The sequence below is a fragment of the Oryctolagus cuniculus genome, chromosome 4 (genome assembly GCF_964237555.1).
Source record: "Oryctolagus cuniculus chromosome 4, mOryCun1.1, whole genome shotgun sequence".
NCBI classification, from domain to species: domain Eukaryota; kingdom Metazoa; phylum Chordata; class Mammalia; order Lagomorpha; family Leporidae; genus Oryctolagus; species Oryctolagus cuniculus.
This window is the reverse complement of record NC_091435.1, coordinates 48,751,697-48,823,785: the sequence shown is the minus strand read 5'-3', so window position 1 is coordinate 48,823,785 and position 72,089 is coordinate 48,751,697.

The window sequence follows — 72,089 nt, the reverse complement described above, 5'->3', positions numbered from 1 at the left end:
CTCCACCTAGCGGCACTGGCACACAGGGTTCTAGTCCCGGTCGGGGCGCCGGATTCTGTCCCGGTTGCCCCCCTTCCAGGCCAGCTCTCTGCTGTGGCCCGGGAGTGCAGTGGAGGATGGCCCAAGCTCTTGGGTCCTACACCCACATGGGAGACCAGGAGAAGCACCTAGCTCCTGCCATCGGATCAGCATGGTGCGCCGGCCGCAGCGCGCCAGCCGTGGTGGCCATTGGAGGGTGAACCAACGGAAAAAGGAAGACCTTTCTCTCTGTCTCTCTCTCTCACTGTCCACTCTGCCTGTCAAAAAAACAAACAAACAAAAAAAAATTAAAGTGGTGCATCTGATAGACATAGTAAACCTCCTGCTATCTGCAAGTTAACTCCAAGCAATCAAAGGAAAATGTAACTCTCATCATTGCTGATGATTTCAACTTGACTTTTTATTTTGCTATGTGTGCTTCTGGACAGATGCTTCTTAATCTTTATTTTAATATTCTTGGAATTAGAATATAAAATGACGCATGTAGATAATGGTCTATTTTGTCATCCCACTTAAACCTTCTACTTCACAAATTCTTTGTTATTAAATACATATAAATATTAAATACATATAATACATATTATATACATAATGAATATTAAATACATATTAAATACATATAAATAAAGCTTTAGAAGAGGAGGGGCAGATTTGACACATGTATTACAGATGGCATTGACTCCTAGAGTAACACTTTGAGATAGGTTTTATTCCCACCCTCATTTTACAGATGGAAAAAAAAAAATGAGGAATCAAGAGGCCCAAATTCTGGAGCCAACATTGTGGTGTAGTAATTCTGGAGCCAACATTGTGGTGTAGTAGATTAAGTCCCCAGTCACATGGCCAGCGTCCCATATGAGCACCAGTTCAAGTCCTGCTGCTACACTTTGCCTAGGAAAGCAACTGAGGATGGCCCAAGGGCTTGAGCCCCTGCCAACCACATGGGAAACTTTGGCCTGGCCCAGCCCTGGCTATTGTGGCCACTTGGGGAGTGAACCAGGAGACGGAAATTCTCTCCATCTCTTCCTCTCTCTATATAACCCTACCTTTCAAATAAAAATTAAAAATAGAGGCCCAAATTTGCATAGCTTGTAAGGAGTAAACTCAGGCTTGCTATTCTATATCAGTAAAGGAAATAGCTTCACTAGGTGGTTTCTAAATTTCCTTTGACCTCTAATTTTATATTTCTTTCAGAATGTAAATACCTCCCAAGTGTCTCCTAGTTCTGCTTCCCCAGGTAGTACTGTAATGATCATTTTCTCCAAGCACCGTAAGTCAGAATAGTTTAGTGTAGACTGTAGATTTGGAAAACACTTTCTGGATTTCAATCCTGACTCTGCCACATTAACTACCTATACAACCATGAGAAAATGACTTAACCTATCTAAGCATAATTTCCTCATTTGTGAAATTGTATAGCACATCACATAGATCTTTTCACCTGAGATTCCAAAAAGATCATCCACATAAAATGCTTATCACAAATGTCCCAGTATATAATTCTCAAATCTGAGTGATCTTTTTGCTTTTACTGTGATTATGTATGTTTACTTCTGAAAACTCAATTTAAGAAAGCTGGTAAAAATTTTCCTGTGAAATAAAATTTATTGTCCTGAGAAAACTATCACTGATATATTTGATAAATTTCATTAATCTTTATTCATATTACCATAATATAAATTGTTTCTTAATATGCATATTCTTTCTTCCCCAAAATCTTAGAAAATGATATTAAACTCCACTTCTATTTTACTAGATTCATGGCAAAAGAAATTAATCCAAAATGACACCTTAAAAAGAATCTTGTTAAAAATCTCTAATATCAGCCAATAACTGGTAAGTGAGAGGGTGAGAAAAACAGAACAGTTTCATATTAAAAATTACATTAAAAGCCTGGATTCCATCCAGTTATCAGATCCTGATAACACATATCTCAAGGTATTTAAGGAACTGACTGAAGAAATTACTAAGCCACTAAGTAATATTTATTAGTTTTTGGAGGACACAGTGCCTCCAAACTCACCACCTTTCTTCTAGAGGTACAAAGGACAATTCTAAAAGTGATCAGCCAATCACTTCAATCAGTGGATTTCTGATCAAGCTTTTTTTCAGAGCCTATCAAAAGCAAATATTCTTCATCTTCCCTACTTGTTTATCTACAACTCTCTGTTTAACTTTAATTAAAATTGATATACATATATGTAAATGTGTATATGTATAAAATTAGGTTTTCTTTTTATAAGGCTTAAGAGTTCAAAAGCAGGGGCGGGCGCTGTGGCATAGTAGGTGCCAGTTCAAGTCCTGGCTGCTGCACTTCTGATCCAGCTCCGTGCTAATGTGCCTGAGAAAGCAGGAGAGGATGGCCCAAGTGCTTGGGTCCCTACATCCACGTGGGAGACCCACAAGAAGCTCCTGGCTCCAGGCTTTGGCCTCGCTCAGCCCTGGCTGTTGTGGCCATTTGAGGAGTAAACCAGAGGGTGAAAGATTTCTTTCTCTTTCTCTTCTCTCTCTCTCTCTCTCTCTCTCTCTCTGCCTCTGCCTCTCTAAAACTTGTCTTTCAAATAAATAAACAAACAAACCCTAAAACAGAGTTAAAAAGCAAATAGCAAACATTTTGAATTTTCTTGAATGAAAAAACATGTTACCAAATTATTTAAAATAGCAATTTTTATTTAAAATATTTTTATTTAATTCACAATCTTATGTCAAATAGAATGAGCACTACAAGGATGTTGGGATATTGGAAGAGGAGCTTTCATTTCTACTCTTGAAGTCTGCTATGCAGAGTACCAAGGCTTAGCTAATTCTGAACTCCACAAAGCCTGATGTTGAGATTTATCTTGTTAATGAGAGTGAGTTAATGAGCACTCCTACCTTGATCTCCAACCTACAGAGTATAGTCACCACTGAGCTTTTCAAGGACATTAATGACCCTTCAATAATGCCTGGTTGAGTGAGTTTCTGGTCCTATAGATAGGGATGGCTACAAGAGTATCTGAGCAGTTTGCAATATTAAATTAATTCAATATTGCTATCTCCCTGGATCTTTTAACTCCTTCTCCCACAGTACACCAAGGAAGTTGCAGCATTTCCACCTTTTTGGAGGTAAGTTACAAATAACACTAGCCTATATTTAGGCACCATAGTTGAAAAAATCATTTTGAGAAGCTTGGGCATGCATATTAAATTCTATTGCTTTTGTGAGTATAATTTGCCCAGTGATTTTCATCCTCCTTGGTCTAATGCCTATAGAACATAGAACATAGAACACACTCTCTCTGAGAGCATATAAGCTATACCTTCCAAAGCATGCCTTGAATGCCTCCATTTGGACCATTCTGTACCAGTCATTGAGGGTATGGTGGCCACGAAGGATAGCGCTGGTGAGTAACAGGAAGAACTGGCATTTCTATGTATGGGAAAAAAACAGCCGCAGTCACAGTTTTGTTCAATTGGAATCTTGGAATCTTTTTCCCTCAGATGGCTTAGGTGATAATGTTCCTCTATCCCATGATTAAGCTTTGCTTTGCAGGTGCAACTCTGCAACTCTTATAATCAGGCCCTGGGCCTTTCAACCACATCTTGCAAGTATAGGAAATGGGAGACTGTTTCAAAGATGTCCTTGAAGATTTCTGATTTCTTCATCCTGTTCTCAATTGTGTTTTTACAGCCTTCAGTGTGTTCCTGTTACCCTGTAAACTCCAGGGCCCTCTGAAACACGTGGTTTACAATCATTATAGTCGCCACTACTCCCATCCCTCAGGCCTTTACATTCTAACTGCACTTCAGCCTGTACTGCACAAGGGAAAACTAGAGTAATCATAAAGATCCTGTAAGTTTCTAGTGGAATATTAATATAAATTTCACTGGATAACTAGTGTCCTATCTCTCCCCTTGGAAGAGTAATCTGTGTGTTCCTAAATGTGTGGACCAATGCAATTCATGAACCAATTTTCTGAGCCAATCTCACTACCACATACTTTAGTCAAGTACCTAGCAAGAAAGATTTCACATGCCTTGTGGCTAATTTGTGAAAACTTTGACAAAGGAGAATTTAAGAACGAATGAGCATGTTGTAGGGGAAAAAATGAAGGAAGATATAATAATTCTAGAGCTAGCAACAGCTGAAACCATGATCATTCTGAACCTAAAGAGGCAAGGAAGTGGGCACTGGTGAGAATGTGAATTTACTGCAAGACCACTTGAATGGAGCTGGAGCCACCACCTGTAGGAAGAGATGTACAATTAGTGTGCAAATCTTCGCAAATTAGATCAGTGTGCAAATGCAATCAAATCACTGTGTAAATGTCCTGAAATCACTCTGCTCCTAAATATCTGGCTCTGAGGAAGCAAGTGCAAACTACCCACTACATATAGTCTTAGAGGGAAAGACATTTCGACTGTGGATTTGTAGCCCCAAATTAGGAGTGTGGATTTCATTCTAAGTGCAATACAAAGCCACTTGAAGTTTTTAAGCTGAGATATAACATGGGATTCAATTGATAATTTAAAAATAATTCTCTGGCTGTTCTATAGAAAATAGATTGGAGAGAGACTACAGAGAAAACAAGAAGACAAATTTGGAGGTCACTACAGTGATTCAGGCAAGAAATGATGTTGGCCTGAATCAGAAAGGTGGCAGTAGACATGCATAGACAGGGTCTGGCATGAAGAACACTTTGGAGGTAGAATTAAGAGGATTTAATGGCAAATATAATATGCAAAATGGGGATAAAAAGGTGTCTCATATGAATCTCAGTTTTCTGGACTCACTAACAAGGCACAGGGTGGTGTCTTACTGAGATTTGTTTGACTTGATCTCGCTGATAACTAAGTTTGAGAAAAATCCATGAAGAGAAAGTGGGGAGGGGGAAGTGCTGTGTAGAAAAGTCACAAAAGGTGCATAGTTTTCTAGGAACAAAGCACATTTTATTATAGTCTATTTCAGCATTTTGGAATCTAACGACAAATAGAACAGTCAGCTTTATGGCCGTCTTCTGTCACTGGCAAATGGGAGCTTTCAGGGATGTCTGCTCACCTCTTTGAGATAAATGGTATTAGTAACCAAAGGCAATAAAGTTATTTGTGACAAGTGAATTGAATATTGATTTTATTCTACTTTCCTCTGGTAACTTTTTAAGAAATATTCATAAGAAGTGAAGTTTCCAGGCCTAATCAATTGAAAATAACAACAGAATCAATCTATTGTTAACTAACCCTTTCCTAATACTTCTAGTTTCTGTGTGTATTTGGCATTACTTTATATAACTGCCATTAGTCAAAATTTCATTAACTCTTTCCAGGGTTAGGTACTCCACAGAGAATAGGAGGGAAGAAACAGTTTTGTTTCAGTGTTTACCTTATGCTTTTCCCAAAGTATCTGGGTATTTTTACTTGTTAGCTTTCCTGGTAGGATGTTAGTCATACTTTTAACAACAGAATCAGAACTCGGAATAGCAGAAGAGAAAGGCTTCCCTCAAGCCTGATAATCCAGCTGCTACTTGCTTTCCAGTGGGTAACTTTTTTTCTCTTTTATTTAATAAATATAAATTTCCAAAGTACAACTTTTGGATTATAGCAGATATCCCCCCATAACCTCCCTCCCACCCGCAACCATCCCATCTCCTACTTACTCTTCCATCCCATTCACATCAAGATTCATTTTCAGTTCTCTTTATATACAGAAGATCAATTTAGTACATACTAAGTAAAGATTTCAACAGTTTTCACCCACACAGAAACACAAAGTGTAAAATACTGTTTGAGTACTAGTTATACTGTTAATTCACATAGTACAACACATTAAGGACAGAGATCCTAAATGGGGAGTAAGTGCACAGTGACTCCTGTTGTTGATTTAATAACTGACACTCTTGTTTATGACGTCAGTAATCACCCGAGGCTCTTCTCATGAGCTACCAAGGCTATGAAAGCTTCTTGAGTTTGCCAACTCCAATCTTATTTAGACAAGGCCATAGACAAAGTGGAAGTCCTCTCCTCCCTTCAGAGAAAGGTACCTCCTTCTTTGATGGCCCTATTCTTTCCACTGGGATCTCACTCACAGAGATCTTTATTTAGGTTTTGTGTTTTGTTTTTTTTTTTTGTTTTTTTTTTTTTTTTTGTTTTGTTTTTTTGTTTTTTTTTTTTGCCACAGTGTCTTAGCTTCCCATGCCTGAAATACTCTCATGGGATTTTTAGCCAGACCCAAATGCCTTAAGGGCTGATTCTGAGGCCAGATTGCTGTTTAGGACATCTGTCATTCTATGAGTCTGCTGTGTATCCCACTTTCCATGTTGGACTGTTCTCTCCTTTTTAATTCTTTTTTTATAGGATAACCCAATGAACAGACAGTAGTGCCTTTTTTTTTATTTGACAGGTAGAGTTATAGATAGTTAGAGAGAGAGACAGAGAGAAAGGTCTTCCTTCCATTGGTTCACTCCCCAAATGGCTGCTATGGCTGGCACTGCACGGATTCAAAGCCAGGAGGCAGCTGCTTCTTCATGGTCTCCCATGTGGGTACAGGGGCTCAAGCACTTGGGCTATCCTCCACTGCCTTCCTGGGCCACAGAAGACAGCTGGACTGGAAAAAGAGCAACGGGGACTACAACCCTGAGCCCATATAGGATGCCAGTGCCACAGGCAGAGGATTAACCAAGTGAGCCACGACTCTGGCCCCTCTTCTTTTTAATTCTCTCAGTATTAGCAGACACTAGTCTTGTTTATGTGATTCCTTTGACACTTAATCCTAACATTATGATCAATTATTAACTGAAACTGATCACTTTGACTAGTGAGATGGCATTGGTACATGCCACCTTGATGGGATTCAATTGGAATCCCCTGGCATGTTTCTAACTCTACCATTAGGGGTAAGTCCAATTGAGCATGTGCCAAACTGTACATCTCCTCCCTTATTCTTCAGTGGGTAACTTTTTCAACAGTGTTTGCAAGGCATGTACCAGACAATCTTGGCAACCAACCAGGCCAAGTCCTGGTTCAACTTTTCAATGGTTTCACTCATTGACACCCAGAAACAACAGATATATATTCTATTACAAGCAGCAACTATAAGACATTCCAGCAAAGATGACAACTGCTTAGGACTTCATGGCAAAGATGTCCAGAAATTAGTATGCCCAGAAAATATATCCAACTGAAAGAAAAGAATTCTGGAAGGTTAGAGTGATCTAGAAAAGTTTAAGTTCCTGTATTTAAAGTTTCAGTATTAAATTGTCCATTATGCTTTGACTCCAAACAAATGCTACCGTATGAACAAAGTGTCTAAAGCCTGGTCCTTTGGAATTGATGTTCATGGCTTTTTCATGTACCTGAATCACGGATGACCATTGACTGGGCTAGGAATAGATGCTGATCCCTAAAGGATAACCAAAATGGGGTTCTGTCTAGCAGGCCAAATCAGAGACTTTCTCAAAAGGATTGTATGTGATGCACAAGTAGGAGTTCAGACAATAAAGTGGACCAGACATCAACTGTCAGCTATATTTTATAACAATATAGAGATAGATACAGTCGCAGCAGACACTGTGGACAGGACAGAAAGTGATTAGCCAAAAGCAAGATAGTCTTCCATACCTGCTGCTGTGCCATTACAACAATCATTGTGTGTCCAAAAATATTCCATAATTTTCAGCCCCGAAACTACAGAGGCTGGTTCCTGTTCCATCATATTTTCCAAAGTGTCTTTCCTATGAACTACTGCCCAAAATTTTCCAAGAACATCTTTTCTGACACCTAATTCCCTTAACACAGACACTTATCTTGAGAATTACTTTGAAAAATTAATAACAAAAGCCGGGGCCATGGCTCACTTGGCTAATCCTCAGCCCGCAGCGCTGGCACCCTGGGTACTAGTCCCGGTTGCTCCTCTTCCAGTCCAGCTCTCTGCTGTGGCCCGGGAGGGCAGCAGAGGATGGTCTAAGTGCTTGGGTCTCTGCACCCACATGAGAGACTGGAAGGAAGTACCCGGCTCCTGGCTTTGGATCGGCGCAGCGCCAGCCATGGTGGCCATTTGGGGAGTGAACCAACGGAAGGAAGACCTTTCTCTCTGTCTCTCTCTCTCACTGTCTATAACTCTCTCTCTCTGTCTCTCTCTCTCACTGTCTAACTCTTCCTGGCAAAAAAGGTAATAACAAATGACCACTTTCCACATGACAAGTGGGCTCACTGTCTTTGGAGTAGAATTCCCTGAACTCCAATTATGGCTTTTCTGTTTACTTACATGAATTTGCCTAAGCTATTGAACTTTCTGATCTTCAGATTTCTCATATGTAATCTGAGGATAAAACCAGTGTCATAGTTATAAAGTCTAAATAAAATGTCACATATATATTTTTTAATACAAGATAATTGCTCATTGTAGATTATTACATTTTCTAAAGAAAGCTGACTTGATATCTCCCACACTATCTTCTTATAGCATAATGTTTTCAATCATCTAATAAGAGGTGGTGTCAATTTTACTAACCATTAAAACTGATTGAATCTTTTGTAAATGCCCCAACACAAGGAATGTAATAGAAGTGACCCTGACTGACATCAGAGGCTGGATCATAAAAGTGGTAAGTCTTGTGTGTTGCTCTTACTCTCTGTTGAAATCCTCACACTTTGAACACAGCCACCACATTGTGAAGAAACCCAGGAGACATAGAGAGGCCATGTGTAGGTAATTGCTACGGATATGAATGTTTGTGTTCCCGAAATTTCATGTATTGAAATTTAATCCCCAATGTGTCAGTATTAAGAGGCATGGCCTTTGGGAAGAGCATAGGTAATGAGGGCATGAACATGTTTAGTGCTTGTGACATAGTGATACATGTACTTTGATTTTCATCCATGGTTCATTAACCCATAGCTCCCTCCCCCACAGCATCCATAGAAGCTCAGATAAGAAGTTATAAAATTCTCATTCCAAAGGGATCCTGCACTGTATAAATTTAGTGCTTCCCTGAGATCTGTGAGCTTCTCTAGTGAATTAGGAACCCCCATGTGTAGTCAATTGGTCAAAAGTTCTAGAGAACTTCTGTACTTGTGACAGGTAGTGTAGGCAGTCTTGGAGACTGAGCCCTCAGAGTGTGGATTGTGACACTACTTCCAGGTAGATTGTGTTATAACTGAATTGGATGAGAGGATGCTCAGCTGATGTTCACTGTAACAGAACTGATTACTCACACTTCTAAGGTCGCGGAAGTCCTGTATTGATTGCGGTGTGAAAGCAGAACAAAAATGTTTATTTTTTTCAACACAGTGCCCTTGTAAAACAGAACTGAGGGAGATTAATTTTCCCTTCCACTATGTGAAGGTGAAGCAAAAGGCATCATCATCTAGGGAGAGAACAAGCTCTCATTTGACACCAAATCTGCTGCCACCTTACTCTTGTACCTTCTAGATTCTAGAGCTGTAAGCACTAAATTTATAGTGTTATAAGCTACCCATTCTAAGTTATTTTGACATAGCTGCCTGGATAGACAAAAGGTGTTCCAGTTGAAAGTCCCAGGAAAGGTATCAGGCAGTAGCATTCACTAATGGGAAGAATGAAGTGGAAAGAGCCTTCATACCACATCATCTCTCAGCCTTATTATCTTCCAGTTGAGACTGTAGATATCTCAGCGCAGAGCCAAGCCAACTCCACTGTGTCTTTTCCAAATTACTGGCCAACAGAATCTATAAGCATAAGAAATCTTTGTTTTATACCATTATTTGGAGGGGTTATATATTATACAACATATTAACCAGAACACCTGATAAATGGTAATTATTACAGGATATTATTATTTCAGAATACAAATGCAATGAGATAATGTGTTTATTGCTATCAATTTCATCATTAGTATCATTATCATTGTACTCATCATCATACTATTATTACAGTTTCTTAGGTGTCTTACCTACTTTGTCTATGGAAATACAAAAGTTATGGAAAAATCATAATTTATTCAAAAAATCTTTACATTTAGTATACCTGGAACACAGATTCCATGAAATGAAGCGGGCCTATAGTTTTTATAACGTGCTCTTGCCAGTGAACACCTGAGTCAGGAGAAACTTTCAGAAGTGTTTGACAAGCTGTTTGTGTTTAAGGGCTTTATTTTAATTATGCTGAACAACCAAGAGAATTGAAATAGAGTGCTTTAAAGACAGTATCTTTTGCAAGTTCCCATATACAATGCATGTTTAATGAGCCCAAGTTCTTACACCAACTATAAGAAGAAGGGGGAAAAAATGACCTTAACAAACTCTTTCCATAGCAAATAAATGCTTTTTGATAGTAATTGGAATCAGGACAGTATGCTCTTGTTTACTTGTAGTGAGTTTGTGGAATTGCTTTTAAAAAGTAAACCTTTTGCTCTTTGCAGAAAATGTATAGAATAGTATTGTTTTATGGGTACTAAGGAGAAACAGATGCTGGCAATGTGGTTGGCTGCCTGGCTGGTTTCCAGCAATTCCCTGGGTTAATGGGCTTTTTATGGTTGCATTTAATCCCTCCCCTTCCACCCTTACTTGTCTTTCATCGCCAGCTTTTTGCTACAACTTGTAAAAACAAAATACCTTTTTAAATATGTGAAATACCCCCATTTCTTTGCTGTAAAACATCAATGTCAAGAAGGAAAGCTAAAAACCAATAGTAGAACTAGAAATTATAGATGTCCCTTTTTACCTTGAATTCTGAAACAGATGCAACTTTTAAGAGTTGACTTAGACTTTGTTATACGTTATGTGCACTACTAAATTTGATACTGAAAGAAATTCTTATTAAATCCTAGCCTATTTATTTTTAGATTTTATTTTATTTTCTACATTCAGATATTCAAATATTATTCTTGTTAAAGATAAGCAATGTAGGGAGTTGAGAATAGATAGTATATGAAAATTAAAGCTGAATAAAAATATCTTAATTTAAAAATATCTTAAGAAAGATAAAATAAGGCAAATGTCACAAGTATTATCTTTTAATATGAAAAAAATGTTTGTTTCAGAATAAAGAGATTGTTTAACTTTTGTAACCATGAAGGGATATTTAAAAATAAATTCATAGATTTAGTTTCATAAACATTTGAAACGTACACCATAAAATATAATCCAATGGGGATGCTATTTGGCCTAGTGGCTAAGATATGGATTAGGACACCTACATGTCATATTGGAGTGCCTGGATTTGATGCCCACCTCCAGCTTCTGATTCCAGCTTTCTGCTAATGCAGATATCGTTGTGGTTAAGTAGTCATTCATGTAGGAGATCTGGACTGAGTCCCGGGCTTGCATATTCATCCTTGAGCAGCTCCTAATGTTGCAGGCATTTGAGGAACAAACCAGAGAATGGGAGCTCTCTCTCCCTCTGTGTGTTTCAGTCTCTCTGTCTCTCTGCCTCTTAAAAATAAATATTTTTGTAATCAAGCTAATTTTAAAAATAAGCAAAAACAGTTATAATGTGTACAATAAATGATTTCATATAGAGGCACACATGTAAATAAACACAGAAAGTGAAGGAGACAGAGAGACAGAGATCCTACAAATAAAACACAGTAATAGAAAGGTATGTCTGGGACCAGTGCTATAACACTGTGCTATAACCAGCATCCCATAAGGTTCCCAGTTCAAGTCCCTACTGCTCCACTTCCAATCTAGCTCTCTGCTAATGTGCCTGGGAAAAGCAGCAGAGGATGGCCTAAGTATTTGGGCCCCTACACCCACGTGGGAGACCCAAGTGAAGCTCTGGCTTGTGGCTTTGGCCTGGCCCAGCCCCTGTGGTTGTGACCATTAGGGGAGAAAAATGTGGCAAGATGTAAAGGGGCAATTCAAAGAGATAAGCAAATAGCCTAATTAAACTTGCATGTAAAAAAACACACAAATATCAAAGCAAAACAATGATATGTATTTTCAATTGACCCAATTGTCGGTCATTGAGGTCAGAATGTGTAAATTCTCATATAAAATCTTATGTATTGTCACAGGAAATATGAATGAGTATCATCATTTTGAAACACCTACCAAAAATGAATGATGTTTCATATCATTTGTCACATTAACTGCACTTACAAAATTTTATAAAACTGAGAAAGTCTTGTGAGTGATGATATATATATATATATATAAGATATTCATTAGGAAAATAGAGAAATGCTGATTAAAGAATTTTCAATACCAGAGGATTAGATAAATAAAGGTATACACAGAAAGCCATTAGGAACAATTAAGTAGACAAATATCTAGGCTCAAATACAATATGTTAAAATGCATGTAAATCAGTACTTATAAAATAATATTTAGAAAAATAGTATATGTAGAAGCTAAAGACTATGAAGATAATCTACCAAGTAACTGAAACAGTTATCTCTAGGGATGAGGTTACAGGAACTTTTGCTTTCTTTTTTTTCTTTAAAGATTTTATTTATTTATTTACTTGAAAGTCAGAGTTACACAGAGAAAGGAGAGGCATAGGAAGAGAGAGAGAGAGAGAGAGAGAGAGAGAGAGAGAGAGAGAAAGAGGTCCTCCATCAGATGGTTCACTCTCCAATTGGCCACAACGGCCAGAACTGAGCCGATCCGAAGCCAGGAGCCAGGAGCCAGGAGCTTCTTCAAGATCCCCCACGTGGGTGCAGGGGCCCAAGGACTTGGGCCATCTTCTACTGCTTTCCCAGGCCATAGCAGAGAGCTGGATCGGAAGAGGAGCAGCCGGGACTAGAATCGGTGCCCATATGGGATGCCGGTGCTTCAGACTAGGGCGTTAGCCTGCTGCACCACAGCACCAGCCTTAGGAACTTTTACTTTCTTAGATACATATGTCAATAATGATCTGTAGTGAACAAATTTTTATATAATGAATATAAATTATTTCCTAAATAAAAATTAAGATATGTAATAAATTGCAGTGAAATTTAACAGAAGACTCAATTTTATCTGTTTTACGCAACCTATGCAGCAAATCCATTTAAAATACCAAAAGATCAACTGTCTGGTATTAAAACTTGCTTGATATAGCCTTGTCTCTGATTTCAACTGGTTATATTAGGATCTGATTCACATGTGCTATAAATATACGATCTTCAAGAAACTTTGTCATGTACTCCACAACTATGAACACCTAAATGAAAGGAAAATTTAAATTGAAGACATCTCCCAGAAGCATATCAGGATAGTCCTTGACACAGATTCCATAGCACAGATTCTTGGCAGGGAAAACAAAACTCTCTCTTGACAACTAAATAATTAAAAAAGATTGACAATTCAAATTCACAATATTAAAAAAGAAAATATTTAAATTACTTCAGAGGAAAACTTTTGAGTGTAGTTAAATAATCCATTTACAGATAACCAAATTTTAATGAAACAAGAACTTCAAAATTTATTCTGCATACATTTTCAATACCTTAGAAATTGTCACTAGTTTTTTGTGGCCTTCTCATTTAAATCACTTCAAAGGCCAGCGCCACGGCTCACTAGGCTAATCCTCCGCCTTGCGGCACCGTCACACCAGGTTCTAGTCCCGGTCAGGGCACCGGATTCTGTCCCGGTTGCCCCCCTTCCAGGCCAGCTCCCTGCTGTGGCCCTGGAAGGCAGTGGAGGATGGCCCAAGTGCTTGGGCCCTGCACCCCATGGGAGACCAGGAGAAGTACCTGGCTCTTGACATCGGATCAGCACAGTGCGCCAGCCGCAGCGCGCCAGCTGTGGCAGCCATTGGAGGGTGAACCAACGGCAAAAAGGAAGACCTTTCTCTCTGTCTCTCTCTCTCACCGTCCATTCTGCCTGTCAAAAATAAAAATAAAAAAATAAAATAAAAAATAAATAAATCACTTCAACTTGGATTTTTTTTTTAATGAACACTCATAATTTTTTAATTTATTTATTTTTTTTAAACTTTTATTTAATGCATATAAATTTCCAAAGTACGACTTATGGATTACAATGGCTTCCCCCCCATACCGTCCCTCCCACCCACAACCCTCCCCTTTCCCACTCCCTCTCCCCTTCCATTCACATCAAGATTCATTTTCGATTATCTTAATATACAGAAGATCAGCTTAGTATACATTAAGTAAAGATTTCAACAGTTTGCTCCCACACAGAAACATAAAGTGAAAAATAATAGATGATTTTTTTTTTTTAATGATGATGAAATCAGAGCAGACCTATTGTCATGTTTAATCCCAGTGAGAGTCAAGTTGGGAATTGATAATTTCTTTTTTTATTTTTTTTTATTTTTTTATTTTTTATTTTTATTTTTTTTTATTTTTTTTTACAGAGGATCAGTTTAGTATGCATTAAGTAAGGATTTCAACAGTTTGCACCCCCATAGAAACACAAAGTGAAATATATTGTTTGAGTACTCGTTATAGCATTAAATCTCAATGTACAGCACATTAAGGATAGAGATCCTGCATGAGGAGTAAGTGCACAGTGACTCCTGTTGTTGACTTTACCAATTGACACTCCTGTCTATGGCATCAGTAATCTCCCTATGCTCCAGTCATGAGTTTCCAAGGCTATGGAAGCCCTCTGAGTTCTCCAACTCTTATCTTGTTTAGACAAGGTCATAGTCAAAGTGGAGGTTCTCTCCTCCCTTCAGAGAAAGGTACCTCCTTCTTTGATGACCTGTTCTTTCCACTGGGATCTCACTCGCAGAGATCTTTTGCCAGAGTGTCTTGGCTTTCCATGCCTGAAATACTCTCATGAACTTTTCAGCCAGCTCCGAATGCCTTTAGGGCTGATTCTGAGGCCAGAGTGCTATTTAGGACATCTGCCATTCTATGAGTCTGCTGAGTATCTCACTTCCCATGTTGGATCACTCTCCCCTTTATTTACTCCATCGGTTAGCGTTAGCAGGTACTAGACTTGTCTATGTGCTCCCTTTGACTCCCAGTCCCTCCACCATGACCAACTGTGAACTGAAACTGATCACCTGGAACAGTGAGATGGCATTGGTACATGCCACCTCGATGGGATTGAATTGGAATCCCCTGGTTTGCTTCCAACTCCACCACTTGGGGCAAGTCAGCCTGAGCATGTCCCAAATTATACATCTCTTCCCTCTCCCATTCCCACCACCATGTTCAACAGGGATCACATTTCAGTTAATTGTCAACACTTAAGAATAACTGTGCATCAATTACAGATCTAAACCAGTCATATTAAGTAGAACAGATAAAAAAACTACTAAGAGGGATAATGTATTAAGTTGTTCATTAACAGTCAGGGCTATGCTGATCAAGCCACCATTTCCCATAGTGTCCACCTCACTCCAACAGGTTTCCCTCTTGGTGTTCAGTCAGTCATCACCGATCAGGGAGAACATATGGTATTTGTCCCTTTGGGACTGGCTTATTTCACTCAGCATGATGTGTTCCAGATTCCTCCATTTTGTTGCAAATGACTGGATTTCGTTGTTTCTTACTGCAGTATAGTATTCTAAAGAGTACATATCCCATAATTTCTTTATCCAGTCTATCGTTGATGGGCAATTAGGTTGGTTCCAGGTCTTAGCTATTGTGAATTGAGCTGCAATAAACATTAGGGTGCAGACCGCTTTTTTGTTTGCCAATTTAAATTCCTTTGGGTAAATTCCAAGGAGTGGGATGGCTGGGTCGAACGGTAGGGTTATCTTCAGGTTTCTGAGGAATCTCCAGACTGACTTCCATAGTGGCTTGACCAGTTTGCATTCCCACCAACAGTGGGTTAGTGTCCCTTTTTCCCCACATCCTCGCCAGCATCTGTTGTTGGTAGATTTCTGCATGTGAGCCATTCTAACCGGGGTGAGGTGAAACCTCATTGTGGTTTTGATTTGCATTTCCCTGATTGCTAGTGACCTTGAACATTTTTTCATGTGCCTGTTGGCCATTTGGATTTCCTCTTTTGAAAAATGTCTATTGAGGTCCTTGGTCCATCTCTTAAGTGGGTTGTTGGTTTTGTTTTTGTGGAGTTTCTTGATCTCTTTGTAGATTCTGGTTATTAACCCTTTATCTGTTGCATAGTTTGCAAATATTTTTTCCCATTCTGTCGGTTGTCTTTTCACTCTCCTGACTGTTTCTTTTGCAGTACAGAAACTTTTCAATTTGATGCAATCCCAATAGTTGATTTTGGCTTTGACTGCCTGTGCCTCCGGGGTCTTTTCCAAGAAGTCTTTGCCTGTGCCTATATCTTGAAGGGTTTCTCCAATGTTCTCTAGTAACTTGATGGTGTCAGGTCGTAGATTTAGGTCTTTAATCCATGTTGAGTGGATTTTTGTGTAAGGTGTAAGGTAGGGGTCTTGCTTCATGATTCTGCACGTGGAAATCCAATTTTCCCAGCACCATTTATTGAATAGACTGTCCTTGCTCCAGGAATTAGTTTTAGATCCTTGATCAAATATAAGTTGGCTGTAGATGTTTGGGTTGATTTCTGGTGTTTCAATTCTGTTCCATTGGTCTATCCATCTGTTTCTGTACCAGTACCATGCTGTTTTGATTACAATTGCCCTGTAGTATGTCCTGAAATCTGGTATTGTGATGCTTCCGGCTTTGTTTTTGTTGTACAAGATTGCTTTAGCTATTCGAGGTCTCTTGTGCCTCCATATAAATTTCAGCACCATTTTTTCCAGATCTGAGAAGAAGGTCTTCGGTATCTTGATTGGTATTGCATTGAATCTGTAAATTGCTTTTGGGAGAATGGACATTTTGATGATATTGATTCTTCCAATCCATGAGCATGGAAGATTTTTCCATTTCTTGGTATCCTCTTCTATTTCTTTCTTTAAGGTTTTGTAATTTTCATCGTAGAGATCTTTAACATCTTTGGTTAAGTTTATTCCAAGGTATTTGATTGTTTTTGTAGCTATTGTGAATGGGATTGATCTTAGAAGTTCTTTCTCAGCCATGGCATTGTCTGTGTATACAAAGGCTGTTGATTTTTGTGCATTGATTTTATACCCTGCTACTTTGCCAAACTCTTCTATGAGTTCCAATAGTCTCTTAGTAGAGTTCTTTGGGTCCCCTAAATACAGAATCATGTCATCTGCAAAGAGGATAGTTTGAGTTCTTCCTTCCCAATTTGTATCCCTTTAATTTCTTTTTCTTGCCTAATAGCTCTGGCTAGAACCTCCAGAACTATATTGAATAGCAGTGGTGAGAGTGGGCATCCCTGTCTGGTACCAGATCTCAGTGGAAATGCTTCCAACTTTTCCCCATTCAATAGGATGTTGGCTGTGGGTTTTTCATAGATTGCTTTGATTGTATTGAGGAATGTTCATTCCAAACCCAGTTTGCTTAGAGTTTTCATCATGAACGGGTGTTGTATTTTATCAAATGCTTTCTCGGCATCTATTGAGAGAATCATATGGTTTTTCTTCTGCAGTCTGTTAATGTGGTGTATCACATTGATTGTCTTGCGCACATTAAACCATCCCTGCATACCAGGGATAAATCCCACTTGGTCTGGGTGGATGATCTTTCTGATGTGTTGTTGCATTCTATTGGCGAGAATTTTATTGAGGATTTTTGCATCTATGTTCATCAGGGATATTGGTCTGTAATTCTCTTTCAGTGCTGCATCTTTTCCCGGCTTAGGAATTAAGGTGACGCTGGCTTCATAGAAAGAATTTGGGAGGACTCCCTCTTCTTCGATTGTTCTGAATAGTTTGAGAAGAATTGGAGTTAGTTCTTCTTTAAACGTCTGGTAGAATTCAGCAGTGAATCCATCTGGTCCTGGCTTTTCTTTGTTGGGAGGGCCTTTATTACTGTTTCAATTTCTGTCTCAGTTATGGGTCTGTTTAGGTTTTCGATGTCTTCCTGGTTCAATTTAGGCAGGTTGCATGTGTCCAGGAATCTATCCATTTCTGATAGGTTTCCCTGTTTGCTGGCATACAAGTCCTTGTAGTAATTTCTGATGATTCTTTTTATTTCTGTGGTGTCTGTTGTTACATTTCCTTTTTCATCTCTGATTTTATTGATTTGGGTCTTTTCTCTTCTTTTTTTAGTTAGTTGGGCCAATGGGGTGTCAATTTTGTTTATTTTTTCAAAAAACCAGCTCCTCGTTTGGCTGATTTTTTGGAATGTTTTTCTTGATTCAATCCTGTTGATTTCTTCTCTGATTTTAATTATTTCTCTTCTCCTACTAGATTTGGGTCTGGTTTGCTGTAGGTTTTCTAGATCCTTGAGGTGAATTGAAAGCTCATCTATTTGGTGTCTTTCCAATTTCTTGATGTAGGCACCTATTGATATAAACTTTCCTCTTAACACTGCTTTTGCTGCGTCCCATAAGTTTTGGTATGTTGTGCTGTTATCCTCATTTACTTCCAGAAAGTTTTTGATTTCTCTTTTGATTTCTTCTATGACCCATTGTTCATTCAGGAGCATGTTGTTCAGTCTCCATGTGTTTGCGTATGCTCTAGGGATTCCTGAGTTGGTAATTTCCAACTTCATTCCTTTATGGTCTGAGAAGCTGCATGGTATGATTCTAATTCTTTTGAATTTGCTGAGACTTGCTTTATGGCCTAGTATGTGGTCAATCCTAGAGAAGCTTCCATGTACTGCTGAGAAGAATGTAAAATCTTTAGCTGTAGGATTGAAAGTTCTGTATATATCTGTTAGATCCATTTGGGCTATAGTGTCGTTTAAATCTACTGTATCCTTGTTGATCTTCTGACCGGATGATCTGTCTATTTCTGAGAGTGGAGTATTGAAGTCCCCCAGTACTACTGTATTGGGGTCTAAGTCTCCCTTTAAGTCCGTTAATAAATCTTTTAGATAAACTGGTGCCCTGTAGTTAGGTGCATATACATTGATAATTGTTATATCTTCCTGTTGAATTGATCCCTTAATCATGATATAGTGTCCCTCTTTGTCTCTTTTAACAGTTTTTGTGGTAAAGTTTATGTTGTCCGATATTAAGATGGCTACGCCCGCTCTTTTTTCCTTTCTGTTGGCATGGTATATCTTTTTCCAGCCTTTCACTTTCAGTCTGTATGGATCTTTGTTGGAAAGATGTGTTTCTTGTAAGCAGCAGATAGATGGGTTTTGTTCCTTAACCCAATCAGCCAATCGGTGTCTTTTAACTGGACAGTTCAGGCCATTCACGTTCAAAATGACTAATGATAAGTGGTAACTTTGCCCTGCCATTTGCCAAAGATAAGTTCTAATATATGCTTTGAATTCCCTGTGATCTTTTGCTGTGAGGTTTCCTTCCTTTGTTTCCTTCTTTTACCTTCTTTCATATTGATGACCGTGTTTCTGTGTTTCTGTGTGTAACACATCTTTAAGCATCTTTTGCAGGGCTGGACGAGTGGCAACAAATTCTTTCAATTTCTGTTTGCAATGAAAAGTCTTTATTTCACCTTCATTCACAAATGATAGCTTTGCAGGATATAATATTCTGGGCTGGCAGTTGTTCTCTCTTAGTACTTGGGCTATATCTCGCCATTCCCTCCTAGCTTTTAGAGTTTCTGATGAGAAGTCAGCTGTGAGTCTGATTGGAGATCCTCTGAGAGTAATCTGACGTTTCTCTCTTGCACATTTTAGGATCTTTTCTTTATGTTTCACTGTGGAGAGTTTAATTACAACGTGTCGTGGTGAGGATCTCTTTTGGTCGTGTTTATTAGGGGTTCTGTGGGCTTCCTGTACTAGGATTTCTCTGTCCTTCTCCAAACCTGGGAAATTTTCTGCTAATATCTCACTAAAAAGGCCTTCTAATCCTTTCTCCCTCTCCATGCCTTCAGGAACTCCTAGAACCCGAATGTTGGGTTTTTTAATAGTATCCTGAAGATTCCCGACAATATGTTTTAGATTTCTAATTTCCTCGTCTTTTCTTTGGTCTGACTGTATCCTTTCCTGTTCTCTGTCTTCTAAGTCCGATATTCTCTCTTCTGCTTCACCCATTCTGTTTGTAAGGCTCTCTATTGTGTTTTTCATTTGATCTATTGAATTCTTCACTTCAGTCACTATCACAGTTTCCTGTTGTACTAGTTGTTTCGTTTCATTTTGATTCCTCCTTAATATTTCATTTTCACGAGAGAGATTTTCTATCTTGTCCATTAAGGATTTGTGTAGTTCCAGAATTTGTTTTTGAGAACTTCTTAATGTTCTTATCAATTTTTTGAGATCTGCTTCTTGCATTTCTTCTATGTCATCATCTTCATAATCTTGAATTGGGGTGTCTTTTTCATTTGAGGGAGTCATGGTGACTTCCTTGTTTTTATTACCTCGGTTTTTGCGTTTGTTATTTGGCATATTGGAGATATTTGGTTTCTTCACTGTGGTGCTTTTTCTTGTTATACTATGACTCTAGATTAAGTGGACTATCTGTTTTTGATGGAGCCTTAGGGCTTGAGATGGGTGTGGCCTGAGAGCTCTGGTGTGCCAAAGGTGACACTCCCAGGTTAGGTGTGGTAAATCTCTCTCTCTCTCTTTCTTTTTCTTTTCTTTTTTTTTTTTTTTTTTTGATTCAAAAGGGAAGTAATTCCGCACAGCTGAACGAAGTTGGAGGTAGTTAGCAGGCAAATGATATACCCACAGGAGCCAGAGATCGGAAGCTCTTTCCCAAGATCCCCACAGGGAATCTGTTCGGCCCTCAGAGTGGGCTCAAATTCTCCTTCAGCCTCCCACTGGGTTGCCAAAGTTACGGAATTGTAGCATCTCTGGAGAGTGCTCACGTGAATTCCCTGAGTTCTCTCCCCCACCGTCTCTTTTTTCACAGTCTCAGTTCAGTAGCACCACAAATTTACCAGGTCCTAATCTCCTGTTAATTCGCCCCGCCCAGAGTCAGGTTTTTCTGCTAGGCTCAGGGCCAGTGCAGATCTGAGGTTGCTCTGCTTATGACGTATGTCCAAGATGGCGCCTGCTCTTTGTCTTGCTCGCCCTTGAGAGGTGAGCGGAGAGAGAGAAACCCGTGTCTGTACTAGTCACCCTTTTTTTTTTTCTCTCTCTCTCTCTCTTCCAGTTAGCCTTGTGAACTTCCCCCCTGGGGGTCGTTCCCTCTAGTCTCCTCTCTCAGCTTGCCTGCCGGTGTCTCGGGCTATTGAGGTTTGGCTCACCTCGCGTTCCAGTGCTGGTGTGTTGAGTCTGCCGCTGATGTCCCGAACTGTGGGCTCCCACGCTCTCCACGCAGGTCCGCTGTGAGTCACGTGTTCCGGAAGAGTTTCTTCTGCTGTTTCCTCCCCTACTCTTCCTTGAACCTGCAGTATCTCCACTTTTATTAAACTATCTCTCCCCAGACTATCAGTGTGCTCCCTTCCTATTCCACCATCTTCAGCCCTTTCGAACACTCATAATTTTTTATGAACACTGCTTCCAAGGGCAGATCCAGGTTTTGTGTGCCTTATACAACTTACAGAGTTCTGTCTAGGAATAGGAATAAAATATTATGTCTATGAAAACACATGACTAGTATCCCTCCCAGAAGCAAAATTGGCATCATGGTAATCCTGCCTCTCTCTGATCTTCATTTTATAACCAAGAAAGAATAGTTTCCTTCTGCATTGAATCAGTCATCTTAATTTACCTCGCAGGCATTATTTTCACCCCTCACAGGAGTTCTCAGGCCTTCTCTCAGCAGCAGGTTTTTCTTAACTCTTTTCTTTTATGTCCTTTCGGGAACAAAAAAACACAGTCCACTTTTCCTGTAATGATATGTCCTGATGATTTCGGAAATTCCCTTCTTATCACATCATCATTTTCTCCCAATCTTATAAAATGAGCACTGAAAGCAAAAACTGAATCAAATGCGTCTGTTAGTTCCTCCAACAAGAAGAAACAAATTCAGCTGTTTCAGACATGAGTGTAAGGCAGGGAAATACCTTTCACGGTGTTAACATGTCGGGATCAAGAACTTTACTACCTTGTGAAAACATCAGGATGCAAAAATGAAACAGGCTTATGTTTTTTATTGGATAGCTATAAATGGCAGTAGTTGTTTGCACAGAAATTACTCAATCTGAAACACAAAGGAGAATATAAAATCAATAGGACATAAAGAGAAGTCCAACCAGATTATTACTCACCACTTGCCTTCAGAATCTAACTGCAATACCATAAGAGTAATACAAAAAAAATGGAAAGAAATTATAAAGAGTTGGAAAAATTAATACAAGTAAATATTGTCCATGCTTTTTAAAAAAATGTTTATGTATTATTGTCTCTACTTGAAACCAGAGCAACAGAGAGAGAGGCAGCTTCCATCTGCCAATTCAATCCTCAAATGCCACAACTGCCAGGATGGGCCAGGTAAAGCTGGAACTCAGGAGTCTGCTGTCCTTTGTGGCTGGCAGGAGCCCAACCACTTGAGCCATCTCCTGCTGCCTCTCAGTATGCATTAGCAGGGAACTGGATTCAGAAGCAGAGTAGTTGCTACTCCAGCTAGGCACCCTGCTGTGGGATCCTGCATCTCCAAAACATTTTAAAGAGCTGCACCACAATGCCTGCACCTGATGTTTTCTTTCAAATAGAAGTTATTGTTATTTTTAATAAGAGAATAGCATAATAGCACAATAAATTTTGGACATTAAATCCATTTAAAATTATTTTAACATTGTCTCTTGTGTATCCATCATTTTCCCACTGGAAAGATTTCAACGGCAGTCTGGCTACAGATTTCCATTACCTGGTTTCTCACCCAGCAATAAAGAGGACATGCTCATTAATTTTAAACTGTTTATTTCAGACTACCAATGAGCTGATACACTGCATTGTATGTGCTGGGGAGGTTGACATGGAAAGAGCTTTATTCAATATTTGTTTATATTATTATCTCCATACCGTCTTACAAAATAGATTACTTATGAATATGGTAATGAATAATTTGGACTCATAGTTTGCTTTGTTAAACATAGCATTGGAATCGACCTCGGGGGAATCTCCAATTTGAGGCTCAGTTTAAAACATCCCTGTCAGTTAGCGAGTGTTAGACTCCAAGTCACCTCCAAGCCCCTGCGCTGAAATCTCATCAACAGTTTTGTCATTTCTCTGAGAGTCAAAGAAGCTACCTTCTGAGAAAACAACTGTAAACTGTAAACACTGGATCAAATAATTGCTACTTCGTAATACAACACCATGCTTCATGATCTCAAGGCTTACATTTTGAAGACAGCCTCTGAACTGATATAAGAGCCAAAATCTATAAATTCTAGGATGAAATGTATTGTGTACCATTTCCTTCCTCAGAAAAAAATAAATGAATAAAAATAGAAATAAGTACAGCCTGCATGGCTCTCAATCTGCATCTGAAAGTGCAAATGCACTCATCAGCTTGTGTTCGAGGGACTGTCTGGGATGATGTGCTGCAGAGACAGAGACACCTTTCCCTGGAGCAAACACGTAAGAAGTGAATGTTAGAGACTTATTTCAAACTGGAGGCCACTAAACACCCTTTCCTCTTTTTCCTTTCCCTCCCACTCTCTCTCCCCAAAAAGAAAAGGAATATGATTTTTTTCCAATCACTTCCTGGCACCTTTAAGAGCAGCACAAATTCTAGTCCACTTAAAAATAATACCAGTGTCTGCTAATAATAACTGATATAATTAAAAAGGAGAGATGGGAAGCAGAATACACAGCAGACTCATAGAATGGCAGATGCCCTAAACATCACTCTGGCCTCAGACAGCCCTTAAAGCATTCAGATCTGGCTAAAAAGCCCATGAGAGTTTCTCAGGCATGGAAAGCCAAGACACTGTGGGAAAAAAAAATGACCTAAATGAAAGATCTCTGTGAGTGAGATCCCAGCAGAAAGAACAGGCCATCAAAGAAGGAGCTACCTTTCTCTGAAGGGAGGAGAGAACTTCCACTTTGTTTATGGTCTTGTCTAAATAAGGTCGGAATTTGTGAACTCAAGAGGCTTCCATAGCCTTGGCAGCTCATGACAAAAGACTTGGGTGATTACTGACGTCATAAATAAGAGTGTCAATTGTTAAATCAACAACAGGAGTCACTGTGCACTTACTCCCCATTTTTTAGAATCTCTGTCCTTAATGTGTAGTACTATGCAAATTAACGGTAAAACTAGTATTCAAACAGTACTTTATACTTTGTGTGTCTGTGTGGGTGCAAACTGTTGAAATCTTAGTATATACTGCAAGATATTGACACTGGCAAAGACTTCTTGGAAAAGACCCCGTAGGCACAGGCAGTCAAAGCCAAAATTAACATTTGGGACTGCATCAAATTGAGAAGTTTCTGTACTGCAAAAGAAACAGTCAGAAAGTGAAGAGGCAACAGACAGAATGGGAAAAATTATTTGCAAACTATGCAACAGATAAAGGATTAATAACCAGAATCTACAAAGAGATCAAGAAATTCCACAACAGCAGAAAAAACAACCAACTTAAGAGATGGGACAAGAACCTCAATAGATATTTTTCAAAAGAGGAAATCCAAATGGCAAACAGGCACATGAAAAAATGTTCAAGATCACTAGCCATCGGGGAAATGCAAATCAAAACCACAATGAGGTTTCACCTCACCCCAGTTAGAATGGCTCACATACAGAAATCTACCAACAACAGATGCTGGCGAGGATGTGGGGAAAAAGGGATCCTCTCATACTACAAACTGTATGGATTATGAACAACAGAAATGTATGTCTCACAATTCTGAGGGTTGGGAAGACCCAGATCGAGGCACTGGTGGATTCAGTGTCTGGTGAGGCCTGCTTCCTCATGGATGGTACCTCTCATGATGTCCTCACATGGCATAAAGGATAAGGTGATTCTCTGGAGCCTCTTTCACAAGAGCACTACTCCTGCTACTGAGAGCAGAGCCCTTAAGATCTAATAACCTCCGCCATCATGACCTTGAAGGTTAGGATTTCAACATATGAATTTGAAGGGAATATAACACTATATCAATGCTCAAACAGATTTCCAGAGAAAGGGATGGGAAGATCTACCTCTTCAGAATCTTCCCTAAGAGCTCAATTGTTGGAGAAGGCATTGTGGTGCAGCAAGTCCCATAGGAGTGCCCATTCAAGTCCTGGGTTCTCCACTTTTGATCCAACTCCCTGCTAATGCAATTGGGAAAGAGCAGAATATAACCTGAGTACTCATGCCCCGGCCTCGCATGTGGGAGCCTTGGTTGGAGTTGTTCAATCCTGGCTTTGGAGTAGCCTAGGATCTGCCATTGTGATCATTTGGGGAATGACCACCAATGGAAGGAAAATTGTTCTCTTCCTCTCTCTAATTCTACCTTTAAAATAAATAAAATAAACCTTTCTTTTAAAAAAAGAGCTCATGGGCCAGCGCCGCTGCTCACTTGGCTAATCCTCTGCTTTGTGGCGCCAGCACACTGGGTTCTAGTCCCGGTCGGGGCGCCGGATTCTATCCCAGTTGCCCCTCTTCCAGGCCAGCTCCCTGCTGTGGCCCAGGGAGTGCAGTGGAGGATGGCCCAAGTGCTTGGGCCCTGCACCCCATGGGAGACCAGGATAAGTACCTGGCTCCTGCCATCGGATCAGCATGGTGCGCCAGCTGCAGCGCGCCGGCTGCGGCGGCCACTGGAGGGTGAACCAATGGCAAAAGGAAGACCTTTCTCTCTGTTTCTCTCTCTCACTGTCCACTCTGCCTGTCAAAAAAAAAAAAAAACAAAACTCATTTGTCAACATCAACTGTTTGCCCCATAGGATTCAGTGAAAGTCCCATCTATACCCGGTACCTCCATGGCCATAGTTGTTGATGCACAAGATCCAACATCATCTGAACTCACCCTGTGGGTCTTGGAATAGGTCCTATTCATGTAATGCAGATCCAGGACAACAGCTGTCAATGCACAAGTCATGATGTTACCAATGTTAATCCGTGTTTAAACATAGTAATAGGAACAGAGAAGAGTCCTGCCTACATCCTACAGCTCCATGCCTGAAGCTGTCAGCAACATTAGCCCTGGATTTACTCACACTCCTCCAATGGAATTAGGAGAAGTGTTCCTATGTCCCATGGCTGTGTGACCATAACTTCAGATGTCATAACCGCTGGTGTCACATGTACAGCAGAACCTGTAGCCAGTCCCCTCTGCATTCTTCAGGACCAGGATCAAGGCTGCCACAATCACTAATCCCCAGTGCCATTGACAATTCAGCCCTATGGAGCTTGATAACGTACAACATTAGTAGACCATGTCCAGTGCAAGGTTGCACCACTACCTCCATGAAGTGCTATAATCTATAAACAATTGAAGTACACATAAAGAGCACTGATATTGATCACCGCAGAACAAATCTGATAAAGGCTACCTTTCTCAGTTTCCTTCAAACCAAAGCCAAAGCATCTACCCAACAAATCCCCTAAATCACATATAAGCAAAAAGTATTACGCAGTGAAAGCAACTTTACAAATTTGAGAGAAGAAACTATTATGCCAGATAGGCAGACATCAGCTTAGAGTCACAGAAACACAAAAAAGCAAGGAAGCATGACACCTCTGAAGGTGTCATGTCTCTAGAAGTGTATCTCAATTTGAAGAAAATCCATGAAATATTGAAAAGACTCAAAATATAAATCCTGAATCAATGTGAGACAATGAACAATTCAAAGAAATGAAGTAAACAATTCCAAATATGAATGTGAATGCCAATAGATAGAAGTCATAACAGAATCTGAAATCTTGTAATTAAAAAGTCACTCAATAAAATAAAAAATGCAATTCAGAGTTTCAACAGACTCAATCAAGCAGATGAATTTATAAGCTTCAGAACAGTTCTTTTGAAAAAAAAAAACCTAGTCAGTTCAAAAAAGAAAAAGAATTGAAAAGAATGAGGAAAATCAATGAGGCAAATGGTATACTATTTATTCAGGGGCAGTGCTATGGCGTAGCAGGTGAGGCTGACACCTGCAGTGCCAGCATCCCATATGGGTGCCGGTTCAATCCCAGCTACTCCATTTCTGATCCAACTCTCTGCTGTGTAATGGGAAAGCAGTGGAGGATGGCCCAAGTCCTTGGACCCCTGCACCCACATAGGAGATCAGAAGGTTGCTCCTGGATCCTGGCTGCAGACTGGCACAGCTACAGCCATTACAGCCATCTAGGGAGTAGACCAGCAGATGGGAAGACCTCTGTCTCTCTCTGCCTTTGTCTCTCTCTAACTCTGCCTTTCAAATAAATAAATAAATCTTTTGAAAAACAAAAAGGTATACTATGAAATAAACAAATGTTTGCATTATGGGAGCACCTAAAGAAAAGAATGAAAAAGGCCCAGAAAAACTACTTAATGAAATAATATCCAAAAACTTCCTAACTCATAGAATATATAAATTGATATCCTACTCCAGGAAACTCAAAGAACTTCAACTAGACTAAACCAAAAAAGACTTTCCCCATGGCATATTATAGTCAGACTGCCAAAGATCAAAACAAAGAGACAATTATAAAAACAGCAAGAGGAGGCCTGTAGCCTGCAGTGCCAGAATCCTGTATGGGTGCAGGTTTGAGGGCCAACTGCTCCACTTCCCATCCAACTCTCTGCTATGATCTGGGAAAGCTGTAGAAGATGGCCCAAGTCCTTGGGCCCCTGCACCCTCATGGGAGACCTGGAGGAAGCTCTTGGCTCTTGGCTTCAGATCACCACAGCTCCTGCCATTGCAACCATCAGGGGAATGAACCAACAGATGGAAGACCTCTCTCTCTCTCTCTCTCTCTCTCTCTCCCCCCACCTCTCTGTAACTCTTCCTTTCAAATAAATAAATAAATCTTCAAAAAATTAAGAAAAAACATCAAGTCACATATAAGGAAATCACTATTTTTTTTTTGACAGGCAGTGTGGACAGTGAGAGAGAGAGAGACAGAGAGAAAGGTCTTCCTTTTGCAGTTGGTTCACCCTCCAATGGCTGCCGCAGCAGGCACGCTGCAACTGGCGCACCGAGCTGATCCAATGGCAGGAGCCAGGTACTTCTCCTGGTCTCCCATGGGGTGCAGGGCCCAAGCACTTGGGCCATCCTCCACTGCACTCCTGGGCCACGGCAGAGAGCTGGCCTGGAAGAGGGGCAACCGGGACAGAATCCGGGACCCCGACAGGGACTAGAACCCGGTGTGCCGGCGCTGCAAGGCGGAGGATTAGCCTAGTGAGCTGTGGCGCCAGCCAAAGGAAATCACTATTAAACTAACAGTATACTTCTAAGCATAAACCTTACAATCCAGAATAGAATGAGATGTTGTATTCAAAGTCCTGAAAAAAAAAATCTCTCAATAAATAATATTATATCCAGCAAAACTACCCTTCAAAAATGAAAAAGAAATAATATCTTTTTTAAACAGACAAAACTGAGGAAATTTATCACCACCAGACCATCCACAAGCAATGCTTAAAGAGCTCCTACATTAGAAATAAAAGATAACTGACCATCAAGAAAAAAAAAATATGAAAGTACAAAACTCACAAATAGAGCAAACACATAAAGGGAAAGTAAAGAGACTCAAACCATATCACAACAGAAAACAACAAAACCACAAAGATAAATTATTAGTGAGAGAAGGGAACAATGAGTGAAAATGATCAGAAAGCAATGAACAAAAATCACAGGAATAAGTTGTTAGCTGTCAATAATAATATTGAGTGTAAATAGATTAGTTTCCTCAATCGAATGACACAAACTGGCCAAACAGATAAAAGAAAGACTCCAAAGCATCTCCTCCCTAGAGTCTTGTAGCCCCACACCCCTGTCCTGACAGAATAATTTCACTTTGCCCACTACCACACCAGCACGGAAGTCATAAAATGCAAGACAAGAACCAAGATCACCTTCACTGTCCTGCAACAGAATGGTGCCATGACTTGCATTCAACTTAAATTCAACTCAGATCAACATAGTATCACCTCACTGGATGCGTGAGAAAGCACACTACTTCTTCCTGTTTTTTGGAGAGCCTCACCGTCCACCATAGAATCTCAATCTTTCTCTCTCTCTCTCTCTCTCTCTCTCTCTCTTTCTCTCTACCCATCTCTCTCCTTCTCTCCCCCCCCCCATCTCTCTCTTTCTCTCTCTCACCAGGATCCTGTCACTCAGATATGAGTGATTAGCATGGCTGCCAGTCTTACAATTCAGTCATTCAGTCAGATTGTTGACTAGGCTGGAGCAATCCCTCAGAGTTGAGACTCTATTCTATTTCCCTCTCTCCTGTGAGTATTGACACATTTGGAGGAACTGAGGGAAGGTCTTGAGATGAATGGTGGATCCTTGTTGAGGCCACACCCCATTATTTCCTGAAAGTCTCTTTGACCGCATCATAGACCCTGACAACCCTGAAAGGTTTGTACTTCCTGCAGAGAGCATCCTTATTGAGACTGGCATGATTTGGAGTTAGGCTATGGTCTTTGTGCCCCAGTGCCCCAAAGACTCCTTATCTTACTCCAGACTTGAGTGCCCCTCACCTGCTCTTTCATAGTGCTCACACTGCAGGCTCAACCCTCTCTCCTTCTCATTTCAGTTCTGGGAAGGAGCAAGGATCAGCCCATTGTGGGAAACTGAGGAAAGGTCTTGGAGTAATTGCAAAATTCAGGCCAGGACAACACTCTGGTGTTTTTGAAAGACTCCTTGACTATACACCAGACTCTGACAACCCATTAGAGTGTCAGGCTGAGAACAGCACTTTGTTCTTCTTTGCACAGAGATCAATCTGTCTGTGAGACTGGGTGTGGTCTGGATCGAAGTCATGGGCTCCACATCCCAATGCCCAATGACTCCTTACCTTACCCCACATTCTGACAAGATCACCATCTCTTTCTGCTTGCCTCACTACACTGTGGCTCCTGGACACTCTCTTAGTTCTGCCAGCTCTCCTCATTTCTTACAAACTTGAAATCCTGGTCCCACTGCTCAGTATTTCCGTAAACATTTCCCCAAGCATGGTTGGTTTGGGATCAGGATTTAGCATCCCTTTTGCAGGCACAGGCATCCTTTTCTATCTAGCTACCTCTTTAGGTGGAGATTCTCTTATCACCTGGACTTGTGGAGACAGGCCATCCAACATGTTCTCTGGTGTCCTCCTCCTTCCTTCTCAGGTCTCTCCCTCTTGGGTCCACCTCCAGTCCTTTTTATAAAGTCCAAACCTAAGACATAGCTCATTGGGGAGAATTTTTATCCTCTCATTGTGCTCTTTTATCCCTTCATCTGTTAAGTCACTGACCAAGTGATGGCCAAGACTGGCACCCTCCCTCCAAACTCTAGCTTAAAACGCCTTTGTTAAGGTTCTTGAGATGTAGGCAGATTTTCAAATTCAGGCCCATAGGACATGGTTCAAGGTTAAGAAGTGCAAAATGACTGTGTCTCTTCATTTACAGGTGCAAAGCAGTGATGATACACATTTGGTTTAGCCAGAAGTCCACTTCCAGCATGACCACCAGTAACAGGAACTGATCACTCCCAGTGCATGCTGGTCTGGAAAATATACCATGAAGGAGACATGTCAAACTCAGGAGAGATAAAAACTTAGGTGTGCTTCTGTTTTTATTCTCTCATTCCAGGTAGGAAATAAACCATCTACAGCAGGTACTTCCTTGGGGTGCACCCTCAGACTTTGGGATTCCTTTGACCACGAGAGCTTAAAGAAAAAAAATGTGTTTTTTCTGCACCACTGCCTGGCCTGGGCCTGGTTACAGGACAGAGAAAGTTGGTCTTCAAATGATTAAACAACTAGAAGCTGTGAAACTTTAGGCAGTACTCCAGATGAAGCCCCCAAGGAAATCTGCGTTCTACCAGGGTCCCTTAGATGGACTTTCAGAGGAATGCTCTGCTGCCATCTCTCAACGACACCCCCTTCCAGCATGAAGCAGACAGAAAGCATAGATCCATATCCCTAATGGCAGATATATCCCATTGTTCTGAAGTGGGGGAACGTGAGGAGTTAGATGTATTAATTGGCAGTTAGCACAGTTGGAATGTGAGGAATTAGATGGGCTAAAATAGTAGATCAGTTGTGAGGCAGTTAGTTCAATTAACAGAATTTAATTTTATCAAGGCCAGACAGGACTGTAACCACTATCTTCTGATTAGTTGTTTTTCTGCTCTTCCTCTAATTGGTTAAATCTAGCCTTGACTTTCAGAAAGGGACCAATCAGTGAGAGCCACTTTGTGTGTAAAAAAGGCAGTCCCCCACAGGCTTAACTGGAAACTCCTCCTTTTGAGCTCTCTTCCTGATTCCTTTATAGATTTCTTATTTTCAATAAATCTCACTTTGCTAAAAACAAAACAAAACAAGAAAATAAGACTCAAGTATATGATAATGCACACAAGAAATTCACTTAACTGGTAAGATACACATACACTGAAAGTGGAAGGCTAGAAAAAGATATTCCATGCAAATAGAAACTAAAAGTGGGTAGTAGAGCTATATTCATTTCAGATGAAACAGACTTTAAATCAAAAGTAATAAAAAGAAACTAATAAGGTTACTGTATATCGATAAAAGGATCATTACATTGCTTGACTTTAAAAATATATTACTGGCTCACCATTGTGGCATGGTTGGTTGAGCTGCCATTTGTGATGCCTGCACCCCATACTGGTGTTGGTTCAAGTCCCAGCTGCTCCATTTCCAATCCAGCTCAGTACTAGTACACCTATGAAGGCAGCAGAAGTCCCAAGTCTTTGGGCCCCTGCACACTTGTTGGAGACCTAGATGAAGCTCCTGGCTCCTGGCTCCCAGCTTTGGCCTAACCCAGCCCCGGCTGTTGTGGTCATTAGGGGAATGAACCTGTAGATGGAAAATCTCTCTCTCTGTCTCCCCCCACCCCACTCTGTGGTTCTGCCTTTCAAATAAATAATCTTTAAAAAATAAATAAATAAATAAAAAGAAAAATATACTACAAAAGACATAGTCCAAAAATTAAAGCCATCACAAAAGAAAAAACAAAAAAGAAACTAACGAGTATCTCCACAAATTTCAAAAAATAAGCACAACAATTCAAGAAAGAAGAATAAAGAAGACCACAATACACTCCCCAAAGAACACAACACTTCACTACTAGAATGTGAAGATGAAGAGATTGAAGAAATGCCAGAAGTGGAATTCTAAAATGGTCGTAGGATTACTTAAAAGTATTCAGAAGCAAATCTGTGAACTAATGAAATCTGTATATGACATGAAAGAAAATTTCTCCCATGAAATTGAAATCTCAAAGAGACATCAAAATGAAAACTTGGAAATGAAGAATTCAATAGAACAAATTAAAAATGCAGTGGAAAGCCTTAACAACATAATGAGTGAAGCAGAAGAAAGAATATCCAATATAGAAGACAAATCACAGGAAATTTTACAGTCAGACCAAAAACAAGAAAGAGAAATTAGAAAACTAAAAAACACTGTTGGAGATCTACAGGGAACTATCAAATGACCAAACATATGGGTCTTAGGAGTTCCCAAAGCCATGGAAAAAGAATTATAAGTCCTTTTAAATTAAATAATAACAGAAAACCCCTAATTTGGAGAAATAAAGGGACAGCCAAGTACAGGAAGCACATAGAACTCCTAATAGACATGACCAGAAAAGATCTTCATCATGACGGATTATAGTCAATGCAGTAAAACATAAAGAAAAGATCCTAAAATTTGCACAAGAGAAACATCAGATTACCTTCAGAGAATCTCCAATTAGAGTCACAAAAGACTTCTCATCAGAAACCCTATAGATTAGGAGAGAATGGCAAGATATAACCAAGTCATAAGAGAAAAAGACTATCAACCTGAAACACTGTATCCTGAAAAGCTCTCATTTATGAATGAAAGTGAAATAAAAACATTCCATAACAAACAGAACTTGAAAGAATTCATCACCACCTGTCCAGCATACCAAAAGATGCTTAAGGATGTGCTATACACAGAAACATGGTCATCACTATCAAAGTGGGTGAAGGCAGAATATCGCCCAGTAAAATTAAAAAGGAAATCCAAAGTAAAAAATAGTAATATTTATTGAAAATAGCAGAGAAAAGTCATTACTTATCATTGGTTTCTTTGAATTTAAATGGCCTCAACTCTCCAATTAAAACAGACTGAATGAATGGATCAAAAAAACAAGACCCATCTATTCACTGCCTACAAGAAACACATCTCACCAAGAAAGATACATGCAGACGGAAAGTGAAATGGTGGAAAATGATATTCCATGATAATAGAAACCAAAAAAGAGCTGGTGTATCCATCATAATATCAGACAAAATAGACTTTAACACAAAAACTGTTAAAAGTGACAAAGAAGGGCACTATATAGATTAAGAGATCAATTCAACAGGAAGATGTGACATATAAATGTACCTGGTGATATATATATGCACCTAATTACAAGGTACCTGGCTATTTAAAAGAAGTGTTAATGGATCTAAAAGGAGACATAGAATCCAATACAATAGTAATGGAGGACTTCACTACTACACTTTCAGCAATAGACAGATCAACCACACAGAAAATCAGCAAGGAAACAATAATGTTAATTGATACTATAGACCAAATGGATCTAACAGATATCTAGAGAACATTCCACCCTAAAGCTGCAAAATACACATTCTTCTCACCAGTACATGAAACTTCCTCTAGGACTTACCACATGCTAGGCCATAAAACAAGTTTCAGCAAATTCAAAAAATTTAAATCATACCATGCACCTTCTCAGACCACAATAGAATAAAATTGGAAATCAAAAATGTAGGAATCTCAAGAACATATACAAACACAGAAATTGAACAACATGCTCCTGAATGAACAGTGTGTCATTGAAAAAATCAAAAGAGAAATCAAAAAAATTTCTGAAAACAAATGAAGATGACAACACAATATACCAAAACCAATGGGATGCAGCAGAAGCAATGTTAAGATGAAAGTTTATAATAACTGGTGCCTACATCAAAAATTTAGAAAGACACCAAATAATTGAGCTATTAATGCATTAAGGACCTATAAAAACAACAGTAAACCAAACCCAAAACTAGTAAGAGAAAAGAAATAATTAAAATTCGAGAAGAAATAAGATCAAAACCAGAAAAAAAAATCCACAAAACAGCAAAAAAACCAAAAGGAGGTTTTTAAAAAGTAAACAAAATTGACACACCATTGGCCCAACTAACCAAAAAAAATTAGGGAGAAAACCCAAATTAGTAAAATTAGAATGAAAAAGAAAATGTAACAACAGAAACCAAAAGAATCATCAAAAATTACTATAAAGAGCTGTATGTATTCCAATAAACTGGGAAACCTAGAAATGGATAGATTCCTGGACTCATAAACCTACATAACTTGAGACATAAAGACAGAAAAAACCTAAACAGACCCATAGCCGAGATAGACATTGAATCAGTAATAAAGACCTTCCCAACAAAGAAAAGCCCAGGACTGAATGGCTTCACTGCTGAATTCTGCCAGACATTTAAAGAAGAACTATTTTCTTTTTTTTTCATCTTCAAATATATTTTATTAGATTACCTTAACTGTAATACCAAACCAGACAAATACAACACAAGAAAATAAACTATAGGCCAATATCCCCACTGGACATAGATTTAAAAAAAAATTCCCAATAAAATACTAGCAATTTATTTTAACAACACATTAAATATACCATATTTACACTGTGACCATGTGGGATTTAATTTTTGGGATGCAAGAATGCAATTCAATCAATTTACTATGAAACAAAAATTATGTAATGATCTCATTATACAGAAAAGAACATGATGAAGTTCAGCATCCAGTCAAGATCAAAATTTTCAGCAAAATAGATATAACTAGAACTTATTTTAGCACAATAAAAGTCCATACTTAACATTATCACAGCTAACATCACAAGAACTATTTTCAATTCTTCTCAAGCTATTCAAAAAAATTGGAAGGGAGAGAAGCCTCCCAAATTCTTTCTTTGAAGAGAGCATCACCTTAATTCCTAAACCTGAAAAAGATACAACAGAGAAAGAGAACTACAGAACAATTTCCCTGATGAACATAGACACAAAAATTCTCAATAAAATACTAACAAGTAGAATCCAACAACACATCAGAAAGATCATCCACCCAGACCAAGTGGGATTTATCCCTGGTCTGAAGGGATGGTTCAGCATTCACAAATCAATCAATGTAATACATCCCATTAACAAACTGCAGAACAAAAACCATGATTACCTCAATAGATACAGATAAAGCATTTCATTAAATTCAACACCTTTTCATGATGAAAATTCTAAGCAAATTGGGTATAGAAGGAACATTCCTCAATACAATCAAGGCAATCTATGACAAACCTATGGCCAGAGTCCTAATAAATGGGGAATTTTGGAAGCATTCCCACTAAGATCCAGTACCAGACAAGGATGCCCACTGTCACCATTGCTATTCAGTGTAGTCCTGGAAGTTTTAGCCAGAGCCATTAGACAAGAAAAAGAAATCAAAGGTATACTAACTGGGCAGGAAGAAGTCAAACTATCCCTATTTGCAGATGACATGATTCTATAGGGGATCCAAAAGACTCGACCTAGTGACTATTTGAACTCATAAAAGAGCTTGGTAGAGTTATATAATCAACCCACAAAAATCAAGCCTTCATATACACAAACAATGCCATGGCTGAGGACTTCTAAAATCAGTCCCATCCACAATAGTTACCAGGAAAATCAAATGCCTTGGAATAAATTTAACCAAAGATGTCAAAGATCACAATGATGAGAATTACAAAACATTAAAGAAAGAAATAAAATAGATCCAAAAAATCAAAAAATCTTCCATGTTCATGGATTTGAACAATCAATGTCATAAAAAAAAAGTCCATACTACCAAAAGCAATTTACAGATTCAATGTAATACCAATCAAAATACCAAGAACATTCTTCTCAGATATAGAAAAAAAGGATGCTGAAATTTCTATGGAAACACAGGAGACACAGAATAGCTAATATAGCGTTACACCACAATAACAAAGCCATAGACATCACCATATCAGATTTTAAGACATATTATAGGGCAGATATAATCAAAACAGCCTGGTACTGGTACAAAAGCAGATGGATAGACTAGTGGAATAGAATGGAAATGCCAGAAATCAATCCAAGAATCTACAACCAACATATATCTGACAAAGATGCTAAAACCAATCCCTGGAACAAAGACAATCTCTTCAACAAATGGTGCTGAGATAACAGGATCTCCACATGCAGAAGTAGGAAGCAAGACCCCTACCTTAAACCTTACACAAAAATTCACTCAATTAAAGACTTAAATCTAGGTACCATCAGTTATTAGAAAACATTAGGGAAGCCCTTCCAGATGTTGGCATAGGCAAAGAGCTCTTAGGAAATCCCCAGAGGCACAAGAAATCAAGTCAAATTTGACAGATTGGATTACATCAAACTGAGAATCTTCTACATTGCAAAAGGAACATATAGCAAAGTGAAGAGGCAGCCAACAGAATGGGAGAAATTATTTGCAAACTATACAGTTGATAGAGGATTAATAACCAGAACATATAAAGAAATTAAGAAACTCAACAACAAAACAAACTACCAAGTTGTTAAATGGCCAAAGGACTTAAGCAGACATTTTTCAAAAGAGGAAATCCAAATGGCACCAGACACATGAAAAAATGCTTAGGATCACTACCCATCAGAGAAATGCAAATCAAAATCACAATGTGGTTTCACCTCACCCTTGTTAGAGTTGCTTTCATACAGAAATCAACAAACAACAAATGTTGCCAAGGATGTGGGGGAAAAGGTACCCTAATCCACTGTTGGTGGGAATGTAAAACTGGTAAAGGCACTATGGAACACAGTATGGAGATACCTCAGAAACATGAATATAGACCTACCATATAACCCAGCCATCCCACTCCTGGGAATTTACCCAAGGGAAATTAGATCAGCATATGAAAGAGTTATGTGCACCCCCATGTTTATTGAAGCTCAATTCACAATAGCTAAGACATGTAATCAACCCAAATGCCCATCAACTGAAGGCTGGATAAAGAAATTATGGGATATATATACCATGGAATACTACACAGCAGAAAAAAATGAAATCCAGTCATTTGCATCTAAATGGATGAAACTGGAAAGCATCATACTTAGTGAAATAATCCAGTTCCAAAGGGACAAATTCCATATGTTTTTCCCTGACCTGCAATAACTCATAGAGCACCTAAAAGGCAATCTGTAGAAGTGAATTTGACACTTTGAGAAGCATTGACTTTGAACAGCCCCTGTGTTGACTGTTGATTAACAGTTTTTCTTCATTCTATTTGTTGAAATCTTTGTTTAACACAGAGTTAATCATATGTGTATAAAGTTAATTGAATTTGATCATCAACAAAATTCAACTCAAGGGGCTGGCTGGTGCTGTGGCATAGTGGTCTAAGCCTCTGCCTGCAGCACCATATAGGTGCCATTCATGTCACAGCTGATCCTATTCCAATCAAGCTCTGTGCTGTGGCCTAGAAAAGCAGTAGAAGATGGTCCAAGTGCTTGGGCCCCTGCACCCAAGTGGAAGACCCAGAGAAAGCTCCTGGCTCCTGGCTTCGGATTTACTCAGCTCAAGACATTGCAGCCATTTGGGGAGTGAACCAGCAGACGGAAGACTTTTCTCTCTGTCTCTTCCTTTCTCTTTCTGTAACTCTATCTCTCAAATAAACAAAATCATAAAAAAGGCAACTCAACATGGATTATAGATCTAAATGTAGGAATTTGAAATATAAGAACTTCAAAGAATCTTTGAAGATATTAGGATAAGGCACAGGGATAGAGGCCAGTGTTGTGGTGTGGTGGGTAAAGCTGTTACCCACAATGCTGTCATACCATATGGGCACTGGTTCAAGACCTGGCTGCTCCACTTCCATTCCAGCTCCCTACTGATGCACCTGGGAAAGCAAGGGAAGACGGCCCAAGTTTTGGGCCCTGCCACTCACATGGGAAACCCAGATGAAGCTCCTGGCTTCTGGCTTGTTCAGACCCGACCATTGTGGTCAACTGGGAAATAAACCAGCAAATAGAATATCTCTGTGTGTATGTGTGTGTGTTGTATTGTGTTGTGTGTGTGTGTGTGTGTATTCCTCTTTCTGTGTAACTCTGACTTTTAAGTAAATAAATAAATCTTTTTTTAAAGAAAGACATAGGAGTTATACTTCAGGATATTAGAATGAGCAAGGATTTGTTTGAACAGACTTCAAAATCACAAGATAAAAAAACAAAAGCATACAAAAGGAATTTCATCAAACTAAAGCACTTCTGTATATCAGAGGAAACAACCAACAAAGTAAAGAGATGACCTACAGAACAGGAGAAAATATTTGAAAGCTACTCTTTGGACAATGAGTAAATAACTGGAATGTATAACAAACCCAAACAATTCAATATAGAAAAGAAAAACAACAAATAGTACAATTAAACAATTAGCAGTGGATCTAAACCGACATTTCTCAAAGAAAAACATGCAAATAGACAATAAGTACATTAAAAAAAGTTTAACATCACTAGTCATCACAGAAATAAAAATCAAAACCACCATGAGATAGCATCTAATGCCAGTTAGATTCACTATTATCAAAAAGATAATAGATAACAAGTACTAGCAAGAATGTGAAGAAAGGAAAAGCATTACATACTGTTGATTGACATATAAATCAGTATACTACCTATGAAAAACAGTATAGAAATTTTATAAAACTAAAAATCTACCAATGATTCAGCTATCCCACTTGCTATGTATTCATCCAACGAAAGCTGAATCATCGTCTTAAGCATCTGCAATCCCATTTTTTTTTTTTTGTAACACTATGATAAGCCAAGATGTGAAATCAACCAAGGTGTCCATCAACAGATGAATGGATAAAGAAAAGGTGGTGTATACACACAATGGAATGTCACTCAGCCACTTTAAAATCAAGGGTTAAATCTTGACATTTGCAGCAAAATGAGATTGGTAGTTATTATGTAAAGTGAAATAAGCCAGGAACAGAAAGGTAAATATTGCATCTTTTTTTTTTTTTTTTTTTTTTTTTTTTTTTTTTTTTTTTTGCTAAAGACTAGGAGGGATAGAAGGAAGGGTGATAAATGGAGGTTTGAAAACAGGTATTGAAACACAACTAGATAGAAGAAATAAATTCTAATATTTCACAACACAATGTGGTGACTATAGGTCACAAAAACATTTTACATAGTTTATGAAGAACTATAAAGAGAGATGTTTGAATTTCTAAGCACAAAAAAACGCTAAGGAATCAGAAATAGTAATTACCCTGATTTGATCAATATCCACTGTACATATGTATTAAAATACCATAGTCTGTCCCAACAAATATGTGCCACGATTGCATGTTAATCAAAAACAAAACAAAAGCAAAAAATATTTTAGAATCCATTTGTGATTTTTACTCAGCTTCATTCACCATGGTTGACACTGAGTTGCATAAGGAAGCAACTTAGTGTGGCAGAGTGACTTTTTCAATCTAATCTTACCTCTGATGCATGATAATTGTATAATATTTGACAACCAGTTAAACAAGCTATATCTCAGTCTCCTCATTTATAAATCAGGAATGATAATAAAACAAAACTCAGACTGATGCTGACAGAGTTAAAAATAAAGTTAATGCAGCTACAATGTTTAAGAGAGTGACTTCACAGCATAAATATTTTGAAATGTTACCTATAATGTTAGAAAAATAGTCTTACAGGAAAAGTTTATAACCTAAAAAGCTTTGGTGCATATTCAATGACTCAACTATGTGTCCATTCCTCTCACAATCTTCAAATTCTTGCCACGTTTTTCTGGATGGCCATTGTGTCACAGTGGAAAAGCCACAACTCGAGACACCTGCATCCCATGTCGGAGTGTCAGTTTGAGTCCTATCTGCATCTAATCCAGCTTCTTGCTAATGCATCCTGGGAGACATGGGATAATGATTAAAGTACTTGATCCTGCCAAATGGAGTTCCTGACTCCTGGCTTCAGCTTGGTCCAGCTCTGGCTGTTTTGATCATTTAAAGGTGTGAACCAATAGATGGAAGATTGATCTCTCTCTTTCTCTCTCTCTCTCTCTCTTCCTCTCTCTCTCAGTCTTTCTCTCTGCCTATTAGGTAGATGAGAAAAAAATTATTTTTTCACTAGGTGTCCTCTAAATTTTCAAAAGCCCTTTTGGTATCTAGCAACAACTGGTAGCCACATAAAAGCTTCAGTCCAGGTGATTTTGAACTTTTTCAGGTATTTGTTCCTAGAGAGAATAGTTACTAAATACAGACTTGTCCATGCACTGTGACTGTCATTAAGATATTGTAAGAAAAGAAATGAAAGCCATTCTCTCAAGTTTCCCAGCTAGAGGAGGAAAGGGGAGAGAGGAAAGGAACAGACAAGCACCTATCAATTTTCGACATCTGCCTTACCTTAAATTAAAATGACAGTAGTCTCCATCATTATCTGTCCTGGGTCCATTTTAATTTTTTGTATTGGTGTCATTGCTTCAAGAATCCAATAAGTTCTGATACATACCACAGTTTTGTTCTGAATGCTACCAGCAGCCTGCCCTGGCTTCTGTCATGTGGGCTTCTCTCTGAGTCTTTGCATCTGCCATGGCTGCTCTCTAATCTGCTTTGCCACCAAACATGGAGAGAGATAAACTGAAGGTTGAAGAAATCACAGACCCTAACTGTGGGTTTGTATGTTATTATACCTCAAAACTTTCAGCATATTGGAGAGGCAGTATAAACAAGTGCTGAATGGATGAATTAATATATGAAATAATTCATGAATAAATACAAAAAAATTAAGCCATATTTTTTCCTGTCTTCATCCCCAAGTACAGGACTTTTTACTCCATGTGTGAGCAATCAAAAAGAAGCTTTTCTTAAAAAAATGAAATCAGTTAATATATTCCTTTTTGACAATTATACCTTGTACACAAAAGAAACTATTGTTTTGTATTTTCTGTTATTATTTTTATTATTTTCCTATCAAACACTTTAGTGGCCTCATTGCTGTATATTCGAAGGATTTCCCCAAGATGACCCTCCTAAAAAAAAAATAAAAGGGGGCCGGCACCGTGGCTCACTTGGTTAATCCTCCGCCTGAGGCAGTAGCATCCCATATGGGCGCCAGTTCTAGTCCCAGTTGCTCCTCTTCCAGTCCAGCTCTCTGCTGTGGCCACGGAGGGCAGTGGAGCATGGCCCAAGTGCTTGGGCCCCTGTACCTGCATGGGAGACGAGAAGGAGGCGCCTGGCTCCTGGCCTCAGATTAGCACAGTGCGGGCCGTGGCAGCCATTTGGGGAGTGAACCAACGGAAGGAAGACCTTTCTCTCTGTCTCTCTCTCTCACTGTCTATAACTCTACTTGTCAAATAAAAAAAAAAAAGAAAATAGAAAAAAATTAGCCCTCTCCCACTCCCTAATTGCTGAAAGTTGAAGTTCTTCAAATATCTTCTATTTTAAGCTGCTACAGGATAATGGTGAGGATGATAATGGGATTGCACAGTTAACATTTATGGAAGTGTTTTATAATATTTCAACACTACAGTACAAGGTGTCTGTGAACTAGAAACTTTGATCCCATTTACAGATAGGAAAACCAAGGCTTGCTGCAGATAAAATTACAGTAATTGGTATAGTCAGGACTCAAATTCAAATGTGCTCATAACCAAACCCCACAATCTGGCCACTAAGTCATGGTTTAGGTACTAAGCAAAATCAAATTTCAGTGGTCCAGCACAGTAGATTGTATCTGTACCTCACTGCTTTCCATCTCTGTGTGTCTTTTATGCTTTCCATGGGTACATAGAAATAGTTCCCACTCCACGGACTTCGATCTGGTCACATGAGTTGCTTTGCCCAAAGAAATAGAAACTGAAATTATATTTGCCATATCCAAACAAAGCTTTTATTTTTAAAAGAGATTTATTTGTTTATTTGAAAGGCAGAGTAAGAGCAAGACAGACAATTCCACTTCTCCTATGGATCACACCCCAAATGGCCACAATGGCTGGGGCTGGACCACGCCAAAGCCAGAAGTCTGGACCTCCCTCTGGGTCTCCACATGGTGGCAGCATCCCAAGTACTTGGGCCATTTTCTGTTGCTTTCCTGGGTATATTAGCAGGGACCTGAATTCTAAGTGCAGCAGCCGGGACTCAAACCAGAACTCTGATATGGGCTGCCACCATTAGAGGCAGCAGCTTATCTCACTGTGCCACGATGTCTGCATCCCCCAAAAAGACTTATTTTCTTTTTAAAAAGATTTATTTATTTTACTTGAAGGGCAGTTACAGAGACAGAGAAATTTTCTATCTGCTGGTTTATTCCCCAAATGATTACAACAGTTGGAAATAAGCCAAGCCAAAGCCAGGAGCCAGGAACTCCATCCTAGTCTCCCACATTGGTGTAGAGGCCCAAGCACTTGGGCCATTCTCTGCTGCCTTCCCAGGCACATTAGCAGGGAGCTGGATCAGAAGTGGAACATCCAGGACATGAACCAACACTCATACGGGATGCTGGAATTGCAGGCAGCAGTTAACCTACTACACCACAACCCTAGCCCTACGAACAAAACTTAAATGTAATTATGTGGTACATCTTTTTGGTCTCTTATTCTTCCCTTCTGCCACAATAAGGGTATATCCCACAGAAAAGAGCAAAGCCAAATAGTTCCATTGTAAACCACTGAAATTTTGGGTTGCTCTAATGGAATAAAGCTGATATTACCAATAGACTATAAGTCCATACTTAGCTGAAGATGTAGAGAAAGAAGATAAAAATGACTCTGTCAAAAGTTCATAGCTATGAAGAAAAGGAGAAAGTAAATGCTTAAAGATATCAAAGCACATGAGAAAAAATATTGAATTTTTTAAAATTTGCATCATTCCAAGTGATCATTTGTCACTTGCAGTCTCAAAATGAGAATAGAAAGAAGAGAGAAGTTAAACCAGGTCCCCCCTGTCAGCTTATATCTGCCTCTCAATGGGAAAATTTGCTCGTGGTTTAGACAGCACCTTTCTTAGGTCCTCCACTAATGACTCTGTCCCTAGTTTTATATTCTGTGAGTTTAAAATGCTTATTAGATTCATTTTCTCCAGACTTGAAACAGTGAAATTCTAGATGGCTACGCACATGAAATCTCTGCTGGAAGCAGTTTCTGCAAGCTGGCACTGCATCGCCTCGAGAAGCCACCGCCTGCTGGAACCCCGTCTTGACTCCCATTCCCAGTGATGCCCCTTTTCAGCATGAAGCAGCCAGAGCGATCATCGCCCAGTTCCCTAACAGAAGTTAGGGTCCATTCTTGTTGAAGGGGGAATGTGAGGAGTCATGGGTTAATAGGCAGCCTGGAGATTGACATTGGAAAATGTTCCCCCCAAAAGTTATCCTTAGCGAAGTCAGAAGTGCCTGCCTGCCCACTCCTTGGGAACTTCCAGTCTTGTGAGAATAGCAAGGGAGTGATAACTCTACCCTTCTAAGTTCCCAGTTTGTTGTGAAAACAAATTAGACACCCTTGTGATGGCTCTTTTGTTTTATCATGAGCAAGCCAGATAGAATAAAGGATTGCAAATCAGGTCTTTTGTTGGGTTTGTCCTCACCTTATTGATTGACAGTTTCTGCCTCAAAATTATACTTAAAAACTCCAGTGCCATAGTGTCTTTTGGGTTTTTTTTTCCTCTCTTGGAAGCTCCCCTCCATGCCACTCTGGCTAGAGCCCTTTGACTCTAATAACTCTTGCTTTTTAAATTCATACACACACACACACACACACACACACACACATATAGGATACACTTGAGGCAACAGGAAGGTACGAATGGACTACCTAGAAGAATCTCAACACAATTGAACAAGCACATATTCTGGAAATGTCAGAGCCCAAGTTCTGTGAATAGATATGATTCATGAAAAACATGAATGAGGCCTCATGCTAATGGGAAAGTCCCATCAAATTCTCACAACCATTCTACCTATCTAGTCTCCTATTATAGGTGAGAAATCTGGAACTCTGAGTGAATCTATGCATCTTGCAAGAAGCAGAAAATATGTGATGACAGGTGGTCTGGCTTTATAATCTGTACTCCTAAACACACAGCAGTATTTGCTTGTGTTAAGAAGAGACTTTTCTTTCACTGAATAGGAAAGACTGTAGAAGAGTTTGAGCTTAAACAGATCATTTTCTATAGTGAAGGGAAGGAGGTAAAGGAAACGGATTGACACATTAAAGGATCTGAACACAACACTGAAAACTTTGTTCCCACTGTCCAGTGGTGTCATTCCTCTGATAGTGTCCAGCTGACCCAATGGTGTCAGCCCTCCAATATTGTCCAATTACAAGTACAAACAGTAGACTCTACTGATTACAGGTGGCATCCATGTTTGAGGGGCTGCAGAGCAGGTGCATTGGACAGACATGGGGATAAGGAGCTCTGTACCTTCAAAAATGAGAAAAAAGAAAGCCAAGAGTGATGAATAAATAAATAAATAACCACAAACAGTTACTTCTGCTTCTTTATTCCAGACATTACAAGAATATCCCATAACTTTTACCTTTCTGTTTTCCTCCTTTGTGTAATGCTTTTTCTTCTCTCTGATTTTTTGCTTGTGTAAAAGTCAAAGGTACTAATTTGTTTTTGCTTTTTCTTTTATTTTTGAACAATTCTCTGTAATCTTGTGGTTTACATGGCAAATTGCAAGATGAAGTCCGGGTAAAATTACTCTCAAGGCTATTGGAAATAAGAAGCATATTGGGGGTGGGTACTGTGGAGCAGCAGGTTAAGACTCCACTTGGGACATATCCCACATTCCATATCCGAGTGTCAGCTCAAGTCCTGGTTATTCCACTTCTGATCGAGCTCCTTGCTAATGTGGCCGGGTCCCTGCCACCCACATAGAAGGAGTTCCTGGATGCTGGCTTCTGCCCGGCACTGCCCTAACATGCATCTGAGAACAGAATCAGCAGATAGAAGATATGTCTCTCTCTCTCTCTCTTGCTCTGACTTTAATCTAAATAAATAAATCAGAAAATCTGAAAAACAAAGTGTACCAGGTCCACACTTACAAAAACATATAAAACAACAACATTTAATAATTGTTCACACTTTAAAGCAATGTACAGAAATCTTACATGCAGCTGTATTTAGAACACATCTTGCAATATATGGCAACTCTCCACTCCACTCTGAATCCGTGGTCATTGTGACTATATTTTCATATCCGGATCAAGAAAGGAATCTATTTTTTTCCCCTTGAATGCGTACCTGCCTACTTTGAAAAACGGAATGTAGTAAAAATAATGGTATGTCAATTTCAAGCCTAGGCCTCACAAAGTCCTGCATGGCCTCTAATTTCTCTTGGATTCAAGCCAGAAATCAGAGAAACATCCTGGCTTAGCTGACTTGAGAATGAAAGACTGTGTGTAGCCCGAATGAACCATACCAGCTGAGGTCATCCTTGATAAGTCAGCCACAAGCCCACCTAGCAGTTACTCACACACAGCGAGTGAGCCTAGCCAAGAGTGGACGATCCCCTCAGCTGAGGCAGCCCACCTTGTTGATCTACAAAATCGCAAGATACACAAATGATAATTGTGTTGAGAGTCATTTCATAGTGCTTTGTTGTATAACAAAAGCTATCAGATTCATGGAAGGTGTGTGCGCTTCATCCAGGCCTAGACCTGACCTCAGTGAGCTAAGAAAATGTGTTTTTGTCACCACTAGTGTCTTCTCTCAAGTGTGAATTGACAGCAGGAACAAAGACATGGGTAATAGGCCTAGGTCAAGAAGACAGTGTGCATGGTTTGTCTTCTGCTATCCTGAAACACCAGGTCTTATAAACACAACCTGGGTCAGCCTGTACCGGAAGAGTCCGGTTCTCCTTTCTTTTGGGTTTTCAAGCTCTGAAATTTATCACTGTTTTCTGTCAGTCTTCACCTGTGGTTGAACCAAAAGCAGATGAAGAAAAGCAAAGAGGAAATGTGAAGAAAATAAGAGCCTGCTTCCCAAGGGAAACAAAGCCGAATCTGTTTTCAAGAGAGACCACGTGAAACGTGGACCAGACTGCTGGTTATGTCAAAGTGTGTGACAAAGTGTGATCCCAAGAAGGGGGAAAATATTCTCCCCACTTTGGAGGAAACTCAGACCAATAAGAAGTCAATGGCAAAACCTGGGGGCAGTGACAGAATGTGGGATTGATAATGATGTTCTGAAGAAGGGCAGGTCCCTCGGGGCCCAGCTGCAGTGGAATATCTGTACTGAACATGGATGAAGTGCTTTTGTCACTGGTAAATGCCCCAAGAGGCTCTAAAGACTTTATTGTGACTCTTTCCTACTTCAAGACCCTAAAGTTTCCAAAGCACCTGATGTTCTCCACAGTTGCTTTTTTTTTTTTTTTTTATTGTCAGCTACATTCTTGAAGAAGATATAATCACCAGGGACCCTGAGTCAGCCCAAACCCAACAGCAAGGGCAATGCCTGGCTAGAGGGATCAGCAAGTGGCCAAAGGTCACCATTCACCTTACTTTAATGCTAAGATCTCTAAAGTAGGAGGAGTTTTATGTCTCATTACCATAAGATGGAATGTATGCCAAGACATGTTTGTGAACTGTAGCTGCAGGCACTTGTGCCCACCCCTGCGAGCGATGACAAGACCTTCCCCTCTTGCATATCATGTCCCACTAAAACAAGAATACTCAGTTCCCCTTACTGGAGGAGTCACAACTGCAGAAATGATTCACATAGTCCTCTTATTTGCTGCAAATAAACTGGTTTGCGGGACAGCTCCTTCTGGCATGTTCTTGATTACACTTGTCAGGAAACAGACCCCAAATTTGGGTTGAGTAACACTTTCTGAGAACATTACGGAATACCAAAGGCAACAGTTACAGAGGGTCATGAACTTGGGGTTGTGAGAGTGTAAACCCTACACAGAACAATTAGAATGCACAGGCTGGAAGAAAGCTCTGGCATAATTTGTACTACCTGAGACCAGCACTGTGGCTTAGCAAGTAAAGCTGCCTGCTGCAGTGCCAGCATCCCAAATGGGCATGAGTTCAAGTCCTGGCTGCTCCACTTCTGATTCAGCTCTCTGCGATGGCCTAGGAAAGCAGTAAAAAAGGTCCCAGGTGCTTGGGACACTGCACCCATGTGGGAGACCTGGAAGAAGCTCCTGGCTCCTGGCTTCTGGCTTCGGATAGGCACAGCTCCAGCTGTTGTGCCCATCTGGGGAGTGAACCAGTGGATGGAAGACCCCTCTCTCTCTCTGCCTCTCCTTCTCTCCCTGTGTAACTCTGACTTTCAAATAAATAAATAAATCTTTTTTAAAAAATTGTGTTACCTTAAATATTGTGAGATGTTAAGTTTGGGTAATGTATCACAAAATAATTTAAATTAAGAGTAAAATCTGTAAAATAGACTATGATGAGGCTCCTGACTTTCAAGGTCAACAACTTGGCAACAGTGAAAAAAAAGAGTGCTTTCTTGCCTCTGGAGGAAACATGAACTGTGTCTCCATTTCCTTTCAGTCACTTCAAGCTCTCCTCACCCCGGTCAGTCTGAGGAATAACACCAGTCAGTAACATAAGCTGGTGTCCCCCACAGTGCTGGGTTTCCTTCCGTTTCTAATTGGGCTACTGGCTCCGCAGCAATGCTCTCTCGCGCAGGAAAGCAATGGTTGTGCAGTCCAAGACTGCTGCCTCCTTTCACATTGCGTGACTTGACACTCAACAGCAAGAAAGCCACCCTCACGGAGGCCTAACAAATGCTCTCAACCTGAAACAGACACGCATGTTTTCACTGGCCTCTGCAATCAGCCTGTCAAGTTGGAAGAGAGGAGATGGGGGGAGAAGAAGAGAAAGCTGCCAGAGTGCAATCCTTGGCGCACTCTTGTCAAAAGAATTGTAACTGCTTTGTTTGTTTACTAACAAAGATGTCAAAGTCCGGCCCAGGCCTGGGGTTTTACATATTGATAGTATCAAGGAAAAAGGGAGTAGAAAAAAGACTATTTTTCGTTTCTTTTCTCTGCCTAACAGAATGTCAACAAAGAGCTCAGGGCTCCCTGGGGAAGATGAAGGCATTGCTGCTCTGGCCTGAGGAGGTTTCCCCCTTGCAAACTAATCACACCTAAGAGCTGCCCTGAGCCTGCCAGGTTTGACATGCGGTACAAAGTGCTCTTTGAGTGCCACAAATATTGACAATTGAAAGGATTGGCGGTTCCTCTGCTTTTATAATACGTAATAACAATGTTTCTTAGCATTCTTCAACACTGGACTCCAAAGTGATACGCTTCCACTGGCCAGTAGTGAGATACAGAAGCACAAATAGGACAGCTCAATGTGTGCAGGAAGATTATTACCTCTGCCCACCAAAAAGAATACCGGCATTTAAACATCGTCTCAGCCCTTCCACTGGGTCCTTCAGTGTTCTCTGCTTGCAAAAGCAGAGAGGGTTCCTCTGTGGGTTTAGCATTCAGCTGATCTTCCCCTCCAACTCCCCAAGTTCAGGGAGGAAAAAATTAAAATGAAGAGTGCCCTGCCTGGGACGACTCCTCATTTCCACAGATGGGTTACCATTCTCACGACTGTAAGCAAGTCTCCCTAGAGGGTCATATTTAATAATCCAGAAGCAGTCAAGTCCTCAGTCAGCAGCTGCAATGATGCCTAAGGATTTTCAGACACCAAGATGTTCTGATCAGTAGCTTCTTTCTGTTTGCTTTGCCTTTTTCTAAACAAAACGTCTGTGTTTCTGAGAGCTGTATGAGCTTTGTGAGCTAAAGAAGACAACACGCAGCTTTCTATTAGACACCTCTGATGCAGATGAACTCGTAGAAAACCACATTTGCCCACATACAGTAAAGGAATTCCCAGACGCCTTGAAAAGAATTGGCAGTTGGGAGTGTAAAAGTGAACTGTGATTTCACTTTCTCTGGTGAGGAAATAACTCCTCCAGTGCTTCACTGACCTTTCCAAGGTGATGGGGAAGTGTGCTTATCAGGGTGAGCTGGAAAACCCCGTAGGTGTAATGGACTGGGGGCAGCAGGTTCACTGAAGGGTTTCAAAAGCTGGACGAAGCGAGAGACCTCCAGAGACTGCTGCAGCTACCCAGCCACAGGCTTGGAAAGGGCCAAGGAAACACCCAGAGTGGAGAGGAATCTAAATAAGGAAAAGGAGAGGAATCTAAGGAAGGAAAAGGTCGAAGACTCAAATTTCCTGGCTATGGAAGGGTGCCCTGCAGGAGAATTAGTGTCCCTATCCCAAGCGCCACAATAACAATAGCAACATGCTTTAGTATGGATAATTAGCATTTCTGTATCTTTAAGGGTGACTAGATCACTTTTAGTACACTTAGGTGTATTTTTATTGGTCTGCAACATAAATCTACTTCCTGGGCACACACAGCTTCAAACCCTGCCCCCTCATTCACCTTCCCACTGGCTTAGAAATGTTGACTGACCACACTGCCTTTGTTTAGTCCTGGATGGGAAAAAATTAGATCTTCCCTTTAGGATCCTTTTTTTGCGTGCTTCTTTAGAAACAGTCAGAATTGGCTCATAGGATTTCTATGGTCATGTGGCTAAAACAGCATACTTTTGTTGTTTTTAAGCAATAAAATACTAGAAATATTAGAACTCTGTTTTCACCAAGCCAAAGCCGGAAATCGTCTTGTGCTTTGCTCCTTAATTTGGCATGAGGCTCTGCTTGTTCTGATTTGATCTCTCGATAGTTGCTAATCTTCTGATAGAGGGGAAAAAATTAATTCTGTAAATGGCCCTCTGCTGATCAGGGGCTCTTAAATGCTAAGCTTTATTTGTCAGCAGCTCCATCCTCAGCACTGAGTCCGCTTCTCCCTTTGCACACACTGCAAATTCCACCTCTGCACCTGTGCCAGCTCCTGGCACACACACGCCCACCCACTCCTCACTCTCTATGATCAAGTTAAAGTGTGTATCAAAATAAACCCGAAACACTGTAAAGCCTAATGGAAAATTTAATCCGTCTCTATTTTTGCGAGTACTGCCAGGAATTGTAAATTGTGTTTGTAACTGATGGATGCCATCCTGTGGAGAAACTTGGTAAGACTGAGCCATTGCTCACTTGCCTCTGGTCAGCTTTGTCTGATGCAGTGAGCAGTAGGTAGATGTGCATTTTACACTCCACCGACCCTAGGATTGAACTAGAATAAACCCCAGGATGCTCCCCACGAACGACTCCAACTCCCATTAGGGTAGCAGCCTAAATCATTTATTGAAAGGCTACTAGCAGACTCGGCGAGGGAATTTGGCTTGTTCCACAGATCCTGCTACATACATAAAACCTCACGTGTCTCCATGGTGTTCTCTTGAAAAGTCTGCGTGACTATTTCTTCCCTTCAAAAGTGGAAAGAGAAAAACTGCGGTACTATATCTCGATGAGGTGAGAACTCAATTCTGCTTTATAACCGAGCTGGCCGCCCACCTCCCCCAATGAATCAAGCCGATTAGCTGTCGAGTAGGAACTGCGGAGAGCCCACCCCGGTGCGGTCACCTTTACACCTAACAGCACAGGAAAATTACAATTTCAAAAAAAAAAAATAATAAAAGGCATTTAGTCACTTACTTTAAAATAGCAAATCCAGTCATTGTCGTCAGGGTAGCCTAACACAATTTCCTGCCCTCTCAGCCTTGCCGGGCTGTTTTCTCCTCACTGTCTTTGCACAGGGGAAGGTGAGTGATGAGAGCAGCAGTCTCACCACGGGCAGTGGCCGAGCAGCTCCTAAAAGCACTTGAGTCTGTTATTTTAGAGACGCTCCCAGAGGAAAGTGACAGGCTGAGAGTGGCCCTTTCAAGTAGCCATGTGTGTATATATGAGAGAGAGAGAGGCAAAACAGGAAGAAAGAGACAAATACACAGGCAGAGCTCTCACCTGTTGGCTCGTTCCCCAAATGGCTGCAATAGCAACAGTTAGGCCAGCTGAAGTCAGGAGTCTGGAATTCAATCCAAATCTCCCACCTGGGTGACAGGAACCCAGTTTCTTGAGTCATTACCAGTGTCTCTCTCTCATCGTCTACATTAGCGGGAAGCTGGAATCCAAAGCAGAACCAGAACACAAACCTAAATGCTGTGATATGACACAAGACCATCGTAATCAGTAGGCCAAACCTGCCCCTCGAGTAATCATATTTGTCGATGGCACTACCCTGAGTAAGTAAACTGTAAATCATGCCTGCATTGTGGCTTTATCCTATCCCTGTGCACTTATATATCATTTGGGTGATACCTTACCATGTTTGGTAAGAACTTTGAATGTTTTTCCTCATTTCCATTATTAGATTATGGACTCTTCAAAGCAGGAAAAATCTTACATAATGTTGCATCATTCAAAAAACAAAACAAATAAGTAATGTCTTTATTATCTTAGAAACTTACTTTAAAAGATGGAGACAGAAAAAAAGCAACTAAATGAAATACAGTTCCCCTTACTTAGAGAGTATTCCCTTTAAATTATTGTGCTATACAAAAAAAATAAAATTATGCCTATTTTCAAATATCTATTTCCTCTACTAGCAAAGAAAAAACCAAAACCTTAACTAGGAAGCTGTGTGATAACTGCAAACACGCAGCTCGGCTAGCACACATCAGACAGAGAAAATAAAAACAACGAGGGGTGGGTGTTGTGCAGCAGCAGGTTAACCTCTTGCTTGTGATGCCCACATCCCTATCCCTCTCCCTCTCCCTCTCCCTCTCCCTCTCCCTCTCCCTCTCCCTCTCCCTCTCCCTCTCCCTCTCCCTCCCTTACAAGTAAATAAACAAATCCTGAGAAAGGAGGAGAGGAGAATAAAGGAGAAGAGGGGAGAAGAGGGGAAAGAATAGGAGGGGAGGAGGGGAGGAGAGGAGGAGAGAGGAGAGAAAGAGAAGAGAGAAGAGGGAAAAGAAGGTAAGGAAAGGCACTAGCTGGCCCATCAGTGTTTTTACTACCTTCTATGGATAGAACAAGGTTTTTCAAGCTCTGGACTATTAGCACATTTTTTACTAGATAATTCTGTGCTTTATGGGGATGGATGTGTATATTATATTTAGTGATGTCCTTGGTGCTACCCAGTAGATGCTAATAACATTTCTTCTCAAATTGTAACAAACAAAAATAGCTACTTCCAGACACAACAAAAGTCTTCCACAGGGGCCAGCTCTGTGGAGCAATGAGTTAATCTGCCTTCTCATGTGCTAGCATCCCATATGGGCAGGAGTTCAAATCCTGACTGTTCCACTTCCAATCCAGCTCTCTGTAATGTCCCTGGGAAAACGGTGGAGGATGGCTCAAGTTGGTCGTCTGCACTCACATGGGAGACCCAGAAGAAACTCCTGGCTTCGACCTGGCTCAGCTCCGGCCATTGTGGCCATTTGGGGAGTGAATCAGCTGATGGAAGATTGATCTCTTTCTCTCTCTGTCTCCTTCTCTCTCTCTGTAACTCTGTCTTTCAAATAAAAATAAGCATCTAAAAAGTCTTCTATAGAGCAAAATTGGCTTGTGTGAGAATCTTTGGTTTGGAATTAATTTGTATTTAGGATTGAATGCCAAAAAAGAGATAAAATATACAACAGATTTTGGGTGAGGGGGAGGGGGTCAAATCAAGAATGTAAGGCAGAGGGCAAGTATGCTGGGTTCTCTGTATCACACCCTCTCAAACCTATTAAACCCTTCCTGAGAACTGGGACAACTCTGCCTCACTGGGGAATTTAGATGGATAGGGCCGAGGCAGGTGGCAATCATCAGACAGAGTCAGGGACTCAAGATCTGAGAGAGGTCTTTGCACTTCAAAATTTTGAGGATTTCTGGATATTAAGAAATTAAAAAATTCTATATCAGGGTTGTCGAAAATGTTAAAATTATGTGACCAATAACAGAACAATTAATTCAGACCTCCTTTCAAAAGTGGGCAGAACTGTTGATTGCAAACATGGAAATTTCCTCCACTAAATCTGGCTCCAGACAATTCTAGGATAGGCTAATGGAAGGACCCAGTTCATCCTCTCTGTCCCCTCCTGGTCCACTCTTCTTAGGGTGTATGGAGCGCACACATTTACTCTTCCAAACCTAATGGGATAAGGAATTCAAGAAATCCTAAAAAAGACTCCTGGAACTTCAGTTGGGCTGCAGAAGTCACATCCATGCCTGAAGCAGTGATTGTAGCAACAAGCATGAAACATGGCTGCTTCAAGACGACCAGGGCCATTCCTGAACAGACAGTAGAATGAATACATAAGAGAGAAAAATCAAAGAGAAAACCTGGGTGATGTTTGCAAGGGAGAAGGAAGGAAATGGGTTCTAGAAATGCCTCTATTACTACCCTCTACTGTGGTTAGAGTTTTAATATTTACAGTAAAAACTACAAACTTGTAGCAAAAATGACATTGCAACATATTTTGCTATTTGCAAGGTAATTGTAGACTTTATAATTTACATGAAATGTCAGTATAATGAATGAATAAAGGAGCTGATATTTAGTTTAAAATACCAATTAATTCATAGCATGCTACATTGATGTGGTTGAAGAACAAAAGTTTGAAACGTAGGGTAATTTATCTTTTAATTCTTTATTTTTTGTATGTAATCTCATGCTACTTCCTCACTTTGTGATTAAGGTAAGTCCGAATTTGAGACCCTTTCTGAACAGCAGCCTCTGGCAAGATGACCCTGCTGGCAGCCCCCAACTCCACCACCCCATGACCACGGGCAAAGGCCTCACTCCAGTTGGCCCTTTAATTTTATGAGTAAGCTTTCAAAGATGGTCCAATGTTATAAATAGGGTTCATGTTCAAAGAATCAAATGAAATATAAATATTGCTGCCTAGAGAGTGTTCAGAAAAGCAAACTTCCTGTTAGGGAGAATTACTTAACAATTTCCCTGAAGGTGAGTACACACTGCAGTAAGGAGCTTTAGAGATTGGGGAAATGCTAGCGTTAAGCTGAGCTCTCGGGAGGATTGTTGAAGCAGTTTATTTAAAATATGCTAAAATGTTAGGATATTATCTTTCTAATAAGATGAGATCAAAGAGGAGTCAACAAACAGAAGTAAGAATATAGATGCTGCTTCAGAGTTCAAAAGTTCAACAGCCCGTGCCTTCCAGCTTCCTGCTGACTCCACTAGGGTTGTCAGGATGCTCAGGATTTTTGGAAGAGCTCGGAGAGAAGCCAATAAGGATTTCTTTGATATTTCCAAGCTTAAAGGAATCCCCTAGCTTCCACGTGCACTATATTCCAAAAGTTCAGATTAGGAGTTATTTATTTAGAACTCAGCTGTATTTTTCCCTGGAGACATCCAGATAGTGAAAGGGGCTGAATGAAAGCTCTGTACGGAGTATACTGTGAAACTTAAAAGCCATGTTGCACTATTCCCATGGGAAAATGCTTTCAGAATCTCAACTTAAACGACCGGGATATGTATGTGCTGTTAGAGAGGAATCCTTCAGTTTCAAGTCCCTGGGCCAGGAGCCTGAGCTCCAAAAGAGAAGAAAGATAACCTGTGGAACAACAGGAAATCTAGAGGGGAAGAGCTCTGGAAGCCAGCACTCCATCTGGAAGTAGAAAACTTCCTTCTCTCCTCACACTCCACCCTTTACCACCACACCTGAACGCTTCTCAGATTGGGCTTTGAGACACTTCCTTTCCTAATGTACATTTTGTTACTATAAGGGCACTTCAAAAAGGTCATGGAAGAATGGAATTAAAAGATATGTTTATTTGGGTGCAAAAGGAAACATTTTTGAAATCCATGCACAGATTTTCATAGTATACATTTTCCAAGAACTTTTTGAAGACCCCTCATATAAAACCTAACACACCTTCTCTCAATTTCTTTTGCTATAAACTAAGTATATAATCATTTTTAGTTTTTATAAAGGGTTGTATTTTAGGCAAAACTAGAATGCAGCTATTAGCTTTTCTGGTTTTGTTTTTTTTTTTTTTTTTTGTTTTTGTTTTTGTTTTTTTTTTTTTGACAGGCAGAGTTAGACAGTGAGAGAGAGAGAGAGAAACAGAGAGAAAGGTCTTCCTTTTCCATTGGTTCACCCCCCAATGGCCGCTACAGCCAGCGCGCTGTGCCGATCCAAAGCCAGGAGCCAGGTGCTTCTTCCTGGTCTCCCACGTGGGTGCAGGGCCCAAGCACTTGGGCCATCCTCCACTGCCTTCCCGGGCCACAGCAGAGAGCTGCACTGGAAGAGGAGCAACTGGGACAGAATTTGGCACCCCAACTGGGACTAGAACCCCGGGCTGCCGGCACTGCAGGCAGAGGATTAGCCTAGTGAGCCACAGCATTGGCCCCTGGCTTTTCTGTTATTAATTTAGCTTGAAGGGTCAGCACTGTGGCATAGCAAATAAAGCTGCTGCCTGCAATGTGGGCATCCCATAGGGGCATTGATTCGAGACCTGACTGCTCCACTTCTGATTCAGCTCCCTGCTAATGCACCTGAGAAAGCAGCGCAAGATGTCTGAAGTGCTTGAGCCCTTGCCACTCATGTGGGAGACCCAGAAGAAGCTCCTGGCTCCTGGCTTTGGACAGGCCCAGCCCCAGCCTTTGTGGCCATTTGGGTAGTAAACCAGCAGATGGAAGATCTCTCCCTCTGTGTCTCTCCATCTCTCTCGGTAATTCTGTCTTGCAAAAAAATAAATAAATCTTCAATGTTTAAGCTAATAATCAGCCGTAAGAAGCACCTTACTAATCTAAGACATGAAATAGATAATGAGTATTCCAAAGCTGCCAAACCTCTAAGTTGTTTAAATTACATTAGATTGTAGATTAATAATGGGTTACTTATTCCTATTACTGGTCTTTAAATGATTACAATCCATTAGCTATTATATAATTCATATCTGGAATGGAAGTTTAAAATGTGTTTTTTTATACACACGCAAATAGATACACTCAAGCAAGTCCAAAACTGGTTATGCTGGATCCTGATAATTTGCTAGTAGGGTCAGAAGATATGGAAAAATGAGACAAAAAAAAATGACGTGCCATTAGAGACAAAAAAAGCTGTTGACAAGGACAGTCAAGCGCATGAGAGAAGAGGAGAGAGGGAAGGGCAGAGGGGAAGTGACTAAGAAAACCAATTGTTTTACTGAAAGAAAGAAAATGTGACTAAAACAAAAGGTCACGATTCCTTTCTTTCCTTTTCTAAAATCAGACAAGTATTTGGCAAGAAAGGGATGGATTTCAGAATTGTCATGACAGTGAGAACAAAGTAGGTGATCTAACTTGGCTCATGTCCCTTGCAGTAGGGACCAGTGAGCCTGCATTGGATGGAGGAATATTAAGAAACTTGCTCATGTCATCAGCTAGCTTTGGGTAGCATTTTGGGCATTCTCAAAATCTGAAGTTTAATGTCTTAGGGGCAGTAGTATTCGGATACCAATCACTGAATTACTGTCATAGTTGCTTCATAATACACATTAATATTGTACTAGCATTGAAGACATTCTCAGGAATACTGAAGAAAGAACAAAACCTAGGAATGATAGTTCCTGAAACTAAACTCCTGGGAAAGTCCTGTAAGAGAGGGCCACGGCTGCAAATAGCACTCATCTAGGAAAGTTACAGGATCTCTTACGAACTTATGTCAAACCTGAAAACTTGCTGGGGAAGTGGGGGAGATTCCTTCACTGTGAAACAAACAAGTATATGCTGAAGTTTTTGTAACGCAGACAGCTTTATATATACATATCAAGCTTGATTACATATATATATTATATACATATATATATATGTATATCAAAAACATCTTATCCAAGCTGGTTTTCCACGTCAATGAAAAAAGAGGTTAGAGTGACATGGAGACTTTATGCATCTATTTTATGATTAGCTAGAAACCACCAGGTGGCACTGTGTTCAGCTTTACCCTGCTTACTTTCATTAGACAGTAATGCACTTGTGGTTGGAGCTTGGGGAAAAGCAAGGTAGCATTTTGGTGTAGTATCTTATAGGAAGTAATTAAACTTGCCAGTAAAGCTTGCTCTGTTGCTGACTTTGTGACTACGATCATTTATTTTCTGCTACCTACCGTGTAGGAATCCAACATCCACAGCACTCTGTGTTTAACCAGAGAAAGAAAGAACTACGTGCGCAGCTAGGAGGGAATGTTTTGTGCTTTTTGGAAGGCTGCACTGTGGGATGTTAGTCACAAATGCAACAGTGATATGGGTAGCTTGTAGTTTATCTACATAATGCTAGGTGCTTTACATTGTATTATTCACAGGCAGCAGTATTTCATTGATCCTGAAAATATATCTGTGAAATAAGCAAATAGAAATGTAGCAATTAGGTTATAGAGAACTTTTTAACCAAGCAACAATTTTATAAAACTCAAATACTGATAAAAACATAAATTCAGATATGTATCTCTAACATTTAATTATCTAGATTATGCCTTTCTAATTATCTGGGATTTAGGGCCTCTCAATGATATTAAAAATCTGTGCAGTGTTACAGATTGTGGAGAATCACACAATATTTCAACACAGCAGCTGAAGACCTGACTAAATAATGAATTAGCTTTGTGATCTTGAATAGTTTATATATCCTCGGGGCCTAAATAACCTCACCATAACATTAAGATGGTTGAAATAGAACTTCATCATAGCTTCAGCGTGGTAAAGTGTTTGGATGTACAGAATTTGCAATCAGAAAGACTGCACGTTGAGTTCCTGCTCTGTCATTTGTGTAAGCTTGAAAACATTTTTAACTTTTTGAGCTTTGTTGTGGATAATAATAGTAATAAAACCTGTTTCTTTCACTTGTTTAAGAAAATGTCATGTGATAATAAATTGTTTAGTGTAGTGCCAAGACCACAATAAGCACTCAATAAATATTAACTATTATTACTAACAAATATTTTTCTAAGCTTATGTTTCCATATTGTTCTTTACTTACTGAGCTGACCATACTCCAAATTCTATAACCCACTCAGAATCTCCCAGCTCATTATGTGGTGCTACTTAGTTTTAAAACCTTACCTTTTTAGTTCTTATTATCCTGCTCTGTAGAGGGGTGAGTATGTCTGGCCAGAAAGTTAAGGAAAATATCCAAAAATGCAAGAAGAGTGACTTAATCAAAGTCACAGCTGGTATGAATGTCAGAGTTTTATCTACTGTGCCAAAAGTTTTTGGCTTGCAGTAATGTCCTTGGTCTAGGCTGTATCTTGCCAATCCAAGCTATATTTCAAAGGTTGATTTAGATCTGGCTGCATAAAACATAGATGGCTACTCCAATCTTTATGACATTTCCAACACAGGGTCAAAATTAAACCATCTTAAAAGTCATGGCTATAAACAAAGCAGTGGTACACTGAAAAATTAAAATGGGGACCTTGTTCTTAAATTGGAATCAGAGCTACCGTACTCTTCTCTCACTACTTATTTTGTAGGTTGAGCTGAAAAATTGGACTCTTCTCCCTCCACAGGCGTATCACTGTCTTTAGAGTTTAGCAAAATATCACAACATTCACTAATACTGGCTGACTAACTGTGATTGAGTAAGCAAGATGTTAATTATTTTGCCTATAATTGCACATTGAATACCTCAATACCTCCTGAAGTATTTTAAGAGAAGTTGAGAAAAGTTAAGAAAGGTGCTCAACATTTCTCTGCTGTAAGCTGAGAACTACTAAAAAACTGGTATGAGAGGAGGGTATTTGGCCTAGCAGTTAAAACACCACCCATTCTGGAGTGCATAGGTTGGAGCTGTCCCAGCCCTGGCTGTTGCAAGTATTTGGAGGAACAAACCAGTGGATGGAAGTTCATTATGTTAGTCTCTCCCTCTTTCTCTCATTTCAAATAAAATCTGTCTCTCTCCGCTTTTCAAATAAAATGAATAAAACATTTTAAAAATTAAAAATAAAATCAGTATGCTCAACCATATGAAACTATTGTCATACTCTTCAATCAATAAAAAAATAAAATCTTCACTGGGAGCCCTTTGGAAAATAATGACAGAGAACATGGTAAAATAATATGTCAAATGTTATGGGATGTGATTACAACTGTACTCAGAGAACCACAGTAAAATGTACCCAGACTAAAATTAATAGATTTAAATGGTTTCACTATAAACAAAGAATAAAAATAAGTGAAGCAAGTATTCAACTAAGTAATTCATGAAATCAATTTGAGGAATCAGAATATATTATCATTAATATGCGGATCAAGTAGAAAAGTTAGAGGTATGCAAAAAACATAAAATAAATCCCAGGGCAATGTCTTCATGGAAAAGTGAAAGTTAAAAATATGAGTTATACTAACTCAGGATAGGTTAACTGTTGGTAGAACGAAATGAAATTTTCAGTCATTTAACTCAGTGAAGTCTTCTGTGCTGCTTATATTACAATCTAATGAAATGGTGGTTGCGTCAGGAGGTCTCCACTTCAAAAATATGATGCCTTCTGTTCTACGATGCTGCTACCACATTAAACACACAAAACCACAAAACCCAAGGATGCCCTGAAAGAGGAAGATAGTAATTGTTCGTGGGTGACTTTTATGTACTACACATACAAGCTTAAATAACACTGCTACCCTCTTCCATTCATAAGAATCCAGTCACACAGCCTTAACCATCTCAAGTTGGCTGGGAAACTCAGCCCATCAATATGCCTAGATGAAGAAGAAATGGGTTTGGCTAACATATACCCTTATCTCGCCCATAATCTCCATTAGGGAGGAAAAGTCCACTTTACTTCTCACCCCATGCAGAAAATACTCATACAGTCTCCAAGGAAAAATGAAAATCCTAACTGTCAACAGTTGAAAGTTCAAGATCTCCTAATAATGTAATTTTAAGATTCCTTATGTTTCTTCACATGGTCTGCCAACCAACAAACCACAAAGAGAAATTGCATGCCTTCCTCTAACACTGACTCCATAATTGAGGCTCAGGGTCAGTAGAGTACAATAAAATTATTATTCAAAACAGGAGGAGAACGAAAAATACAAGGCGGTTACTGGCACACAGCAGTTCTGAAATCCCATGAGACAGACACTACAAACCCAATTCACTTGCTTGGAAACAGCCTAGCCCGCTGTTTGTTATTCTCTTGGAGCCTGGCCTTCCTGGTTGGGAGAAGTTCTTCCATGCACGATTCTCTACAACATTTAAAAAGGAACTGTAAATTATGCCCTCTCTGGAGATGGGGACTCCTTAGAAATTCATTTGCTACTCATTAAAGGCTGAAGTTCCAGTAGTTGTTTTTGGGTTTAGTCAGAGAGTTTTAGTTCTGACATTACATTTCGTAGGCTTCTCAATCATTTGTTTCCAATTAGTGTGATATTTAGCAAAGAAACGCAAGTCCTTTTAGGAAAATTTTTCCCAAATATGATGTCTTCATTTGTTGTTTTGCTAACAGACATCTCTAACCTTCATGGTTGCTTCCTTAAGGAATCAAGCTTAAATAGGAAGCTAAGCTTTTAAATATTAAATGTATTATTAAAACTACTATAAACATTTAATGTACCAATATTTTAGAGTAATTATTTTTAAACAAGTGTCTTTCACAAGTTTGCTGAGTCATATTTGGCATGACATTATTTCCAATTACTTCAGCATTAGAAACAGTCAACTTTTCCAACTCTTCAAAGATCTTTTTTCTTGACTCCTATTCATTTTGCCTACAAATCAGTCAGTTCCTTCATGAGGCCACACTTGTGTATGCCAATCCTAATTAATATTAGCCAGTATACACCAACAAGTTTATTCTTTCAGTTTACTTCCCCAGGCTTGTTGGCTGAGCAAGCCTACAGTCTGCCTCCCAGTATAGCAGGTTATATTTGATCATATGCTTGGCCGGTGTACCATACGAATTGCCTTATATCAAGTCTCCTTCTTTGCCCCTCAAGTTCTATGCCACTACTGTGAAGTTTAGTTTTTTTTTTTTAATATATCCACAGCCCACTTCTGAATAAATTAAATAATCTGCTTTAAAAAACTAAAAATTTCAGAAGCTTAACGTATTATACTTAAATGCAGATTGACAATAGAATTTCTACTGCTTTCAGTCATTTAGGGACACAAAGAACCTTACTTTGGTTCAACTGTCTTCAATATGTGCTTTCACTGTCAGTATTGCATCATTTAGCCAGGGGTGACAGAGAGCAGAATAGAGAGCTGAGAGAGAGAGAGAGAGAGAGAGAGAGAGAACCCAGATAGTCCAAATCTCCTCTTAATTGCCTTGATCTGAAAATAGCACATTACTTTTGTTTAAACTCCATCCGATAGAACTAGTGTCACTGTCTTACATCAGTGCGAAGACCTGGAAAGTACAATTTAGTTTTGGACCAAGGCAGAAGAAATTGATAATTAAGTTTCTGGACAAGAGGATCCAGATGGATAGAGCACATACATTTATTATAGGCAAACTCAGAGTTTACAGCCTGGACAGCAAAGAAAAGCCAAAACAAGAGAACTACTCAGCTCAAAATGGGATAGGAATTATGCCTGGAAAAGAGATGGGGAACAAATATTTAAAACTATCATCTGGGCTTAAAACAATTGGATTTAATGTCTTTGTATCTACTGACAGAAACAAAAGGTGAAACTGCTGCCTCCCGAAAAATGGAAATTAGGAGGAAGAACTCAGGTTCCAGAACACATCTTTCAGCATTTCCTTATTATCACTTTTCCTTCACATCCTTACATCACTCTGTAAATCAAGATTCATTCTAAAATATGAAGAGTAGTTGAACCTATACACAGAGATAAACCTGCTGAGTTTGGATAGACATAGAAACAGAAACCTAAGCTCCAGATAGCTGAGCCTGAAAAACAAAATCAGAGCCAATGTAAGAGGAAAGAAGAGCTACAAAAGATAGAACAAGTATGAAACCTTCTCCAGTCCCCATTTTGGTGAATTTATTGATGCTGAAGCCCCAGAGGTAACTAAGATATGTGATGCAATGCTCAGAGGACAGTTTTCACTCAACTACAAGGCAAAGATGAAAAGGCCTTGGAGTCAACCTATCATTGTCTTGTGGGTTGTATCCTATATATATTTCACTCAAATCAGGGCCTCAGGATTTTTGACACAAACAGTCAAAGACCATTAATGTCACATTTAAAAGGTGGTAATTTTTATGGGAGCTGGATGGGAATATACTAAATATAAAATAATTTTAATGCTTTGAATCCCTAGTTTGGCTCTCTGTAGAATGCATACTTTTCTCTCACCTGTACATTCAGGCTTTTGGCCACTAACATTTGTTCTACTAATTAGAAAATAATGAGCATCAAAAATAATAATCTGGAATAAATGAGTCTGCTTTATTAAGTGTTTTCTTAGTGATATTCCATCTCTATATGATGTATCTTGTAATAATCATGAAATCCATTCTGCATCAGTGAAAAGTGATGTATTCTTCTGAAGCTTCAATCTGATTCATTTGCCATAGTTTAAGTACCTGTTAGTTAATGCTTTGCTGTTGCTGACCTCAGTGGATTTTTGGTAAAGTTTCACATAGCATTTATAGGTCACAAAAATGCCAACATTGTTCACCATGGTCATTTTGCAAACTACCTGACAGCAAAATGTTTTCCCTCAACTCATTTGTATGTGTGTCCCTTAATTAATGCTTCACCTCATGCCAAATTATAGTGAAATTCTTGTCACTCTACATGCAGCATGACATTTACACAAATACCTGCTGAATTTATCATGAGCCATGCACACATAATTTGTATCCTGTGGTTTGAAGGCAGACAAACCATAAACCTGGACTCAAATGTCTGTAGACTGAAACACATGAGGGAAATTAGAAAAGTAAGAATCTTTTCAAAAGTTCAAAATGTGATTTCTTCACCCTCTCAAGGGCATCATAATTACTAATGGCTGTTAACAAGTACTTTGGGGACCAGCCCTGTGGCATAGTGGGTAAAGCCACCGCCTACAGTGCCAGCATTCCATATAGGTGTCAGTTCGAGTCCCAGCTGCTCCACTTCTGATCCAGTTCTCTGCTATGGCCTGAGAAACCGGTAGTGGATGGCCCAAATCCTTGGGTCCCTGCACACTTGTGGGAGACCTAGAGGAAGCTCCTGGCTCCTGGATTCAGACTGGTGCAGCTCCAGCCATCTCGGCCATTTAGGGGACAGGCCAGCGGATGGAAGATTCTCCTTCTCTGTCTCTGCCTCTGCCTCTCTGTAACTCTGCCTTTCAAATAATAAATAAATAAATATTAAAAACACAAGTACTTTGGGAGTTTTTTTTTTTTAAAAATGCAGTTATTTGACAGGCAGAGTGATAGGGGAAGAGAGGGAGAGAGAATGAGAATGAGAAATCAATCTTTCATTCACTGATTCACCTTCCAAATGTCCACAAAAGACAGGTTTTGAATTGAGCTGAAGCCAGGAGCCAGGAACTTTATCCAAATTACCCACGTGGGTACTTGGGCCATTATCCACCACCTACCAGAGTTTATTAGAGGGAAGCTGGACTGGAAGAGCAGAACTCAAAGCAGCCCTCTGATATGGGATGCTTGTGTCCTGAGTGGTGAATTTAACAGTTATACCGCAATGCCTACTCCAATAGGTGCATCTTTTAAAACCAGCATGAAAAATTTGGAAGAGTGTTTTGAGAAAGTAATTTTATGAGTAGGAAATATTCCTTATCTGAAAGACAGATGTAATTTTTTTAATCAGAGAAGGTGTTTGAAATATTCCTAAAGGCTCAAAAATGAAGAGGTGCTTCAATTTATTGCACAACATGTCCTGCCTGGAGATGAAAAGGACAGAAACGGTGACACTTGACTGTTCAAGGTATAAATGTGCCAATGGGCACATCAACTTCAGTGAACAGATTTCAGAACGTATAAATCAAAACCAGTTTCTGTTTTGGGGACAACGACATACTTCCTTTTGTAAAGTTGGTTCACACGAGACACACCTAATGTAGAAATGTTTCAGAATCTCTAGTTAATTTCATTTCTTTTTTAAAAAAGAATTTGAAAGTGAACCAATTTCCTGTATTTCATATATACAAATTTAGGAGCACAGTGGTACTTCCCACCCCGCCCTCCCTTCTACCCATGCTCTCCCGCTCCCTCCTCCTTCCTTTGATTTTTGCAATCATCTACTCTCAGTCTATTTTTTTTAAGATTTATTTATTTACTTGAAAGTCAGAGTTACACAGAGAGAGAAGGAGAGGCAGAGAAAGAGATTTCTTCCATCCATTGGTTCACTCCCTAATGGCTGCAACTGCCAGAGCTGTGCAGATCTGAAGCCAGGAGCCAGGAGCTTCTTTCTCGGTCTCTCATGCGGGTGCAGGCACCCAAGGATTTGGCCATCTTATTTCTACTGCTTTCCCAGTCTATATAAGAGAGCTGGATGGGAAGAGGAGCAGCCAGGACTCAAACCAGTGCCCATATGGGATGCTGGCACTGCAGATGGCAGCTTTATCTGCTTCGCCACAGCACCAGTCCCTCTCAGTCTATTTTATTCTCAGAAGATTAACCCTACACAAAGTAAATAATTTAGCAAATATTATGAAAAAAAAAAACGTTGTTCCTCAACAGTAGAGACAGGGCTATAAACAATCATAGAATTTCAAAATGTCAATTTCATTCCTAAACATGACATTATTTGGTACTCTATTGGATACCACAGATAAGGGAAAACAAAAGATATTTGTCTTTTGAGGATTGGCTTATTTCACTAATTGAGTGGACAGTGAGAGAGAGAGACAGAGAGAAAGGTCTTCCTTTTGCCGTTGGTTCACCCTCCAATGGCCGCTGCGGCCAGCACGCTGCAGCTGGCGCACCGCGCTGATCCGATGGCAGGAGCCAGGTACTTATCCTGGTCTCCCATGGGGTGCAGGGCCCAAGGACTTGGGCCATCCTCCACTGCACTCCCTGGCCACAGCAGAGAGCTGGTCTGGAAGAGGGGCAACTGGGACAGAATCCAGCGCCCCAACTAGGACTAGAACCCCGTGTGCCAGCGCCGCAAGGCGGAGGATTAGCCTAGTGAGCCGTGGCGCCAGCCATCACTAAGTTTTTAATTGGTTTCCAGTTACATCCATATTTTTTGCGAAAGACAGGATTTCATTCTTTCTATGGCTGAGTAGTATTCCATTCTCTCTATATATATATAAAGATAAACACACACACACAAACCCCTAATATCTCCTTATCCAGTCATTAGTCGATGGATATCTGGGCTGATTCCATATATTAGCAATTGTGAATTGAGCTGCAAGGAACATGGGGGTACAGATAACTTTTTCATATGCTGATTTCATTTCCTTTGGGTAAATTCCCAGGAGTGGGATGGCTGGGTCATAGAGTAGACGTATTTTCAGCCTTCTGAGTTATCTCCATACTGATTTCCACAATGGCTGCACCAGTTTACATTCCCACAAGGCATAGGGTGTAGTTTTTAAGAGCATAAGCTGTGACGCTAGGCCACTGGCACTTCCATCTTGGCTCTACCCCTAACTCACTCTGTCACTTTGGGCAAATGCTCTAACCTCTATGTTGCTTCAGTTGAGGGTCTGTGACAATAATGACCTCAAAGGTTTTCACACAGATTAACTGAGATACTACTCACACATGTGAAACAGTTTGATGCCTGGCACATAATAACCATTCATTATAAGTTAGCTATTGGAGGCCTGAACTGTGGCATAGTGGGTAAAGCCGCCACCTGCAATGCTGGCATCCCATATGGGCACCAGTACAAGTCCCAGATGCTCCACTTTCAATCCATCTCTCTGCTATGGCCTTGGAAAGCAGTAGAAAGAAGATGGCCCAAATCCTTGGGTCCCTGCACCCGCGTGAGAAGACCCAGAGGAAGTTCCTTACTCCTGCCTTCAGGTCAGCACAGTTCCGGCAGTTGTTGCCAACTGGGGAGTGAACCAGTGGATAGGAGACCGCTCTCTCTACCTCTCCTTCTCTCTCTGTGTGCAACTCTGACTTTCAAATAAATAAATCATTAAAAAGTTAGCTATCACTATTATTCCTAACTTACAAGTGGGATTACTTCAGAGTTGTGAAGTAAATCCCTCTCTCTCTTGCATACCAGATCCTAGCTCCCTGTCAGCCCTCTCACCAAACTTTCCACATGATTTGGAATAAAAACAATCTAGGTTTCTGCAACATTTTAAATATTTAATGTTATTGTTACTCCAACCATTACTGGCTAATTCTGCCCTGCAAGTAAACTGCAGTAATTTCCCAATCCACAATTTTTCTTTTAGCTTTATTTTCCCTTTCCCCTAAAATGTTTGGGAATATTTTAAAATTAAAACACAATGCATTAGAAATGGATAGGACTCCAGGGAGCATCTTCTCTGGCTCTTGCAAAGGGTCAACGCTCAGAGAGGGGCGAAACCTCTCGGGCCACATCTACACAGCTACCTTCTGTGGGCCTGCCTTAATCATCAGATGACATATTAGCTAAAACTCCAAGCTCTGTAGCTTTGCACTGCACACAAATGAAACCAGGGCAAGATGATGAAAGACCATACACAATGAAAGGATCTGACCCTAGGGTGTCTGAGAAAGATGGAGTACAGAAAAACACAGAATAAAGTCATGCAAAAATGACTGAGATGCAGCTTCTAGATTGACTTCCATCAGCTTCTATCAAATAAAAAAGCTGGAATAAGTGATAATTCAGTATTTATAGACCTAAAAATCTGGCACTACAGTGTTTCCTTTTTCTGCTTTTCGTTTGCGTGTGTTTGTATAATTTAAGACTCTGTTGTTACTAAGTGATGTCACATAACTTTCTCAAAATATTTTAGCATAATGATTTTCTCTAAGCATAGCTCTCCAAGCAGAAATTAGCTTTAAAATAATCACCTAATAAGAACAACTATTATGTTGAATATTCGTTAGATCAGGTTTTCAAATAGGAACCTTCCAATTACTTACCTAAACAAAAGAAAATCTAATTTTGCTGGTAATATTAGATGAGTCCATCCATTGTCTGCGCAATGAATATGTTTTATGCATAAAAGGGTATAAGCTAAATGATTACAAAGAATTTTTTTAAAAACAGATGTTGCAGCTATTCTTTTTATGTTTTCAAAAATGACAGACTCCCTTCAAAAACTGAATTTCCCTGGGCTGAAGTTGTGGCATATAGGGTAAAGCCACTGGCTGCAGTGCTGGCACCAGTTCATGTCCCGGATGCTCCACTTCTGAACCAGCTCCCTGCTGATGGCCTGGGAAAAGCAGTGGAGGACGGCCCAGGTGTTTGAGCCTCTGTCACCTGGATGAAGGTCCTGGCTCCCAGCTTCGGCATGATCTGGCCCTGGCTGTTGTTGCCACCTGGAAACTGAACCAACGAATGGAAGATCTCTTCCTATCTCTATCTCTCCCTCTCATTTTGTGACTCTGACTGTCAAATACATAAATAAATATTTTTTTTAAAAAAACTGAATTTCCCTTTTGTCAACAGTGTTCACTATATATGACGACAACTAAACAAATATATTTAAAACAATGTACTCAAGGATGGGTATTTGACCTAGCAGTTAAGATGTGTTTAGCCAGTGGTTAAAATGCCCACAACCAGGAGTGGGTGTTGGAGCACAACAGGTTACATGAGATACCAAAATCCTGTTTCAAAATATTATTTCAAGTCCCAGCTTCTTGCTAATGCACCTGGGAAGGCAGGGGATGATGGCCCAAGAATTTGGGTTCTTGTCACCTACATAGAGACTCAAAGGAATACCAGGCTCCTGATTTCAGCTGGGCCCAGCCCCAGGTATGAGGAATAAACCAGTGAATGAAAGATTCTCTCTCTCACTCTCTCTGTCTCTCTGTCTCTCTTTCTCTATCTGTATGTGTCAATATGTGTTTCTATATTTCTTTCTGTCATTGTGCCTCTCAAATAAATGAATAAATTTTTGAAAATATAAATAAAAAGCCCACATCACATATAGGGGTACCTATGTTTGATTCTGGGCTCTGCCCCAACTCCAACTTCCTGCTAATATGCACTGCCTCATGGGAGGCAGCCGTAATGGCACAGTGATTGGGTTCCTGCCACCTAGAGACCTGGGTTAAGCTTCTGTCTCCTGACCTCATCCTAACCTAGCACCAGCCATTGTGGACATTTTGGTATAAACCACAAGATGGGAGCTTTCTAACTGCCCATCTGTTTGTCTCTCAAATAATTTTTAAAATTAAAATTAAAACAAAAAGATATATTCAGATGCTCCCAGAGTGATCTATTTTCCTAACTCTGCATATTCTTTTCTGCAAGGTCAATATTGCTAAGATAAGTCTATTGAAACCACACAAAAATAAGTGGAAATATAAGAGGATAATAAAATTATGGATTTTCATAGTCAAATTATTTATACAACATATAAAGATCTGTTCTGTTAGAATTCATATGCTGATGGAACAAATTAACAAAGGTACAATGACATATGCTTTTTGACTCACTCCACAGAGAAGAAAAAAATAGAAATATAGAGAAGAAAACATAGGACAGTGAAATTCTCCATAAATATGCTATTATAGATTAAAGAAAAGATTAACGCTGGAAGAACTTGAGTACTCATGAAGATTAAAATGTTCCAAATAAGTGTCTATAATGTGGAAAAGCTTCTAAATATTTGTAACCTTCATGCTAACAAAAATTAAAGGTTTATACTATTAAGCTCCAAGAACTACCTGTGTATTTTATAAACCTCATATGTACTAGAACATTAAATATCCTCTGATAACTTATTTTGCATGGGAAAAGATAGATTTACCTATTTTATAGTGTTCAATATATTTTAAATGTTTTTTAAAGGGGGTACTGAGGCGATTATGAGTTCAGTGAGAAAGTGAGCTGATTAACAGCATTTGTGGTGTGTGAAGAAAGTGCCTGGAGAAATATTAAGGTTTAATACCATCCCTACTTTGTAGATATGAAACAGTGGCCAGCCATATTGAGTGCTAAACAGTCACTCCTAAAATCAGCATTTCATTATTTTCTGAATCTAATTTTAGAATTTTATATATATATATATATATACACACACACACATATATATATATATGTCATGTTTTACAATAACGAAGAAATACAGCTCTCATTCAGAATCTTTGTTAATTCACCAGGGCTGCTTTAACCTTATATGAAATGGTTTAAACAATAAAAAAATCTATTTCCTCATAGTTCTGAGCCCAACAAGTCCAAGATCAAGGTGCCAGCAGGTTTGTTTCTCCTGAAGCCTCTCCTTGCCCTGCAGATGGCCATGGCTGCATAGGCTGTGTCTTCCCGCAGCCTTCCTTTGTGCATTCACACAAGGGCATGATCTCATTTTGCTGCAATTACCTCCCTCAAGGCCCTATCTTCAAATGCAGTCACATACTGAGGTATGTGTACTTGGTTAGGACTTCAGTATCCAATTTTGGGGAGAATCCAATTCTCTCCAAACCAGAATCTGTTCCTCTATTGTCATTGTTTTTCTCATTTAGTCTAAGTCTACTCAAAAGTGTTCAAAAACTGCATGTCATTCTGTGATACAATTTGCTGGAGAAAGTACAAATGCATCACCTGGAAGGTTTAGTAGCAGTCCCAAGGCTCATTCTCTCAGTACTGCTTTGTCTTATGGCTGGTAGGTCAAAGTGTTATTTGCTGTTAAGGAAATACAGGGCTTTCCATTTACTACTTATTTGCAATAAATTTAGTCTATCCCTACACCAGGGTTTGGATAAAGAAAGACTAGAAGTGCTAAAACTGGTTAGAATACTGATGGTACCTAAAGAAACAAAGAACAAAGGGTAAATTCGAGAGCTGTTAGTTGATATCTTGGCTGGCCCTGGTGAGAGCTTGCAGATGCAGAAAAAGAAGAGAGTAATGTGTAGTGACCTTGTTTGGAACCTAGGAAAAGTAATCCTCTACCCAGTCTCAATCAGATCTCAGATCCTGTACAGATGAGGTCACATGTAGCAATGGCATATTTGACAGCAATAAATGTTTATTTAAGAGTCAAAGTACAGGGGCCGGTTTTGTGGTGTAATGGGTTAAGTCGGTTAAGTTGCTGCCTGCAGTGCCAGCCTCCCATATGGGCACTGGTTTGAGTCCCAGCTGCTCCACTTACGATCCAGCTCCCTGTTAATGGCCTGGGACAACCGTGGAAGATGGCCCAAGTGTTTGGGCCCCTGGACCCACACGGGAGACCCAGAAAAACTCCTGGCTGCTGACTTCAGCCTGGCCCAGCCCTTGTCCTTGCTGCCACTTAGGGGGTAGAAGATCTTTCTCTCTATTTCTCCCTCTCTCTCTCTCTCTCTCTCTGCCTTTCAAATAAATAAAACAAATCTGTTTTTTAAAAAAAGAGTCAAAGTAGAGATGAATCTGGAAAAAGCTGTTTCATGAAGACTGTAGTTCTTGGGAAGAGAACAAAGGGAAAGTACTACAATATCGTTCATTGCAAAAAGCCACACTGCTTTTATTCTAGCAGCAGGAATTTATTTGGAAATTGGAATTTCGCCCCTTTTGTCTTAAAATTTTGGAAAACCATTAGATTACATGATGCCTAAATTCTCCTTCCTCTAAAAAGATTGAGATTTTGAGTATGAAAATATTCTTATACCTAAAGATCAAAATTGGAATTTTCCAGTGAGCACCAGTACCCCCATGTGGGAGCTGGTTTATGTCCTGGCAGCTCCTCTTTGGATCCAGCTCTCTGCTAATGGCCTGGAAAAGCAGTGGAAGATAGCCAAGTGCTTGGGTCACTGCACCCATGTGGGAGACCTGGAAGAAGCTCCTGGCTCCTGGCTTTGGATTGGCCCAGCTCTGACCATTGCGGCCATTTTGGGAGTGAACCAGCACATGGAAGACTTTTCTCCATGTCTCTGCCTCTCTTTTTCTATTACTCTACCTCTCAAATAAATAAATAAAATCTTTTTAAAAAAAGAATTCTTAAAGTCCTTGTTAGTTGAATATCTTGCATGAAACATGGTCTAACATTTAAAATTATCATCATTTCCATATTCATGATAAAAAATGAAGGTCTGGGAAATTAATTTATTTACCTAAGGAGCACACTCATAAACAATAAATTTTCTCCCTTAATTATCAGTTAAGAAAAAATACTCATGGTTTCCTTTTAAACAGGTAAATTCAAGTTTGAAAGAACTTTAAGTACTGCAGGAAGGGGTGAAGGTGAGTGCAACCCTGTAACAACCATGCAGGCTTGAAATGGGGTGCAAGTCAGGAGACAACATATCTTCATGAGCTGGAGGTGTGTGGGGCTGGGAGGCAATAGTGAGCAGGGGCTCCTGGGGGATCCTCACGGGTAGGGGAGGTGTGTGTGTGTGTCATAGATGAGCATGTGCTGAACGGTTGCCACCCAGAGATGTTAACTAAGGAACACTTCTGTTTTCCCACAACAACTCTTGGTTCACAAAAACCATTTGGTTTCTTCAAATCCTAAGAACCCTGCATGTTTCTCAAGAGAATTCTCACAAAGAATATGACATTTGTCTTCCCTTAACATCCACAAAGAGCAATAAAAAGTAATTCAAGAAAAAAGGGCTCCAAACCAAAACAAAAATGGTCTTAAATGTTATCCATGGGGCTGACTTTGTTGCGTAGTGGGTAAAGCCACCACCTGTGGTGCTGGCATTCCATATGGGCACCAGTTCAAGTCCCAGCTGCTCCATTCCTGATCCAGCTCCAGGCTAATGTGCCTGGGAAGGAAGTATAAAATGGTGCAAGTGCTTGAGTGCTTGAACCCACATGGGAGTCCCAGAAGAAGCTTCTGGCTCCTGGCTTAGGCCTGGACTTGCCTTAGTCATTACCGCCATTTGGGGAGTGAAATAGTGGATGGCAGACCTCTCTCTCTGTCTCTTCCTTTCTCTTTGTAACTCTGCCTTTCAAACTAATAAATCATTTTTTTTTAAATTATTGCCGGTGCTGCGGCTCAATAGGCTAATCCTCTGCCTGCGGCGCCACACCCCAGGTTCTAGTCCCGGTCAGGGCACCGGATTCTGTCCCAGTTGCCCCTCTTCCAGGCCAGCTCTCTGTTGTGGCCAGGGAGTGCAGTGGAGGATGGCCCAAGTCCTTGGGCCCTGTACCCGCATGGGATACCAGGAGAAGCATCTGGCTCCTGACTTCAGATCAGCGCGGTGTGCCGGCCACAGCACGCCAGCCACGGCGGCCACTGAGAGGTGAATCAACGGCAAAGGAAGACCTTTCTCTCCGTCTCTCTCTCTCTCACTG